Here is a 70,378-nt window from a genome sequence, read left to right as displayed (position 1 = left end):
GATGGGAGGAGAGAAAGGTGCTCAGGTGCTAAGTAAAACTCACTGATCAGCAGCCTAGATTCCACCACTGTTCCTTCTCTTTGGTCTGTCTAGAACAGTGACTATAAATTAGGGAAAACAGAACTATGCTGGCCCACGGAAAATAATGGGGGGAAAGAGGCAAGGAGGAAAAGGGCATGGGGAAGCCCTGCTTCAAACTGAAGACAGACAGACAACCAACCACCCAGACTGCTTAAGTATCACAGACAGCCCCCCACCCCAAGCTCCCTTCCAAATATCCCATAATCGTTTGGGCACACTACCTCTTGGAATTGCAATTTCTGCCTCCCCACTATCCCTAAGGAGCTGGCCCTTCGGAGAGGTGTGTCGGTTGTTTTGTTTTTGCCAGAGGCCCTCGCCCTAGGTGCTCCTGCATAGGTCCCTTGGCCCCTGATATGGGATGAACACAGCCCAGATGCTCGAGAGCCAGGGAAGTCAGGTCAGGAACAGCCTCCCCACTCCCACACCCTGGGAGATCCAAGCTTGCTTGGTTCTTGCCATCTTGCAGGATGACGTCACGTTGGAGGGAGATACAGTGCCTCTCCATCCCTGGGGTGGGGGAAGGAACTTGCTGGGACTCTCGAGTGGGGGAAGGGAGAAGGGAGTAGGATCTAAACCCTCAAGCTCCCATGCAGGTCTGTCTCTGTCCCAGACGAGCTGCTGTCAGAGTCCATTTCGGCGTTTTCATTATGGAGCCTCTCCAGCACTTTCTGACGAATCAGTCCCAGGCGTATCAAGAGGGACTGGTAGTCAAAGTGGCCCCGCTTCTCTCCAAAAGGGTCCTGCAGGGGAAAGGAGACAGGGGATGGAAGATGCAAGTCTGGGTGGCTCACCCTCGAGAGAGCAGCTTCAGGCCCATGTGAAACGCATACTCAACTTCTGAATCACAGGAAGAGAGGAGGGCACAGCACAGACAGTTCTGAACAGCAGACAACATAATCTTTGTTCAGGAATATTATGGCACATGCACTGCCCCAGACAGGTCTGGCTTTGGCCAACATTCAAATGTGTTTGCATTCCTCAGAAACAAGCCAATATACAGAGGCGACACTATAGGCAAGATAAATGGGGAGAAAAATACAGGACCAGGATTGTAACAAAGTGTATCTGTGTTTCCAATTAACCTCAAAAACTATACAAGGCAAAGATTATCCGTCACTGCCTATAGAATAGGTCCTCAAATCACTCTGGTTCAACACTGATGCCTAGGAATGTAACTCTTCTTTTTATCAATTATAATACTAGTGACCTGGTGCATGAAATTTGTGGATGGGACGGTGTGTGTGTGTTTACCCTCAGCCCAGCCTGTACCTCTCCAATTGGGGACCTCACGGGGGATGTTCAACTGCTGGCTTAAGCCTGATCCCTAAACCAGCAGTTGGACAGCTGGCTCCTAACTGCTCACCTGCCTGTCTTATCACCCCTAACTGCCCTCTTCCCCTGCTGGCCTGATCTCGCCCCTAACTATTTCCCCCTGCCAGTCTGATCTTGCCCCCAACTGTCCTCCCCTGCCGGCCTGATCGCCCCTAACTGCCTCTGCCTCAGCCCCCACCACCACTGCTTTGTCTGGAAAGAAGTCAGACATCTAGAGGAAGATGGCTGATTGACCCAGTCTAATTAGCATATTACTCTTTTATTAGTATAAATGGTAAACTTGGTTGTTTTGCTGCTATTCCAAGAACTTACCAACATTAAATGAGGATTTACTGTACTCAAAAAGGGTAATTTGTTTTCTAAGGTCACAGTGAGGTATAGAATTCTGACTTCTAAATAAGCACCTGTACTCTTTCCCAGGGACCAATCACCATATTCCTGTCCAGGTTTCTGGGCACCACTCCAGGGCCAACTAGCCTTGATCCTAGTCCTTGTCATTCTAGATCAAAGATCTCCAAACATCATACAGAAAGGGCTTAACTGTCCTGCAAGTCCAAAAATAAATAGTTGGGATGAAGGATATAAAAAAAGGAATGAAAACAAAACAAAGAATTAAAGGTGCTACATAAGGAATATGGCAGCCTCAAGTAGCATGGCTGAGGCTCAAATAAATGGAGACTCCTTTCCTTAGCAGTCACAAAAGGCATAGGATTTTTACTTCTCACAATCTGTCTCCTTTACCCACATAAACTTCTTCCACACTCTGCCCATATAGTAACCTCATGATCAGGGACAGGGACGGCAGTCACAGTCTCTGTGACTATAGCGTACATTTTACACTTACAAAAGTTATTTTCCCCCAAAGACTGAAATCCACACTTACTCTGGAGCTATCAATTTTCTAAATCTTCCTTTTTTAAAAAAAATATACTTTTATTGATTTCAGAGGGGAAGAGAGAGGGAGAGATAGAAGCATCAACGATGAGAATCATTGATCTGCTGCCTCCAGCATATCCTCTACCAGGGGATCAAGCCTGCAACCTGAGCCCTTGTCTGGAATCGAACCCGGGACCCTTCAGTCCGCAGGCTCTATCCACTGAGCCACGCCAGCCAGGCCAGATCTTCCTTTTTTCGTCAATGAGTCCATTTCTACCCACTGTCCTTCCCAGATATTGCGCTCCCTTTCTTTTCCTCATCATGAGTTATTTTTCCTTAATAGACTGAATATTGGAAATGCTGCTGGGTACCAGCAATGAGAATTCCTGATGGGGAACAAACCACAGCACCCATCATCTTCAATATACTTTTTAAAATAAATGTTTTTTATTGATTTTAGAGAGACAGGAAGGGAGAGGGAGAGAGAGAACATCAATGAGAAAGAAACATTGATCAGCTGCCTCCTGCACGCCCATTGGGGATCAATCTGGAAACCTGGGCATGAGCTCTGACTAGGAATCAAGGCTCCATATACTCTTGAGCTGGCCTTACCCTTTGAGTTAAAATGTGTCAGGTGGGTGTGCAGTCCTTGAAGGAAGGATAGGGAAACTAACATTTTTAAGTAGCACCTGAGGGAACAAGACATTTACTGCTGCTGCTGCTGCTAGTGCTGGGTGGGAAGGGGATGGGGCAGGAGAAGAACCCAAGAAGAGCTGGAGAGAACCTTAAGAGGTCTTAAAGTCATTTACCCAACTCGCCATATTCCTAAGTGACATCACCAGTAAGTGATCCAAAAGACTCAGAACTAGTCCTTCAATACTATGGGTTCTCGCACTCTACCAACCAGGCTGTTTATTTTGAAGCCTATTTGCAATTTGGTTTAATAAGAACCTCTTTAAAAAAAAAAAAAAAAAGTTATTGATTTCAGAGAGTAAGGGAGAGGAAGAAAGAGATAGAAACATCAATGATGAGGAGGATCATTGATCGACTGCCTCTTGCATAGTCCACATTGGAGATAGAACCTGCATCTAGGGCATGTGCCCTGACTGGGATTGAACTGTCATCTCCTGGTTCATAGGTTGAACCTCAACCATGAGCCCCACTGGCCAGACTAAAAATCTCTTCTTTAAACAAGCCTTAAGTTCTATATTCTTTTAATATATATATATATATATATATATATATATATATATATATATATATATATATATATATATTTTTTTTTTTTTTAATTGACTTTAGAAAGGCAGGGAGAGGAAAAGAGAGGGAGAGAAACATCAACGATGAGAATCATGAATTGGCTGCCTTCTGCACGCCGCCCCCTCCCCCCCCTTACTGGGGGTTGAGCCCGAAACCCAAGCTTGTGCCCTTAACCAGAATCAAACCCAGGACCCTTCAGTCCACAGGCCGACACTCTATCCACTGAGCCAAACCAGCTGGGGCAAGTTCTATATTCTTATTGGAAGCAGAAGCACATTTCCCCAGTATATGCACAGAATGAATAATTGGTTACCATCTTGTAATAGGAATCTCAACATATAACACTATATACACAATACTTCTCTAAGCCTTCTTTCTCTTAGCATCCCTCTGGACTAGGGATGGAATCCAATAAATGACTCTACCCTTACAATCCTTAAGATTCCGAGAGCTGAGTGTTCTTGATTTGAAAAGACTACTGACCAAGAAGAGTTCTAGGCTAGCATCATTCATATTCTGCTCATGAGTGCCTAGTTTATGCTAGGAAATTAGAACCAACTCCATGTGGCTTTAGGCAAGTCAATCTCCTCTCTGAACCTCAGCTACTCAACTAAACTAGGTTCCTTTTGGCTCTGAGTTCTATGAGAGGGGTGGATGTCCCTCTAGAGGGGGGATTTTACACAGTCTGCTGGAAGGCCTCTGGAGTCAACAGCAGGCGCCTCATTACCTGCATAGTCTGGCCTTGAAGATGCAGGCGATCTTTGCAGGCCACCTCATAGAAGTCATAATACTCCAGGAAGGACTTCTCCATCACTCCTCTGGAAAACAAGCAGAGAAGCTAAGTTAGGAACAAGGGGGCAAGGGGTCACCCCTTCATTATCTAAGCTTAAGGCCAAATTAAACAGCTAGAGTTCCTAAGCTCATGGTTACTTTCTCTAAATCTTAAGGATTATAAAATGAGTAACTGTTAATACCAATCATTCCAATCCCAACTTCAACTCATGTCTTGCTCAGTCTCATTTGTTTTCCATAGGCCATCCTTGATTCCAATCCTTACTCAACATTCTCCAAGGAAGTTTGTTTCATTGCTCTTGACTTTATTCTTGTTTTAACATTTAGAAATAAAGTTGAACATTAAGATATATAGGTTTATTATGACGTGCTCTATAACGCTTTTGGCTGTAGAAGTTATGTCTTTAATATGGCCAGATTCTCGAAATGGGGGCTCCCTGAGGACATAAACTATATCTTTCCATCATGTAGAGGGCCGCCTGGGAAGGCACATGGGCACTTTTCCTTAATTATCGTCAGCTGAACTCAAGGCGTAGGCAGAGCCACACCCTGGGAACATGTTTTCCCAAGATGGTAGACATGTTCTCAGCTTGGCCTTCATATCAGCCCAGGTGTCAGCAGGGGCAGGACCAGGCATGCTAGGGCCTACTTAAGAATGCAAATAAGTTAGTGATAACTTCCTGGTATTGGGGTATAAAACAAATGCACTGGGAGGGGCCATCATTGTCTTCTTCCTGTCTCTCCAGCTGACAGGATGATGGCCCTCCCAGCTCCCAGCTTAAAATCTGTGTCTTCTCTATTTCTATTATTTCTCAATCCCTGGCCACCTCCACTTAGAACTGGTTCGTTCATCTCTCTTTCTGTGCGGGACGTGGAAAAGGGAGATCCCCGCCATGTCTGGCCCCCGCTGCATCAGGCCCCCGCATCCAAGAGCACAGAATCTCTCTCTCTGAGCTCCTCTTGGGGAACCCTCTTGAACCACATGTTTTTAAACCACTTGCTTCTTCTCTGTCTCCCTCTGGTGCCCAACACTGGATTTTGCCTCAAAAGTTATCAAAGGTTCCCCTTTGGAAGCCAATAAACAAAACAAAAGAAAAAAACAAACAAACAAGGGAATTAAAAAACCTGATGAACAATAGTAACTGTTGAATATAATAGAATCAGAGGTATGGAAGGGGAGTGGACTGATGATTCTCAGGGAAAAGAGGAGTGGGGGGTGTGGGAAGAGACTGAACATAAACTGTGCACCTATGGATGAGGAAAATGGGGGTGGGGAAAGGGCAGAGGGTGGGGTGGGAACCTGGTGGAGGGGGGGAAAAATGAGGAACTTTTGTAATAATATGAACAATAAAGGTTTATTAAAAATAAATAAATAAATAAATAAATAAATAATATTTACTGGAGAAAAAAAAAGTTATCAAAGGTATGAACCAGCTAAATCTCCAAAAGAAATACAAGTTCCAAGTTCCTGAGACACATACCGTAAGGGTTCAGGGCAGGGACACTTTCCTTCCATCATGTCACAGACTGCCACTCTGATGGTCTCATGCCGAATACACTCATTATAGTTTTTGCTGTCTCCTGGATGTCTCTCCTGTAATGTGACAGACACCATAGAATCCAAGTACAAAGAGAAAAGCCAATGGGAAGAGACTTCATAATTAGTATGGGGCATGTGACCCAAGCAACTGAACAAAGGAATATCTTTTCACTGTATGGCAAACCCATTAAAGAGCAACCAGGCCTTCATTTTTGAGACTGTTTACCTCCTCCCAATGCATACCAATACCCATCTTCTGTTACGAGTCATGTGATCTATAAGCATCAAATTAATTCCATCACATTTTCCAAAGCCTGAAGTGAAAGGCCTCCAGGGAAGGATTAGTGAGAAATAACCAGTTATGCATAAATGGCGTCAGGAGTCTCAGCCCAGAAAGTCTGTAAGATATCAGGATGCTTCCTGGTTAACTCCTTTACATATCTGTATGATTCTACTATTACTGATTATATGTGAATTTCTCCCCAGTAAATACATCTATGTATTCAACCAACAGCTGATTAAAAACAGTATCTTCACATTCCCAACCATGAATAAAAAATACTGTTTTCAATCCACAGTTGGTTGAATAGATTGATGCAAAGGGCCCATCATAGTCAAAGTTATATGCAAATTTCTTTTTTTGGGGGGGGGGGGGGAAATATATATATATATATATATATATATATATATATATATATATACATATTGATTTCAGAGAGGAAGGGAGAGGGAGAGATAGAAATATCAATTATGAGAGAATATCATTAATCGGCTGTCTCCTGCATAAACCTTGACCGAAATTGAACCCAGGATCCTTCAGTCTGAAGGCCAACACTCCATCCACTGAGCCAAACCAGCAAGGGCTGTACATAATTTTCAACTGTGGATTGTTCAAGGGTCAACTCTAATTTCCTAACTCCCACAGAATGCCTGGCTTGGCAGCAGTAATGACAGAACCCCTCACGGGGACATGGGGAATGGAGGCGTGCAGAAGAACACAGTGGGTAAGACAGCCCCCAAAGCAGGCCCAGAATTAATTTCCAAATGATTCCACTGACTTCCACATGGTGAATTAATCCAAGTCAAATGGAAATACCTTGAGTGTTGTTGTAACTTACAAGGAAAAAAAATTCACTAATGAGGAGCACGCATGTCAGCTCCTTTTTTTCTCCTAAAGTGACAAGTTGAATACATAGGCTAAGCCAAGTTAAAAACAACAATCCCAAAACCCTTGAATAGACCTCTCAGATCTCTTAAAACCCAACATTCCCCACCCCAGAGCTGGACCCACCTGGCCTTACCTGCTCAAAGCCAGGCTCATTGTGATAGGGGTTCTCAGTCATCAGGGACTGGATGGAGATAAGTACAGAAGAGATGCTCTGGGCTGGGCTCCAGGCAGGGCCAGTCCATGTACTGCAAAATACAGCAGAGGAAATGGAAGCGGGATGAGGCACAGAGAGAGGGAGGAAGACCAGTACACAAGTACCCTGGGGCCTAGCAGCACAACCTTTCTTTCACTATTAATACTCTGGATTTTCCCAACCTCTGTCTCACCCTCATTCACAGGAAATCAGTCAACTGCCTAATCCTCTTATCAAGTGGGACAAAAGAGGGTAAAGCTAGCAAGATAACTTTGAAGGGATTTTCTTTGGGTTAGGAAAGAAACAGTAGCTGGGAAAGGTCCTGTTAATCAGAATGAAAGAAATAAGGTGAGAAAAAGCTCCAAAGGGAGTAAAAACGTTAGCTTCTGTGGACCTCAAAGAGCTTAACTTACTTCCTTATGGGTGTGGTGGAGTTAGGAGAGAAAAGTTGAGCACAGAGGGACAGAGGGGACAAAGCCATGTGGTTAGAGGCCACATGGTGAGATTGATGATCAGGGGTCTAGTTCTCTATCAAGCCCCCAAGGAATGTCAGATTCTCTGATTACAGAATTCTGCCAAGGACATGAAGGCAGAATAGGGGCACTTCTATATTGTGGAGGGCCTGAGAATATATGGAAAACCACCTGAATGGGAGAGAAACACCAAAACCACTCCTCCCTTTCATAAATCTGACCAAATAGTCAGAGGAAGAGGGCGGGCTGGACATTAATGGTATTTTTTTAGTAATTGATAAGAGGGCACCTGAGCCACAAAACTGCTTCTTCAAGTTAGCTGGTCAATTCTCCTTCCCCACTGGACTCGAGGAAAGCCCAAGTAAGCGATTCGAAACAGTAACTACGTCAGAGCTCAGAGCTCGCCCTCCAAGTAAGCGATTCGAAACAGTAACGTCAGAGCTCGCCCTCCAGTACCTCTCAGTCTGTTCTCAGCTGCTCCCCCAAAACTGTAAACTGTGCTGAGTGTCATATATTCAGGGATTCAAGTCAACACGGTACTTTCATTAAATTTCTTTTGTAAGTCAGCCCAGCATTTTTTTCTAGGTAGGGAGGAAAGAAACGAGGCTGATAAAAGTGAATATAATCCCGGGAAAGTTCTACTTCAATTCTTTGTGGCAAATTTTCAATTTCTGGGTAGCTTCTTCTTTCCCACCCAACATGCTTCTGCCACTTTTACCCACCACCATCTTGCTTCCCCTATTTCTACTGTGAGCCGGTGTTTGCTCAAAATAGTTTTATGTTGTTCTATTGAAAGAGAATTTAATACAAAACACTTTCATGAACAAACTTTATACAGAAGCAATAACTGAATTTCTTTACCACTGTGGGTTACACAGACCACTATCCTACCTGCAGACAGTTCTATACCCTAGTGAGATAAAGGGCTTTCTTTAAGGACAACCTCCTTTACAGGACTTCCTTACTGTCACAATCATAAAATATCCCCCTAGGTCTGAGAGATTAAAAAATATATACGTCATGTCTCCAGTTTGTGTCAGCTACCTTGTCCACACACAACCCTGGAAGTTATTGGACAGAAAGAAAGGAAACTGGATCACCAACACGGGTAACTTTCTCAACCTGCACTTGCTCCCTGCCCCGGGGAAATTCAGACCACACTAAAAAGACCGATTCAGAATATATTAGAAGACATTTCCATTCTGAATTTTCAAACCCTTAATGCAATTAAAAGAAATGGATGAGAACTACATGAAGCAAAATCTCAGTTGCACCCAGAAATGAAATGTACTTAAAACTTGTGTTTTGTATGTGATGTGATTTCCAACCTCAGGCATTTTTCATTCAGTTGTTAAAATATTATAATTACCACCACCACCAGCACCGCCTCCAAAGCCACTCAACGAAAGACTCAGAAATAAGACACCCACAAGCTTGAATGGCACAGATCTGCAGCCTTTCTCAACCTGTTTGGGAGAGAATTAAGCCCTGATGCCCTATGAAGTGGTTCTCCCGCCGGAGTGGGCAGCAGAATCGCCTGGAGGACAGAGAAGACACAGACGCTGGGCCCAGCCCTAGAGTTTCTGATACAGCAAGTCTAGGGCGGCCCCAGAATCTGCAAGGCGACAGTTCCCAGATGCTGGTGCTGCTCAGGGAGAACCACTTCCCTACGGCATCCGCTGTACGGAATGAGTTAACTTCTCTCTTTTGCATCTGGAACGAGGAGAACTGAGGAAACAGTCACTCCAATTGTTTTCTGTGTTCTGTAGTTCAGGCGAGAAACTCTGGTTGATAAAGGCTGGCCTAGAGTAATTATTTGCTAACAACCAACTTGGCCACTTAGAAGTCTCCTCTTACCCTAGAATACTCAAGCAGACTTTCCCATTGCGGTAGAAGTTGGGGTTAAACCTCACTGTGTTATTGCCCGTTGTCATCAGTTTGACCCGAGGAGGGTGGATGGGATAGTCGGGCGGACACCGAAACACGAACAGGAAGAAACCCCCTTCATAAGGAGTGTCAAATGGGCCTGTGATCAATGCATGAATCTGCAAAATAAAACCCCATCTCAAAATCGTGAGGTGATGTCCCATCCCAACCCCTCCTGGCTTCCACCTGCTACCCGTGCTGGAAGCAGGACCTCCATCGGGAGCCACAGTCCGTATCCTCTCCATGCAGAATGAACAGCCCGTACGCACTCATATTAATGACCATGTTTGGCCCAGTGGAGTGGCATCTTACTCAGGGGTTACATTCTAAAGGTAGGGCCTAAGGTGAAAAGCCAATCTAGTCAAAATCATCCTGGAGTATCCTTAAAACTCCCTTGGAGCCTGTTTTTTTGCTTGAACTTCTCTGACCAGTGTTAGGTATAGCAAATGGATAGAACACCGATGTGCAAACTATAATGTGCATCTGTAAAGTCTTGTCCTAACGTATTTTAAGAAATATGTATTTTTTTCTGAATGTGTGTTTGGATTTGTCCAAGTTTAACATGCGTATGATGCAGCTCCCCCCTCCATCTGTGTGGCACAAAGGGGAGGTAGGATGCATGGAAAAGAGTAAAGGGACTGGAAGCCACCACACCGGTGCTGGTGCAGAGCTGAGGGCTGTGCTGGAGGCCTAGGTGTCTGCTTCCTCTCCAGAGGACCAAACCCACCGGAGAGGGTGTGGCTCAGGGAGTGTCCAGCTGTGTCAAAGGTTCTAAGAAAAATATGAAAACCTCATGGTCTACTGAAGAGCCATTAGACCATCCCCAGAGCTTTCCCCAACACTGTAGGTTACTTTTTTTTTTTTAATTAAAAAGGAAAAATGCAGTAGCACTTAAAACAGAATTCACTAAATTCTCTTCCTCCAGCCATGATTATTGAACTTATATTTCTTCTACAAAGGTTCCTAGGCATGTGAGTCTACTCAGAATTTGAACAGCAAGAAGGGCCTACAATCCAGTGCTTTAGTGTAAGTCCTCACCTCGCTCTGGTGGCACCCTAGATTATTAGCCCTCAGTCATTGGAATAGCAAGCTCAACTGGTATAACATGGCATCCATTCTGGGAACCTAGGGACTAGCATATTAATACTGATACTTGACTGAGGACAAGATGTTCCAGGAAAAACATTTTTAACCACAAAAAAATTTGTTAATTGAAAAAATTTTGTTAACTGTATTGTTGGTATCATAACAGATACCAATAATACAAAATCTGAATTTCTGCTGTTAAGAAATTTGAAACTCTGACTTTTCATTAAACATGAGGCTTAGGAAATCTGATTTCTTCCCAACATCAGTTTAAGTGCAAATTCACTTCTGAGGGTAGAACACTCAATGACAGAGAAGCCCGTGTATCTCTGCCAGAGAAATCGGACATTACATATGAGGCTTTCTGTGTTTCGTGTGTGAAGGACAAGAGAAGAAAGGTATTTGGGTGGAAGGGATACTCAAAAGCAACCAGTAGGGACAGGAGCCTAACAATGCCTTTTAGCTACAAACACTGTTCACTTGAGCTTGCCCTAGCCCCAACCTTCCCTGCACCTGACTTATAGCAGCTTACTTAAAGGGCAAGAGCGGTGGGGTGGGAGAAGAGTTGGGTAGTACAATGGTAGGGTGACCACATAATTTTTATCCAAACGGGAGCACTTCTGAGAATGAGAGAGTGCTCTATGAGTAGTTAAGCTGGAACAAGAGGTGTAAAAGGATTTTCCAAGCCAAGCAGGACCTACTGGCACCCTAATAAGACACCTGTTCAAGGCTTTGTTCCACCTCCCTGTGTACTCTCGCGGGGGCTTGATTCCTTCTGTATGCAATCAGAGACGTGAGCTGGGTAATCTTTTAGACTCTTCCAACCTCAGGGGCCCAATTTCCCAACAAATCCCGACTCCCAGCAAGCTACATACCTTAGTCATGTCAACGGTATCAGGTACAACGAACATCCCCGGAGGCGGCTCCTTATAAATGGACATGATGTCCCTGTATAACACCAAGAGGGGGTGGGGAGGGAGTGAGGGAGAGGAGAGAAAAAGGGGAATCCCTTCAACAGGACAGCTGTTATCACCTCAGTGAGGCCAGGGTTCGAGAACGTGGTGCTTGGTACCATAACTGTTTGCACTGTCTTGTTGGCTGAGAAATCTCAGCTGAGTACTTGTCAGGCAGACAGAGAGCAAATTATTATCAAAGGGGCCTTGTTTCCTCAGGGGGAGGATGAGGAGGGGGGGAAATCAGAGATCCCAATGGCATCAGATGTCACCCCGGAAAAGCCACATCCCATTTACTCTCACTTCCTCCCACATGGCAATTCACTCACTCCCACCCCGGGTTCTCAGGTACTCCGGCTGAATCTTAAAGGAAAACTTTTTTTAGTTAACTGGGAAGGCACCATCAACCTCCCTAAAAAATGATTTCCATAAACCACTGTGGACCTTTGTTGTGGACCTTATGTTTCCATAAACCAAGTGAACTGCCAGGGAGCGCTGATCTTCCTGCCCAGGGGACTGTACCAGGGCTGAAATCGCTTCAGGCTGGGAGGGGACCCTCCGAAACTGCCGAGAACCTCTCATCTGCAGGGTGACAAGGAGTGGCTCCTACATCCTCTCTCACACACCGGAACGGGTCAGGTGTAAGCAAGGGCCTACCGGGGAACATTCTAGGTGGGAAAAGGCTAGGGACTTACCAGGGTACATAGGGGCATGAAAAGGTGCAAGCAGAGCAGAGAAAGTAAGCACCGGCCGAATTCAAGGCATGTCAGGATTGGAAAACTGTGTCCCGTGTCAAGCATTGGGCCAGGTTCTTTATTATACACAATGTGGTCTCTAATTCCCATTAAAGTCTGGAAGAGAAGGGACTTGGAAAGTGGGGGGCGGAGAACACCTAGGTGGACTGTACTGGGTGCGCGGGGAGAGACAGTGTGGTCATCGGGAACCAAGTGTCAGGATTAATGGCAGCCGAAAAGCATGCCCTTTTCTATGCCATCGGTTCCACGCTAAGCATGTTTGCAAAATATTACCTACCACATGATATGATCGAGATCAGTCACCCAAGAAGCAAGCACAGAAGCGACCTAGGACCTCGTTCCTATATTTGAGTTGGTACAGCTACTTCAGAAAAGTAAACCAGATAACCCATAGGAAAAAATACAGGGAAGGACCATCCTGACCGGGATATTACATGCCAGAGTGAGACTGGGGGGGGGGGGGGGGGGAGGCCCGAGTTCCTGGAACAGGTGTGAGGGTGGGAGCGGTTCGGGGAAGACGGTGGAGATGTGAGGGAAGTGATCTGGACGCGGGAAGGGACTCTACGGAGGGGGTTTCAGAAAACGGAATAAAAACAAAGGCTGGTCTCGGGTCTGAGGCCAAGAAAGCAATCGATAGTGTGTGTGTGTTTTACAAACGGGGCTCGGGAAGAAGGGACGATCAGGGGACCCCGAAGGGGGGGGACTCCAAGGAGCACCTAGCCAGGATGGGGTGGGGAAGGGGGCGAAGGAGAGGGGCGGGGCGCGGGCGGGAGGGGGTGTCACTGAAGCGCGAAGGGGTCGGGTTTCGGGCAGGAGGGATGGGGGAGGGCTCGGGCGAGGAGACGGAGGGCTCGCCGGAGGTGGCCGAGGGGCGGGGTCGGACCTGGGCGCTGGAAGGAAGGAAAGAGGGGTTCGGTGCGCGTGGGGCCGGGAAGAGGGGGCTCGGGTCCCGACGCCCCGGGCCGGCCAGACGGGGGCCTCCCAGCCGGGCTGCCGGGGGAGGCGCGCGGGCGGTGGGGAGCTGCGGCGGGAGGGATGGGGGCAGGGAAGGTCGAGCCCGGAGCTCGGCGCTGGGGGCGGAAAACCCCGGCTCACCGCTTGATCCGGAGCAGACACTGCGGCGCGGTCCGCTCGCTGTCCCAATCGGAGCTGAGCGTGGGGTCCCAGTGGCTGAGCAGCGCGGCCCCGTGGGCAGCGGCCGAGGGCGGGAGCCCGGGCAGCGGAGCCAGGCCGCTCCCGGGTCCCCCGGCCCCGCCCGCCGCCGCCGCCGCCGCCCACACATCCGGCAGGAAAGGCGGCCCGAACCCGCCGCCGCCGCCGCCGCCGCTAACGCCGACGACACCGGCGACGCCGCTCGCCCCGGGGCCTGCCGCCCCGGCGCCCGCCGTCGCCGTCGCCGCCTCCTCAGTCGGACTCTCCGCCATCGCTGCTTCGCTTCCGGGACTGCTCGGCAGCACGTCCGCCGACCAGAGCGGCCGCTGCTCCCTCCCGCGCCCGCACCACCGAGAGCCGGGCCAGAGTGTCCCCACCCTCGGCGGCCACAGCCCCGCGGCGCTGGCCCCGCCCACCGCCGCTACCAGCGAGAGGCGCCGGGCCAGAGCGTCCACCGCGGTCCTCCAGGCGTCCACCCCTCGGTCCTCCACGGCGGGCGGGGGAGGGGCCGGAGGGAAGGCCGGGGCTCTGGGCTGCAGGGGCGCCGTGCTGTGAGGAGCGAGGTTTCTAGGCGTCTCCCCGGGCGCCTCGGGGCGGCTGACAGCCCAATTCTAACGTTTCTCTCCAATGCTGAGAGGGGAGGGAGGGAGGGACGGAGGGCCACGTCCCTGCTTAGGGACAGCGGCCCTCAGACGTGTCCGAGGGGCAGGTCGGGGTCCAGGGAGACGCTGGACAGACTGGGATACCTCGTGCAGGTCCCTCGCTGTCCGAAAGGCCCTGGGACTTCTCCTTCCTCTCTGCACCCTCACTGCTGCCACTGCCCCTGCCTGCACCAGGACAGAGAGTGAGGAAGAAATCAGAACCTGCGAGTAAAAAAAAAACTACCTCGTTTTAGTGTGTATTCGATATATATTTATGAAGAGACTGTGAAATGCCAGCACTGTTGCTAGGCGTTGCCATGGGATCAGAAAACAGACCTAGAGAAGCTTGGTGAAGGGAAAATTCAGGCCTCCTGACTCCAAGCTCGGTGTTTTTGTTTTGTTTTTTGTTTTTCTTCACACAAGCCCTTGAAGATACAGGAATCAAGCAAGGGGCAGTGAGTTTATCCTGGAAGGATTCCTCAGGACTTTCCTGAGATATGTAAGGTGAAAAATAATACTGTGGACTAAGAAAAACAGCTTTCTAAAAAAAGCTTTCCCTTTTCTCCCTTGCAAGATCACAAGCTCATAATCGTGTCCCGAAAGCCTTGAGGCCAGATGTGTTTCAGAATTTAGAGCAATACTTAGCAGCAGGGCCTGGGGCAGTACCAAATACCCAAACATTGATACTTCTACTGTAAAGTGTATGAATAATCATACTAATGTGGGTGCCCTCAGGCATATTCATACTTAAGCCCACGGAATAGCCTCACTTTGGATGATATTTTGCCTCCAAATTTGTATTTTTATTTTTTAAATATATTTTTATTGATCTCAGAGAGGGCGAGGGAGCGATAGAAACATCAATGGTGGAGAATAATTGATCGTTGGCTGCCTCCTGCATGCCCCCTACTGGGAATCCAGACCAAAATCCAGGCATGTGCCCTTGACTGGACTGAAACCTGGGATCACGTAGTCTGCAGGCCAACGCTCCATCCACTGAGCCAAAACGGCTATGGCCAAAATTTTTTTTTTTTAAGTGCAATTTTGGTCCTTGCTGGGTAGCTCAGCTGGTTAGAATATCGTTTGGATGTGCCAAGGTCGCAGGTTCAATCCCTGATAAGGGCACATACAAGAATCAACTAATGGGCCTAGCTGGTGCGGCTCAGTTGGTTGCTGGTTTAATTCCTGGTTAGGGCACATGCCTGGGTTTCGGGCTCCATCCCCTGAAGGGAGCGTGCATGAGGCAGCCTATCAGTGTTGCTTTATCTCCCCCCCACACTTCAAAAAAATCAATAAAAGTGTTTTTTTTAAAGAATCAACCAATGAATATTGATGATTCTCTTTCTCTCTCAAATCAATAGATAAAAATTACACACACACAAACGCCCACTTTTCACAGCTTTGTGATTTCCAGTAAGGGATTGTGTTCTTGAATGAAAATGTCCAACATTTATTGATAGTTGAAAATTTGTGGGGATTTTTTTTTAGCTGTTATTTATTGAGACTTAATATGTGTCAAGCTCCTCGTATACTTTGTCTTATTCCCTTGAAAGATCCTATGAAGTAAGTACTATTCTTAGTCTGTTTTGACAGATGGAAAAACAGGCTTACAAAGCTTCAGTCACTTACAGGGTTCACTGGGAGCAAGCTGCAGAATTAGGGCTGGGCGCCAAATCTGCCTGACTCCAGAGAAAAAGTTCTAACCACTAGGTCATACTGTCACAACTATCAACGCTGCCTGCATTTCACTTACTGCATTTTACCTTATCCCAGTTGTCCTTTGGTAACTGTTGCTCCCACTCCCAACACACACACACGCTTGGGTCTCCAGACCATATACTAGTATTTGTGAATCCAGCACAGGACCTGGCCCAGCTTAGGTACGTAACATGAAGCAAAATGAATCAATACAATATTATATACAAAATTTCATGATTCGTTGACACGGTGTTTTACCATTCTGTAATAAAGATGCTAGCATATCTCAGAAAGAGTACACAAGAAACGCAGCCGTGGTTGCCTCTGGATGATTTAGTTGCTGACAAGGTGTGCCGAAGGGATAGAGAAATCTATCTCTTTATGCCTTTTGAATGTTATACTGTGCATCTGACTATTCAAACTGTGTGTTTTATTGATTCTTAATGGATTTCTGAATGTTGCCTGGGTATTGATTTAGTAAGATGGTCCAAAAGCTTCACACACTGAAAAACACTCCTCCAGAGACTCCTCCATGCTCCGCACTGCAGAGGCCCCGCTCTGGACTCCGGGGGAGAGGAGGACTCCGTGTCCCCTCCTCACTGCTGGACCATTGTTTCTAAGCACAAAGTCCGTTAGCGAGGGGGCAATGAACAGAGAACACTTACCTTAGATCTGAAGGAAGGATCAAGCTTTTGATTTGTACCATTTGGCAAATATCTAATGTTAGCCAACTTCTGCATCCATAGAATGATGATATTTCCAACCTCTCAGGGTTTTTTTTTGTTTTTTGTTTTTTTGAGGATTAACTGTGACATCTCCAGAAATGTTCTGTCAAGTTGCAAGCACTATCAGGCTCATTGGCATCTCTCCTGCCCATGTACCTTCTTTCCTCCTTTGCTCAGATTTTCTCTCCCTGGACTAGCCTTTCCCTCTACCGGGGGGAATTGTAGTTATTAAACTTGTCCAGCCTCTTTTCCTCATCAGTAATATCGGGAAAATAATAGGAGCTATAAACAAGTAATAATGTGATAATGAATGTGCACAATGCCTGGCCAGAGTGAATGCTCAATAATTAGCTCTCGTTACGTTTACAGGACTCACCTTCAAAGCTGGCTGGAATATGACTGTCTCGGCCAAGCCTAAGACCTCCAGGCACATTATTATTAGTCATTTCTAATTACCCCGTCCTCTGGAGCAATTCGTACCTTTTTTATGGCACATACTTTTTATTTTAGCGGTTTGGTTACTCATCGGTCTGGCTCCTGCAGATGATGACCTCTAGGCAGGATGCACGGAGCACCGATCTTGTACCGCTAGGTCCGGACCAACAGACTGGAAATGAGGCCGTGGTAGTTTGCTCCCCATGGATCTTTAGGGGAAGGCCGTGGATTTTAGGTTCTCACCTCTTCCTGCTCAGATATGCCTATTTTCTTTCCAAAGGGTTGACCTGAGCTTGGCACAAAAAATCTGCAAACCAAGGCCGTAAGGGCTGCAGAAGATGGCAGCTGCTTAAGGGAGGCCTGTAAGCTGAGGAAGAGGGGCCAGGGAGAGGCTCACAGGATTTTTTAAACTGGCATTGGCTACTTTACCCGGTGCTCACTGACTTTTTCCAAGGCAGCACCTGGCTGCTTCTCACTGGCAGCCTGGCCAGAGGGCAAGAGTATGGCTTCTGGAGCCTCTGATGCCTCTGGGGGTGCATGACACACCGCAGTGGTCTTCCTGCAGTAAGAGGAGCCAAGCCTCTTGCTTCCCTCCCCAGGAGTGGACTGCTCTGCATTGAACTTTTTATTCATTTTATTTTATTGAATTATTTTGTTAATCTTCACCAGAGGATATTTTTCCATTGAATTTTAGGGAAAGTGGGAGAAAGACAGAGAGGAACATCAGTGTGAGAGAAACACATCAATTGGTTGCCTCCTGCATGAGCCCTGACCAGGGCCAGGCCCGGGGAGGAGCCTGCAACAGAGGCACCTACCCTTGACCAGAATCAATCGTGGGACCCTTTGGTCCGCAGGTGACGCTCTATCCACTGAGCCAAACCGGCTAGGGCTACATTGAGCTTTTTATGCAATAAAGTTGGTAGTGCCTTGCCCATGGCACCTTGGCACCTTCCCCAAGGACAGAGGCCAGCAAGCATCCTAGAGTCCAGGTCACTGCTGTGTCTCAACCCTCTCTGAAGATACACTGTTCAGATCCTTCTTCTCCCCTTCCCCCAAATCCTGTCTCCCAGTGCTCTCTGGAGAATCCTTCCCCTCCAGGGCCCAGCCTTTGTCCTGGGCTCAATGCCAGGGAAAGATGAAGAATTCCCACCCAGGCCATAAATTCTGTACTAAAAGGAAAAGTTAGAACGTGGACTGGGTGATTTGAGACTTCTGACTATAAGTAGTAATAGTTATATTTAAAATTTTAGTAATACCTATATTATCACATATCTCAATACATCTTGATATAGATCTCATTGATATTATACACATATATATTACATGCATCATTTGCAAATATTTACCTATATTATCTCATTTAGTTGTCACAACCACCATGAATTGTTCTCATTCCCATTATATAGATGAGGCAATCAAGGCTCAAGGGGGATAGTTAACTTCCCAGTTAGGAAGTGGCTGGGCTGGGATTGGCGCACTCCTTTGACTTTTTTTTTTTTTTTTTTTTAATGTATTTTATTGATTTTTTACAGAGAGGGAGAGAGTAGAGAGCTAGAAACGTCAATGAGAGAGAAACATCAACCAGCTGCCTCCTGCACACCCCCTACCGGGATGTGCCTGCAACCAATGTACATGCCCTTGACCGGAATCGAACCTGGGACCTTTAAGTCCGCAGACCGACGCTCTATCCACTGAGCCAAACCGGCTTCGGCACTCCTTTGACTTCTAAGTCCATACTCTTTGCTAGCATGCAGAACTAATGCAGAGATGACTGTTTTTTGGTCATCACCCCTGAGAACATAATGAAAACAATGGACTCCTCTTTCAAGAACAACGCACATCCGCACATCCGTATCCACTCACAAATAATTCCCACTAAGCAAAATGGTTCCCTCCACAGACCACAGGCCCGAGATAAAAGCCTCAATGGTAACTGACGGACTAGCCTGGGTGAGGGAGGGGGAGCGTTCTCTCTGACCCTGTAGGGCTCCATGGGCTGCTAACCACATTTCCAATCTGCTGACTTGGATTTCCAAGCAATCCCAAGGCTGTTTGGGGCCCACTGGGAGGGAAAGTACTGCCCTCGTGGTAAGAATGTTTCCTGGAGCTTCGCAGGATGAAAAGGCAGCCACCTCCCTGGGGGCTGCTCCTTGATTACCAGCAGAGGGTAGTGACCTGGCAGGGATGCCAGCCTGACATCCCAAAGGGTTACTGAGTTCCGTTTGCGTAACGGTATTAACCGTTAATCCACGGCTCCCTTGGTGATACCTCGGCTGCCAGTTTAGCCCCAGTCCCATTCCTTCTCTTTGGCCCTGGGACTCCTGGGCTCTGCCTTGAGTTACTTAAGGTGAAGAGGCTGGGGACAGGCAGCAGGTTATGGCAGACCAGTAGTTCACAGCTGGAAGTGATTTGTCCAAGAGACATTTGTCAATATCTATTGGCAACTGGTTGTCATGACGGGGAAGAGGAGGTTGTTGCTGTCATCCAGTGGATAAGAGGCCAAGGGTGCTGCTAGCAGTCATGCAATGCACAGGACAACCCACAGCAACGAATTACCCGGCCCCAATGGGCCAAGGTTGAGCAGTCCTGTGCCAGATCATGATTGTTGAATGACTGTTCGACGGATTGGATTAGAATCCTTGGTCTGCTGCATGATCCTGAGCATGTCACTCAACTTGTACACACCTTAGATGAAGTCAGCAGGGCTAAGAACACAGGTTCTGGAGTTTGGGTCCCCGCTTTATCAGCAGCTGTTAGCCTCAGCTTGCTGGGCCTCCCATTTTCCTTACCTATGAAATGGCTTCGGAGGGAAGCTGGAAGTTATTCATGGAAAATGCTCAGCAATGAGCCAACATACAAGTGCTCAAATGTCAGCTGACAGCACTGCAACTGTCACTGGTCTCTGCTTTTCCTCGTCTACAGCACAGAGCTCTGTACCCACACACTCCGTAACGGGGGCATCGTTCACCACTACATCCACGCTGCTGATAGCGTATTCCTTCCGGGCCAGGACCTTAGATTTCTTTGCCTTCCCCAAGACTCCAGGGGGATGCTTAGCACCTAAATACGGGTACTTGCATGGCTGTTTTCAAACTGCATATGAATTACGAATCAACTTTATTGATTCACGTGTTCGGTGTTAACACTAATGAGGAATATTCTTGTTTTCACTATTTCACAGGTATTTTGCAAAAGGTTGAGGTATAAGGTTTTCACAAAATGGGTCCCACTTGTACGTTATTACTCCTTTTGAAACCACCCAATTGGAGATAACCATGGTTACCAGCTCCTGTGTTCATGCTGCCTTTGCTCCTGCGAGAGCTGACAGGAGCAGCAGGTGTGGGTGTATCTGCTCCTCTTCCTCTTACCTCGGTTACCAGTCCCACCTTGGCCAAGTGGAGAGCCTGCTGAGCAGACTTTTGCGAAGCTCTCAGGCAATTTGTTAGTTTGCTCCTCCTCCCCTCCCCCCAAAACACCGTTTATCCCTAGCAAAGCTAAGACTGTAAATCCTCCAAGAACAGAGACTGTGTGCCTCATCTGCTCTATTCAAGAACATCTAGGCTGCCGAAACCAGTTTGGCTCAGTGGATAGAGCGTCGGCCTGCGGACTGAAAGGTCCCAGGTTCAATTCTGGTCAAGGGCATGTACCTTGGTTGTGGGCACATCCCCAGTAGGAGGTGTGCAGGAGGCAGCTGATTGGTGTTTCTCTCTCATCGATGTTTCTAACTCTCTATTCCTCTCCCTTCTGCTCTGTAAAAAATCAATTAAAAAAAAAAAAGAATACCTAGGCGCTTAAAAAGGTGAACTGACGATGCAGTTTACAAGTGGGGCTGAATGTAGGTGGGTGGAGGCCTACCCCCATCTCTAACTTCTTTGGGACCAAGTTTCCCTCCGTTGGGTGGCCAAGAGTAAAACAGATGGGACAGCACAGCGGAAGGTTTAGGCTTTTCCCGAGAAAAGGGGAATCCCCAATCCTGCCCCTTAGCAGCTGTGTGAGGGCAGACCAGTTATTTTGCTTCCCTGAGCCTCAGTTCCCCCACTTGTGAAACTAATCACTGTACTTATAATTCATAAGGTTTTTGAGATAAAAACATAAAACACTCGGTACAGAGCTTGGTGCAAATGAACCCCTAAGAATCTTACATATTATTACACTAAATGTGAAGGGAAAAAGCACCAGTTATTACCTAGACAGGCTCCTGCTCTCCCCGGGAGACAGTGAGGCCCTCTGTGTTCTTACAGTCGCGGCAATAACATCCCTCAGCCTGAGGAGTTCCTACGCACCAACAGCGGACCCAATCTTGTCCCGCCTCTCCGCCAAGACCCTCCCCACGGGCAAAGGACAGAGGCGCAGGCGAACGGGTTTAGAGAAATCCTGTGTTTAATGGGCACATTCCAGCACCGGGCCTGGAATCGAAGCAGCAGGGACGGGTAGGCGACCCCGCGGAGGCTCACATGGCGAAGAGGATGAGGAAGGCGACCATCAAACAGAAGAGCCCCATGGCCTCGGACAGGGCGAAGCCCAGGATGGCATAGGAGAAGAGCTGCTGCTTGAGAGACGGGTTCCTGCCGGGGACAAAGACCGGAGGAAAGGAAGGGGTGAGGGCATGGGTGGTGGTGGAGGACTCGGGTCGGTCGGGTGAACGGGGATTGCTGAAACTGGGAGAGGGCCTCGCCGGCATACAGCCTCGGGATTTGGCCAGAGAAGCAGAGCGCTGCCAGGGCAAGTTTAAGTGAGCCAGGTTGGAAGCATGTCTAAATTCTGATTCAGAGAGCTCAGAGAGGTTTCTCCTCTCCTCCTGGGGAGAACAGGAGGTGCACAGAATAAACCGGAAGCCTCAGGGACCTCCTCTTGCCGAGGCTTTCCCCAAATAGGGTGGAATTTACGACGAGAGATAGTCTAGACCACATGTGTCAAACACAAGGCCCGCGGGCCAAATCCAGCCCGCCAGGCCTTGTAATGTGGCCCGCACCGCGCTGTCATCACTGCACTCTGCTGTCAGTTTATGACATTGTCAGTTTATGACTGTTCAGTAAACCATTCGGCCCGCGATTTAGGCTGGATTTTAGATTTTGGCCCCTTCTCTGATTGAGTTCGACACCCCTAGTCTAGACCCTCCCCAAAACTCACCTGGCATAGCCAATGATCAAACTGCCAAACACTGTTCCAATTCCGGCCCCTGAGCCGGCCACACCCACTGTGGCAGCCCCAGCACCAATAAACTTGGCCGCTGTGTCAATGTCCCGGGACACAACACTGGTTTGGAACTCCCGTCGGGCCACCTGGAGTGGGGAGCTGCTGTAGGAAGGCTAGAAGGAGAGAGAGAGAGAGAGAGGAGAAAAAGGAGATAGTGAGGCGCAAGGACAGGTGGCTGACTCCACCCCCTTCACCCCACCCACCCGAGCTCTGAAACTGTTGGCAAACTGCCTGGCAAGTACAAAATGCTCAGACTGCAGAGCATGCTGGGAATTACTCTCAGGGTCCCTTCTCAGAGAGGGCTTGGGAAATGGCATGGGTTAGGGGAGCCTCACTTTTGCAAGTTTCTCACCTACAATGCTCACCTTGGGGTACTTAGCACTATTTAAAGCACCACAGATTCTCTAACTCTCCTCCCACTTCGGCCTAAAGGCAACTCAACTAACTTGAAGGGCGTCTGTCCGGAGAAATTCATAAGAGGGCCCACAGTCCCTTACCTGTTGAGATGGGATCTCTGGCCTGCTCAGGAAGGAGGCAGACACAGGCCTGATTAGACCCCTGGTACAGCAGCGGATCTGTAAAATGAGAAAGACATGTCCCCCCAAGTCAGGCAAGGAACCCCCCCACCCCAAACCCAAGTGCTGAGCTTCTATCTGTCCCTCTGACCTCTACTGTTTTCTCCAAACAGAAAAGGCCCAATGTATTTCAAGGTCAATTAAAGATTCCTGTTTCTACCCTAGGCCTGCGCCAGGCAGCTATCCTGAGACCCTGGTGTTGTCAGCGGTGGCAACCTTCCCGTTTAAAACTGGGAACCAAAGTTCACTTCTGCGGGCACAGCCCTAACCAGTATCTCAGAATGAACAAAACCCACACCGGTGTCACACCAGGAGGGGCCTGTGCCCAGATCACCTAAGGAATCAGAAGGGGGAAGTCTTATTTTGCTAAAACGGTACTCACTGTTACACACCCTGAAAGGAGTTGGACCCGTAAGCCGTCAGAGGCCCTGGAACAGCCACCTCAGCAGAGCCCTGCATTACATGGTTTCCCTGACATACGCTTTAGCGCAGCGGCTCTCAAACCTGGCTGCACATTGGAACCACCTGGGAGTTCCAAAAAACACAGATGCGTGGGATACATCCTTCTTCCCAGAGCCAGTGAAGCCTGGGGATCGGGACTTTCGAAGGCTCCCCAGTTGATTTTAATGAGCAGCCAAGGTAGAAAACCACTCTATCCGTGGGCCAGGCTGGGGGTAAAGGTCGGATCCAGACTCTGACCACATTCCCAAGCCAAGACAGTTTGGTTTACAGATCCCCCCCCCGCAAATAAAATAAAATAAAATAAAAAACAGGCGTTAACTGCATCACCTCCTACAACCTCCCCAAAGAGCAAACGTCATCTCGGTTCATTCATTACACACGGATGGCTCCCGCTACAGAGCGCCCGGGAGCCGCAGCTTACCAGAGCCGGAGGAATGAGGAGTGCCCCGGTGGTCTGCATCTTCCCAGTCTGCAGAGGAAAAGAGAAAATTCCACGGGCAGTCTGGTTATTTCCTTATAGCGGCGACCTTCGGCCGTCCCCTCCGCCCCCGCCCGCCATCCCTGGACCACGCTCTCCCCAGCACCGTGCCCGGCAGTAGAGGTCAGAGGGACAGCGCGAGCTCCCGGCCCACCGCGCCCAGCGCGGCGGTCTGCACAGGAAGGTCATGCAGATCGGAAGCCGCGGGAGGAAGCCCGAGCCCCGGGAGGGAAAGGTTGCGAAAGAGGACGGTCTCCCGGGAAGCCTGGAGGCCGACACTGGGCAGGTGCCGTGCAGGGTCCTCGTTCGTGTCACACAGCCATGCTGCTCCGCCCGCCGAGGTCGGGACAGTTAATCGCTCATTTCCGTTGGTAATTGGCATTCATGGTTGAGGCTACAGATGCCCCTCGTCTCTCCCGGCCCCGGGGGGCAAATGCCCCTCCACCCAGCCCAGCCCACACCGCTGCCAGTCGCTGGCTCCAGGCCCCAAGTCACCTGCACTCCGCTGCCCTGCTGCCCTTGCTCAGACCACGGCGCTCGCCCGGCTCAAGGTGACTGACTCACCTCCCAGCTTTAGCTCTAGGTTTCAGAGCTCAGCTCCCCCACCCACGTGTCTCGGGGTCCCCCCACTCTCATTGGCCGCAGTCCCCCCGCGTCCCCATTGGTTAACGTCCTCAACTCCTCTCTCCTGATTGGTTCCCCGCAGCTCCTTCCTCTCTCCTCATAGGAGCTTCGCGGCATTTCCCGCCTCCCTGCGGGTAAAGGCGGGGTTTTCTCCCGAGAGGTGGCTCCCGATTGGTTGATCTCTGAAATGCTCGACCATAGAGTCGGCGGTGAGTACCGCCGAGGGGGACTCCATAACCTCCCGCACAAAATGGCGACTAAGATGGAAGGCGGCAGAGAGAGATGACCGGACGCCTTCTTACGCAGACAGACACATGACCTTGGAACCGAGACTTCATTCGAAGAGCTTGGGCCTTGAGGCGCGTTGCATGTTGGGATTTGTAGTCGGGTCGTAGGCCCAAGGACAGCTGAGATCCCGCGAGACGCTCTTCCCCGGGGTTGGCGGAGCCAACGCCTTTGCAGCAATCCCCGCGTGGGTGATTCGTGGAAACCTTGCTTCCGCCGTGGGGAATAAAGGCTGCCCGCTGGCCTCGAAAGTTCACAGGTGGGCTTCTGCTGGTGTTCAGCAGTCGTGCACTAGCAACCAGATGTTTTTTATTTTAAAGAGTTATTGTGAAAACATTCTAAGGATAAACCAGTACTGTACCCTGATAGAAAAACAAGCAAAGGATAGGAGTAAGCAATTCACTAAAGGATTATAAAGGAAAAATCGTTCAACTTCACTAATCAAATTGCAACATTTCGCAATTATCAAAAGAGCAGAGTTCCTTTTATTCATGTGAGCCAGGCAATCTCCTGTACTGCTGCTGCGAGTATGAAATAGAAAAACCTTTCTTGAAAGAAATTTGGCAATCTTCATTGGAAGGCTTTGAATGGTGCATTCTCCTTGATCCAGAAATTCTTGAGGAATTGAGAGCCTTTTAAAACTCTTACTACCCTTTTTGACCCAAGAATATAACTTCCGGGAATTTATCCTGAAGAAATAATCAGAAGTGCAAGGATTCTATTTAAAGGATGTGCACTGCAGAGTTTATCGAAATTGTAAACAAGTAAATGGTTCAATAAATTACGCTATCTTTCACTTAATATAAGCAGATATTTAAAATCATGTTTCCGAAGAGTACTTTATATTGAGAAAATTTTCATGATGAAAGACATGAAAAATGCAAGACTGTATGTATAGCATTGTGAAAAAGTTATGGAAAAAAAGATTGGAAGAAAATAAGACTATATTAATAGATATTTCTGGGATATGTAATAAGCGTGATTTATGAGTATGTATTAAATCTGTAATAGAAAAATATAAAAAATTATACTAATCTGGAGAGTCTGGACTATTAGAAAAACATTTTAAGATTAAGGAGACTTAAGATAACCTGCCAGCATAATATAATGGAAATAGTTGGGTTTTGAAATCCCACAGACTTGAATTCCTATCGTGGCTTTTCCAGGCATAAGTGGATATGTACCTCTGAACAGATTACCAAGTTTCTCTTATTTTCAGTGTTACAAACTACTATTTATTTAGATCTCACCATATGGCAAACATTATGTTAAGTGCTTTCACCTCTTATAAAATTTAAATTTCAAAGGCAAACAAAAGATAAAATAAACAAATGGGATTATATCAAACTAAAAACTTTTGCACAGCAAAAGAAACCATAAAAACAAACAAACACTAAGAGAAAACCTACTAAATGGGAGAATATATTTGCCAATGATACATTTTATATCGGGTTAATATCCAAAATTTATAAAGAACTCATACTACTACTCAACACCAAAAAAATATAAACAATCCAAAATTAAAAAATAGAGAATGTGAATAGACCCTTCTCCAAAAGGGGTATACAGAAGGACAATAGACACATGAAAAGATATCATTCTTTTGAAAATTTTTTTTAAATTTTTTAAAATTAAATTATTATCTGTGTACATATTTTACCATTGCCCCCCCCCTCCCATACAGACCTACCCTCCCCTCTTTTGAAAAATTTTGCTGAAAAGGGGAACAAAGAAATGAAGCCAGAGCTGGAGGAAGAAGTGGGGTCAAGTTAATTTTTCTTTATGATAAAAAAAAATAGCAGCATGGTTTTATCAGATTGGAATAAACCAACAGAAATGGAAAAAACTGATGAGAAAGGAGGAAATAAAGGAGGATTTCTGAAGCAATGCCCTTAAGTAGGCCAGAGTAATGGGCCTTATAACTATATTAACATCAGGCAAAATATTTTTTTTCTAAAATATATATTTTTTTATTGATTTTGTACAGAGAGGAAGGGAGAGAGATAGAGAGTTAGAAACATTGATGAGAGATAGACATCGATCAGCTGCCTCTTGCACACCCCCTACTGGGGATATGCCCGCAACCAAGGTACATGCCCTTGACCAGAATTGAACCCGGGACCTTTCAGTCCCCAAGTCAACGCTCTATCCATTGAGCAAAACCGGTCTTGGCTAGGCAAAATATTTTTTAAGCAAAAAGCACTATACAGAAAAGAGGCTCATATATACATTAATAAAGGGTTCAATTCACGAAGAGAATATAATTCTAAACTGTATGTATCTCATAACATGCATATAAAGTGAAAGTTGACAAAATTAAAAGGAGAAATTCACCCTCATGGTGGGAGATTTAATACAACTCTGTTGGTAATTGACAGATCTAAAAGACCAATATTTAAGTAGGATATAAAAGATTTGACCAATACAATTAAGTATCTTTATTTATTGAACTTATATAGAACTTTGCCCTCAGCATTTAGAGTGGACACACTTTTCAAGCACAGATGGACACTTAAAAAATTGACCACTTACTAAACCACAAGACAAGGTTCAATAAATACCAAAGAATCAATATCACACAGACCACATTCTCATGATACAATTAGATAAGAAATCAAAACATTAAAACCTGCTTAGCCCCAGTGGTTCAGTGGTTGAGCATCGACCTATGAATCAGGACGTCATGGTTAGATTCCTGGTCAGGGCACATGCCTGGGTTTCAGGCTCAGTCCCCAGTGTGGGGGTGTGCAGGAAGCAGCTGATCAATGATTTTCTCTCAGCATTGATACTTCTATCTCTCTCTCCCTCTCCCTGCCTCTCTGAAATCAATAAAGATATAGTAAAAAAAAAAAAAAAAAAGAACAACAACCATACATTCAGACAAAACAAAACCCAAACCCAACCACCTTTCAGATGGAGTCCAAGAACTGAGGGGCAATATCTAGAAAAGGGGCCAAAACCGGTTTGGCTCAGTGGATAGAGCGTCGGTCTGCAGACTGGAAGGTCCCAGGTTCGATTCTGGTCAAGGGCATATACATTGGTTGTGGGCACGTCCTCGTTAGGGGGTGTGCAGGAGGCAGCTGGTTGATGTTTCTAGCTCTCTATCCCTCTCTCTTCCTCTCTGTGAAAAAATCAATGAAATATATATTTTTTTAAAATATCTAGAAAAGGGAAAGTGAAGACTCATAGCCAGGCAGATATCCCAAGAGATCTCCACTACATGCAAGGCCACTTTGTTCACCACTTGTGTATGTCACGTATGTGTGCACATAGATACTGTTAGACACACATACCTTTCTCCTAACATGGCCTAAGATTTTGTCTGGTACCCCCACCAAGCATGACCCAACCACCTCAAGGACAAGCATAACCCATCTTCCCAAAGTTAAATCATCCATGTTCAATTAGTATCCAGAGGCCACAATGTGAGGCAGCTATTACCCAAGGATTATAACCTAAAGATGTCTAGTCTTCTAGTTCAAGCTCAGTCTTACCTTAGGGTGGCCCCACATCATCCTGTCATTTATGGGGCCACCCATAAATAGATGTAACTGCCCTCTGCCCCACCACGTGCTCACTTGGAGCTTCCTTCCATGCAGCAAGGTCTCATGTGGTGCAAGGTCAGAACAGATTCATGGACACTTGGTTCACCAAGCCCTTTTTGAGTACCTAGGTTCACCGAATTTCAGTTTGTCCATAACTTAGACATTTAGTCTATGGATCTCAGCCATTATCTTTGCACAAACTTCTAAGTTCCAGCTCAATTCCCCCCTCTCTCTCTTATGATTGAAAAAGTATCAAATGGTATAATATATATATATATATATATTTAAATCCATTTTGTATCTCCCAGTGTTTTACTTACTAATAAGCATGTTCACTTAATTTTCTTGAATTTCTCCTACCCCAAAATATTTCTAAACATCTATGCTCAATTATAAGGTACATTTCCTTATATATTACTGGTCATAACAAAATCCCAGTTTTAGTTCTTAATAAAATGTCAGTTTTAGTTTTGATTAGCAGTACCTACTAGTAATCAATACTCATATATGATACTGGGAAAGGAAAAAAAAAGATAATCACAGTAGCTACTCTGAGCACTCTTGGACAAGCCCATACTAGAATCAGCAGATCTCACAGGCACATTATGCAACCCAATTCCTGGGCAGTGGAATGATCTCATTGGTCCTTATGATCTACCTGCCTGGAGGGCTTCCCTTGTACAACCAGCATCCTTCATACTATAGGAGCCATCTGCTTCCTATTACTGCTGGTATTCTTTTTTTAGTGTGGTTTGGGGCTGAGACTTCCTGCAACATTGGATTAAGAAAGTTCCAGGCCTCTGCCCACATTGTATATTTTTGTCTGGTACTACAATTCCCATAAAACCTGGGCAGCTTGAGCATTTCATTTGAGAGGTCTCTGCTAAAGGGCCCAAACTGGGAATCTTGTGTTCGATCAATTTCCAGGCCTGGGAAAGACTCCGAGCTGGGCAGGACTAGGGGGTATACCAACTTCTTTCTAACGAAGAGCCTTCGCCTCAGGGTATGGATGGTGACTAATGGGAGAGGGGTCTGATGGGAGCCTTTCTCCTCTAATCTGCCTTGGAAGGTTAATTCCGCAGCCTTTCGTTCCACACTACCAGGAAGTTCCTTTTAAATGGGAGGCAAATTCACATTTGTCCGACAGAGGGCGCTCAATGGAAGATTGGGAGAGACCTGGGTCAATGTCTGTCTAAATCTCTCTCTCTCTCTCTCTCTCTCTCTCTCTCTCTCTCTCTCTCTCTCTCTCTCTCTCTCTCTCTCTCTCCCCCTTACTCCTCCCCACCCCCCCGCCCCTCCCCACACAACAAACCATTCTGGAGATCTGACTTCAGATTCTGTCTAGGATCTGACCACTCCTCCACACCTCCTGTGCTACAGCTCCAGCTCTTTATTTTCTCAGCTGGATTACTGCGCAGACCTAACACGTGCTTGCCTTGCTTTTACTTGTTTCCTTACCATCTAATCTCATCTACCCAGAAGCCAGAGAGATCCTTTCAAGATACAGCAAGTTCCCGAATAATGTCCTTTCCTTATCATCTAGATGAGTTGCTTAGGAACTTAACTCTTGCTTATATAATTAGCCTATAGTAAAATCGATTTGGTTATATGTCCTTTAGTCACAAACCCTGCTCAGGACGTTAAGTGAGGAGCTGCTGTGTAAGTACACCAAGTCACTCCTCTGCTCCAAATTCTGCCCCGGCTTCCCTTGGCTCTCAGAGAAACGCCAAGTCCCTAAACTCCACCCCCCTCAGTCCTCTGTTGCTCGTCTGACCTGTCCTACAACTCTGCTCACCTTTCCATATTCTTGCTCTTCCCCTTTAAATTCACTCCCTCGTTTCTTTCATATATTTGCTCAAATCTTGCCTTTCCAGTGAGGTCCGCTCTGACCTCCCTATTTAAAATTGCAACCAACCCTTCCCTATTCTCCCCAAACTTCTTATTGGGCTCTGTGATTTCCTCCATAGTGCTTAGCGTCTTTAACGACTTTTCTGATTATAACAAACAAATGCAAGTTTGTTTGTTTACTATTTACATCCTTCTCCCTCCTACATTTAAGCTCCTGAAGGCAGGGAGCAGAGATCTTTGCCTATTTTTATTTATTTTGTGTGTGTGTGTGTGTGTGTGTGTTTAGAGCAGTGTCTGGCCCGGAGGAGTTCAATCAATACCTGCTGAATGGATGAATCAATATCCTCCCTCCAACAGCTAAGAGCTTTCAACTTTCAATCACTGCTCTAAACTTCATTCTCGGGTGTGGCGGCGGCATTGAGAACCAGAGAATGTGACGGCACAATTCCTCGGGGCTCAAGGCTAATTCTTGATCTGGACTGTGGAAATCTCAGAGCGGTCGCCCTTGGTTTCACCACTTTGGTTACCTGGGCCATTGATGGACAGCAGCTGCTCTCTCTGGCTGCAGCTTACTTACTGTCCAGTGATCTTGGACACGTTGATTAACTTCTCTGTGTTTCCATTTCCTTAAACAAGACTAGTTAGCAGATTAAACGAATTAATATTTATCAAATATGTAGAACACTGCTTGGCACATAGAAGCATTTTTTTTTTCTTTTATAAATAGAGCTATTTTTAAAAATATTTTTAATTGATTTTTTACAGAGAGGAAGGTAGAGGGATAGAGAGTTAGAAACATCGATGAGAGAGAGACATTGATCAGCTGCCCCCTGTTCAACCCACACTGGGGATGTGCCCGCAACCAAGGTACATGCCCTTAACCGGAATCGAACCCGGGACCCTTCAGTTCGCAGGCTGACACTCTATCCACTGAGCCAAACCGGTTTCAGCAGCATTTGTCTTTCTTTAACTAAATATGTTAAGTTGTGGCTTGACTTTCATAAAGATCCCGAACTTTGCACTTTATACAATGGGTAGCCTAAATGGAACAGGATTGCTTTCAGCTCTTCTTCTTTTTAAAATTCCAAACTGATTTTTTCCCCTCCCCCGAGAGCATTACGTGCTAGAGCCCCTCTGTGGATTCGATGGCCTTACCAGTAATCATGTTTTCCTCTTCTTCCTTCTTAGTCATCGTCTGTTTTGAGCCCTACGTTCTGTCTCCACAGTGTTCTGTGTGTCAGCAGCCGGGAACTCCCGCCCAGCCCCGAGGCAGAACCAGAACGAGTCACGTGATTTCGCTTTCCCTGCCGCTGGCCGGCTGGGCAGTGGTCAGGTGTCCTCAGCAGAGCGCAGCCCGAGGCAGGGATGCTCGTGCGAGTGATTGCTGGGCAGTGTCCCCAGGAAGTGAGGGGCAGCAGGGAAGAGAAGCAAGGATACGGTCTCACGTGGAGATCAGCTTCAATCTGAGCCTATGGAGGGCTCACACCCCCTGGTCCCAGGCAGACGGAGATGGCTGGGGCCCCTACACAGATCCCAAGCTTGGGCAGGGATACATGAAGGGAATCCTGCCAGGGGCTTTCCAAGAAAGAGACACAACAGGGATAACTAGTTTGCTCTCTCTGGACGTTGTGTGGGTTTATGCTCGGAACCGCTGCACTTGCTGGGTGGCCATGACAGGAGAGTCTTCAGGCAGAGCTGACGCGGGGTGCGGGGGGTAGGAGGGGGGTGGCGGGTAGTGACTAGCAGCTACTCCACCTGGAAATCTAGGCGGAGGGTGAACTGGCTGTCCCAGCAGAAAACCCCGGTGAAATATGGGCCTGTCTTCCCTTCACGAAACACACGCTAGGCAACGATGAATGAAGGAGCTCAAAGAGCTGTGGAGTGTGAAAAAAGGGACAGCAGCCGAGACCGGTGTGGCTCAGTGGATAGAGTCAGCCTGTGGACTGAAGGGTCCCAGGTTTGATTCTGGTTAAGGGCACATAGCCAGTAGGGGGCATGCTGGAGGCCGCTGAAGGATGTTTCTCTCTCATCCATGTTTCTAGCTCTCCCTCCCTCTCCCTTCCTCTCTGTGAGAAATCAATAAAATATATTTTAAAAAAAGAGGCAGTAATTTGATTTCACATGTTCCACCGCGTCATACAAGGGAGGGGATGCCCGCCCTGGGCCTTAGAAAGGAGGTGTTTAATGTGGACTCTCCCTCTCACCAGCTTCGTCTGTCCCCTCAGTCCTCCCCCCTGGCCCCTCTTAGAGGCTCTCAGCACAGAGCACCCAGCTCCCTGCCGAAAGGAAGGAGACTCCGTTCTTGTTAGTCCTGTGGCAGACAACGTCCGTGCCCCGTGCCTCGTGCCCACCCGTGCCCCGTGAGGCCCCGTGCCCCGTGCCCCGTGCCTTGTGCCCCGTGAGGCCCCGTGCCTCGTGCCCCGTGCCCCGTGCCTTGTGCCCCGTGAGGCCCCGTGCCTTGTGCCCTGTGAGGCCCCGTGCCCCGTGCCCCGTGCCCCATGCCCCATGCCCCGTGCGCCGTGAAGCCTCGTGCCCCGTGCCCCGTTCCTCCTGCCTCGTGAGACCTCGTGCCCCGTTCCTCGTGCCCCATGCCTCGTGCTTCATGCCCAGTGAGGCCTCCTGCCTCATGAGGCCTCGTGCCCCGTGAGGCCCCATGCCCCGTTCCTCGTGCCCCGTGAGGCCTCCTGCCTCATGAGGCCTCGTGCCCTGTGAGGCCCCGTGCCCTGTGCCTCATGAGGCCCTGTGAGGCCTCGTGAGGCCTCGTGCCCCGTGCCCTGTGCCTAGTGCCCGTGCCTCGTGCCTCACGCCTCCTCCACCCCCCCATCCCTTCCACGTGCTCTGTTCCCTTAGCAGTGTTTCCCAAACTTCTCTCATGGTGAGAATCACCTGGTGGAGCTGTTAAACTACAGATTCCTGAATCCCAACTAAGAAGTGCTGAACTAGAATTTTTGGGAACATATAGGTAAAATTGTATATACAATTTACCTATATGTTTTCAAAAATTCTAGTTGGGATTCAGGAATCTGTAGTTTAACAACAAAAATTCTAGTTGGGATTCAGGAATCTGTAGTTTAACAGCTCCACCAGGTGATTCTCACCGTGAGAGAAGTTTGGGAAACACTGCATAGGCCCGCCTTACACACAGGGGGTCCGTATGCCAGCACCTGCCGCCTGAGGCGTACTGTGCCGCTGAAGCATGCCTGGCCTCCTTGGGGCCAGGACTGGGGAGCTGGGAGGTAGCAGCTCTGGGGATAGCCTCAGCGATGATGGGGAGGACTTGGTGGTGAATACCCCAGCTTCCTCACTCCTGGTTAGGGCGACTCTGGGGCGGGTGCTCTACAGGATGGAACCCCAGCTGCCTACCGCAGCCATCTGCTCGTCAACACTTCCTGTGCTGGCTTCCTTCCCTTGCTTCCTGCCTAGTAGTTTTTAATACTTTGCTATTAAGGTCATTTCTTGCTCATGAAACAGTAGGAGGGGAGCAGCCCAGGGCTTTTAGGGTGTCTCTGCCATCCTCAAAGTGTGGCTTCCATCTCTGTGTCTGGGCTACGTCTCAATCAGCAGGAAAGGTGTGTGTGTGTGTGTGGTGGGGGGGGATGTGAAGAGAACAAGCTACTTTTTCTTTTCCGAAGATGCAATCCAGAAGTTGTGAGCCTCACTGTTGCCCGCCTCCCATTGGCCAGAACTTAGTCACGTGGCCACACCTCGCTGCAAGGAAGGTTATAAAATCTGGTCTCTGGCTGGAGTACCGTATCACTCATCCTAAAGCTTACGGGCGGGGTTTCATGACTTACAGGAAGAAAGGGAGAGTGGGCAGTATCAGGCGCTTCAGGGGGTAATTAGAACGCTCTGTCCCGGAGGAGTCTGCATGAATCATAACAAAGGACACTTACTGAGTGGTTATTATGTGGACACCCTGTTCCACGCACTGGGCATGTGTAAGGCATTTAATCTGCAGTTATGTCTGAGACAGGTTCTAGGCCATTGTTTTAGAAAGGAACCTGGGCGGAGAGCAGTCAAGTGATTTTGTCCAGAACCTCCTAGGCAGTAAGTGATGGAGCCAGGACCATCTGATCCTAGAACCAGTACTCTTAAAAAAATAAAAATAATAATAATAATAAAAATATATATATATATATATATACTGTATATATATATACTGTGTATATATATATATATATATATATATATATATATATAATTGACTTTTTACAGAGAGGAAGGGAGAGGGAAAAAGAATTAGAAAAATCAATGAGGAGAAACATTGATCAGCTGCCTCCTGCACACCCTGGATGTGCCCACAACCAAGGTACATGCCCTTGACTGGAATCAAACCTGGGACTTTTCAGTCTGCAGGCCGACGCTCCATCCACTGAGCCAAACCGGTTAGGGCTAGAATCTGTACTCGTAGTCACTATTTTATTCTGCTTCTGAGCCATATGTAGGTATTGGGAGATTTATTTATTTATTTATTATTTTTGTGTGTGTGTGTGTGTGTGTGTGTGTGCTCTCGGACCAGAACTTTATTTCCCTTAACACACACATCAGCTGTTCAGCTCTCAGACATATCACACGCATGCCCTTTCCCAGGAGTGTGCAATGCTTGCCCGTAAAGCACTGCCTCCCCCAGCTGCGCTGTGGCCTGGTGGACCAGGCACCTTCCCGGCACCACACGGCCTTCCCCGCTGGCCTCTTCAAAATCCCCTATTACATCAGCACTTCCTTGTGGCTCAGGTCCTTGCTACTTGAAAGAACCCCAGACTCACCCCCTTGTATGTGAGGCGGGAGTTTACTTTTGTGCACGTTGATGAAGAGGTTTAAGCAGGAGGAAGTAAGAACAGATTCTCTCACGGTTTAGAAGCATCCTTAGGTAGCACCGGGGCAGGGCAAGTGGGAGGTGGGAGGGAGGAGAAATCAGGAGGTCGTCGAAACCGGTTTGGCTCAGTGGATAGAGCGTCAGCCTGTGGACTGAAGGGTCCCGGGTTCGATTCCCGTCAAGGGCACATACCTTGGTTGTGGGCACATTCCCAGTAGGGGGTGTATAAAAGGCAGTTGATCGATGACTCTCTCATTGATGTTTCTAGATCTCTATCCCTCTCCCTTCCTCTCTGTACAAAATCAATAATATATACATAAGAAACCAGGAGGTCAATGCCAGATCTTAGCCTAGCCCGGCTGGGGGATGGAGGGAGGGTCCCCCCTCTTGTTCGGCACAGGAGCCCGGCCAGAGCGACACGTTCTTGTTTTTCCGATGCTAGCTTCCTCTGCATCCGGCCCCGCCCGCCTCTCTAGGGGGGCCTCGTACTGTTCCAGACTGTGCAGCTCCAGCTGCACCCCACCTCTCACTGGCCCCCAACAAGCCTGCATTTCTACAGTCATCGCCTTTGCTTGCGGTTCCCCGTGCCTGGAACGTCTCTCCTCTCCGGCGCTGCCTGGCAAACCCCTCCTCATCCTTCAAGGCCCAAGTCAAAGATCCCTTCCCCTGTGCTGCCTGCTCCCCCGGTCCCAGACTTACTCCCATCCCCGCTGCTCCCACGGAACTCAGCACACGCGTCTGTTACCGCAGTCATCGCACGGGATTGTGATCACGTGTGGATGTGTTTGCAGCGGCCATGACAGAATGGCGAATTCCCAGAGGCAGGAATGAGCTTTATTCTCTTCCGTTACCCGCTGTTCCCAGAGCACGGACACGGTGCCTGGGACAAGCAGGCGCTCAGTAAATGTCAATGGGTGGTGGGGTTGATCTCAGCCTGGTAAGAAGAGGGGGCTCCCCACCTGCACCTTCTTGGAGCAACCTCTAGAGGGCAGTCTCGCTTCACGCCCGCTTCTCTAGCCTTTGCCTAGTTGCTTTTTCCCCCTAGGCAGCCTGATAGATAGATAGATAGATAGATAGATAGATAGATAGATAGATAGATAGATAGATAGATAGACAGATGATAGATAGATAGATAGATGATAGATAGGTGATAGATAGATAGATAGATAGATAGATGCTAGATAGATGATAGATTGATAGATAGATGATAGATAGATAATATATATGACATATAAATTGATAGAGATAGAGGTAGGCAGGTAGGGAGAGGTATAGACAGGCCATGTTCCAGATGGGCTCTCGGACCTGGGAATCTGACCTACCAGAGGCACTGCCCGCCCGCCCCTTAGACATAGGCTCAGGGTCTAGGAAGCATGGTTGAAACCACCGTACTAGCTTCAAAATGAAAACAGGGAATTGCAAAATGAAATTTACAAACATGTAAATAAATGGCTATAAAACAGCAGGTCAGCCAATCCACTGCAACTCCACTTGCACACAGTTTATGCGTAACTTCATTTCACGTGGGATAGGAATGCATCTTACTATTTTTGATACGATGTGGGCAGTCCTAAAGGGCCCTTCTGTCCTGGGAAAGGCCTGGGAGGGAGTAAGGAGTGGAGTGTGCCGTGAACCCCAGACTGTCCGCCAGAGGGCTCAGAGGCTGCCTGCTGAGCCATTTCCCCGCTTCCTGCGGAGGGCTCCAGAGCCGAGCCCATGAAGCTAATGGTCAGTAACAAGGATTGCCCTCAACCAGCGGTCGGCAAACTCATTAGTCAACAGAGGGGCAAGCCGTGGCTCACGAGTCGCAGATGGCTCGAGAGCCACAGTTTGCCGACCTCTGAGCTAGGGCAGGGCCTCTTATTCTAAAAGGAGATATTGAAGAGCAGATAGGGAACAAAACCAAAAGCAGCCCTTTGTTCCGCCTGTGTTTGGGCTTCCAGAGACTGGAGTAGGCTACAGGAAGGATTTCTAACAATGGCGGGTGTGAAGCCGGGTAAACAGTGAAAGCGCCTCCTCGGTTTCCTCCCGGGAGCATTTCCATCAAAGGGGTGGTCAGTCCGAAGGCCCCGCCTGGGGGAGATGTCCTGGGGGAGGGTGGTGGGCAGGTGGGTCTGTTTGGCTTCCTGAACCCATGACCGTGGACAAACAGATGCTATTTGGCATTCCCTGCGGTTTACCAGCAGGAGATGGAGCACCTGCCTCGCCAAGGTGCCCACTTACTGTATAACTAGCTATTTCCTGGACCGGAGTCAATCTCTCTACCTAAACCTCTCTACTGCCTAACGTTGACAGTGCTTCTCTTTGGCTGAGTGGGAGTTGAGCTGCAAAAACTCTTGGAAGGAAAAAAAGGAAGAAAGGAAGGGAGAGGTGAGGCGGCAGGGCCCCGCGCCCCTTCACCCCCACGGAGGATTGGCCAGGATCTGGGCCTGGATGTCACTAGGCCTCTTTAGGAGGATGTATCCTGACTTGATGGTAAGCTGGAAAGCCTGGCTACTAGCAAATGGTTACTGAGCCTGACCAGGGTTGCTCAGTGGTTGAGCACCGACCTATGAACCAGGAGGTCACAGTTCAATTCCCTGTCAGGGCACATGCCCAGGTGGTGGGCTCTGTCCTCAGTGAGGGGCGTGCAGGAGGCAGCTAATCGATGATTCTCTCTCATCAATGATATTTCTCTCTACCCTCTCCCTTCCTCTCTGAAATCAATATATATATAAAGAGTTACTGAGCATCAGCTGAAGGGATGCAAATAGTGAGGGAGCTTCCCTCCCCCCAAAAAAACAAAACAAAACAAAACAAAACAAAACAAAACAAAACAAAACAGTTCTTATCTTCAGGGGAAATTTCAGAGTCTTTGTCATTTTCAGAGAATTTCCTGGACTAGGAACTTTATGCAGAGAGGACAGAATGGCTCCGCCCCCCATTGCTCACCTCCCATTCCCCCCAGGGGATTGCTGGTTCCCCAGCAGCAGTGTTAGAAACCTAAATCCGGGTGCGCGGCCTGGCCCCCTGTGGCTGCAGACCTTCCTCCAGTCCTCATCCTCACTGAGCCCTGGCTCCCTCCTCTGTAAAAGGGGATGGTGATAGTGTTTATAGTAAGCGCTCAGTGCATGTTGGGTTTAAATAACAGAATGCATGATGGCTCCTGGAGCCAGAGATTTGCAATGAGGTCAAAGGAATCTGTCCCTGTTCCTGGGAGCTGATCAGAGGGACAGGACAGGCACACATCAAAAGAAAAAGAAATGCAATTGGAAAACAATTGGTCCAATGGCGGGGAGCAAAGGCACAAAGATTGAAAACAACTTCTAGCCAAAACCGTTATGGCTCAGTGGATAGAGCATCAGCCTGCAGATTGAAAGGTCCCAGATCGATTCCCGTCAAGGGCATGTACCTTGGTTTCAGGCACATCCCCAGTGGGGGTGTGCAGGAGGCAGTTGGTCGATGTTTCTCTCTCATCGACGTTTCTAGCTCTCTATCCCTCTCCCTTCCTCTCTGTGGAAAATCAATAAAATATATTAAAAAAAGAAAAAAGAAAAAAAAGAAAACAACTTCTAGCTCCTCTTTGCAGTACATCTGGTCACATGTTTGCACTGGCTTTCCCTTCCCCGGCTATTTTGAGCTGCTGTTCAAACGAAGGTGTGTCCCCTGGGCTCCCACAGGCTGACAACAGGAAGCAACTGCCAGGAAGCACAGCGTGGCCAGCCGGATATTTGGTCAGGCGTGTGCAGGGCCTGCTGGCAGATGCCAGGGAATTGACCATTTAATTACAGAAGCACAGAGGACTTTGCAATTAGGGACTAGATTGTGCTGCTCAAAGATTAGACAGGAATAATCGAATTCAGCACAAGGCACCCAATTCACTCTTCAAAGTGCTTCTACCACCTGGAACCACAGGGACCATTCTGGAATACAAATCTGATTCCTCCACTCCCCTGTTACGAAATCTCAAAAGTGGCCTGTCCAGTTTGGCTCAGTGGATAGAGCATTGGCCTGAGGACTAAAAGGTCCCGGGTTCGATTCCAGTCAAGGGCATGTACCTTGGTTGCTGGCACATATCCAGTAGGGAGTGTGCAGGAGGCAGCTGGTCGATGTTTCTCTCTCATCGATGTTTCTAACTCTCTATCCCTCTCCTTTCCTCTCTGTATAAAAATAAATAAATAAATAAAAGATATTATTAAAAAAAAAAAAAAAAAAAGAAATCTCAAAAGCTCGTTATGCCGAAACCGGTTTGGCTCAGTGGGTAGTGCGTCAGCCTGCGGACCGAGGGGTCCTGGGTTTGATTCCGGTCAAGGGCATGTACATGGTTTCGGGTACATCCCCAGTGGGGAGTGTGCAAGAGGCAACTGATGGATGATTCTCTCTCATCGATGTTTCTAACTCTCTATCCCTCTCTCTTCCTCACTGTAAAAAATCAATAAAATATATTTAAAAAAAAAAAAAAAAAGCTCATTATTACCCACAGTAAGGCCAAGTCCAGATCATTCCTCCCAACAGTATACAAGGCTCTTCCTGGCCTGGCTTTCCCGCCTCCTCTCTCATTGTGCCCCAGGGGAACACGGTGCTCTCATCACGTGGGTGGGGTAATTTTCTCATCTCGACATGCTCTTTCGAAGCTCCTGTTCTTTCTTAATTAAATTTTAAATTTTGAGATAATTGTAGATGCAGTTGAAGTGGTACAGAGATTCCCTGTGCCCTTTATCGCGTTTCCCTCAAACTCTTGTAAAACTTTATTACAATATCACAACTAGGATATTGACATTGGTGCCATCCACCAGATTTCCCATTCACTGGTTCTCCCCAGTGTGTCCTATGGAGTTTACTGGGTGCAGGTTTGTGTATTTATCAGCTTACGGAGATACAGTTCTATCAGAAGGAACCCCTGGGTAGCCTTCCATACCACACCCACCTCTCTTCTCTCTCTCCTTGCCTTGTCTTAACCTCTAGCAACACTAGCCTATTCTCCATTTCTATATTTCTATAATTACGGAATTCTAAGAGAGTTAAACACAATATTTAGTATGTAATTTAAAGTGCTTTTTTTTTTTTTTTTTAAATAGATTTTTGTGATTTCAGAAAGGAAGGGAGGGAGAGAGAGATAGAAACATCAATGATGAGAGAGAGTCATTGATCAGATGCCTCCTGCATGTTCCACACTGGGGATCAAGCCTACAACCCAGGCATGTGTCCTGATTGGGAATTAAACTGTGACCTCCTGGTTCATAGGTTGATGTTCAACCACTGAGCCACACCGGCCGGGCTTACTTGTCATTTCTATTTCTCAACCTCTTCCAAAGCACACTCTTCTAAGACATCATTACCTTGGGCTTTGATTAGACCTTAATTAACCATTCGGTCTCATCGCTCTATGCCCTCACTTTGCAAGTAGACTTCCCTTATCCTTGTGCCCTTAAATTGCTTTGTGGGTGGCTCTCTCTTTTTTCCATATTAGGAGACCCCCTGAAAACCGAGACTCTCTACCCCAGCAGTTTGAGCTCCCCTTAGGGGAGAGAGAATGTCTTCATTCATCTTGCAGATCCTTCAAAGGAAAAACTTGCCTTCTATTTTTGTAATCCTGACCCTCTTCCAGTTCTGCACACTATGGGTGCCCAATAAATGTGGACTGACTGAATCAACAATAGACTTGGTTCCCTGGGGTGTCATATTCTTTCCTTCCACGGTGAGGAAGTAAGAACATTAGTCAGAGCAGGCGGATCCCTTAATATGATTACCTGGGATTTGTGGGCCGCTGGCTCTTTCCCCCAGCTTTATTGGACACATTCATCTTCACAGAATGGATGTTCCTAGAGACCACTGACTGCTGGCCACTGATCGCCTGCCCCTGTGAATCCCAGCCCGAGACCGGGGAGACCCCAAAGCTGTGTGGCCGTGAGTAGAAATGGGGTGAGTGTATTCCAACCAAGTTCAACTGTTGAATTTGCTGTGCTGTGTTATTTAAGATCTCCCACCATGAGCCAATGTGTGACCTTAGCAGGTTTTTAAAAATATATATTTTGATTTTTTACAGAGAGGAAGGGGGAGGGATAGAGAGTTTGAAACATCGATGAGAAACATCCACCAGCTGCCTCCTGCACATCCTCTTACTGGGGATGTGCCCGCAACCAATGTACATGCCCTTGACCGGAATTGAACCCGGGACCTTCAGTCCACAGACCAATGCTCTATCCACTGAGCCAAACAGGTTTTGGCTTACCAGGTTTTTTTTTTGTGTGTGTGTGTGTGTTTTTTTTAACTTTTAGCCGAAACCGGTTTGGCTCAGTGGTAGAGCGTTGGTCTGCAGACCGACATCTGAAGTGTAAATTCAGTGGCTTTTAGTACATTCAGAGTTTATGAATTAAAACTCTTAGTCACTATTTTATTCTCCAAAATACATTTAGAACATTTTCTTTATCTCGCAGAGAAACTCCATACGTACCCATTAGCAGTCATTCTCTATTTCCCCCAACCCCCAGCCCTAGGAAAACACTTATCTATTTTGTTTCTATAGAATATTTGCCTCTTCTGGGCATTTCATAAATATGGAATCATATAGAATGTATGTTTTCATGGATGACTTCTTTCACTTAGCATGTTTTCAAGGTTCATCTATATTATGACATATATCCATACTTCATTCTTTTTTATTGCCAAATAATATCCATTGTATGGATAACCCATTTTTATTTACCCATTCATCAACTGATGAACATTTAGGTTGCTTCCACTTTTACCAGGTCATTTGTTTAAACTTATTCATCTATATATTATGGACTACATTCTAAGCTATAAAGCACTATATGCTTGTAAAGACATTATTTTCATATTTATACAAGTGACCCAGTGCACGGATTCATGCACATTGAAAGGAAATTAATTAGAAGGTGGCCTGCGGAGCGGGACTGGGCAAGACGGGGGGCCAGCCACGCCCTGGAGCCAACCTCCCGAGGTCCCTCCCCAGCCGGACGCACGGAGGGTGAATGGTGTCTGTGGAGTGCGAGGAGGTCCCTCCGGCAGGTGGGGTCCCTCAGCCTGGCCTGTGGGAATCAGGCCGAAACTGCTCTCTGACATCTTCCGAGGCATCCCAGAGTGCAAGAGGGCACTCTGCCAAGTTGCCGTCATACAGGGTGTGGAATGCAAACCAGATTCCGGGCCAACAGTGCCCCAGCAATATAACCCACGGCTCCCTCCTCTCTGGTTTCAGGGTGCGTCACCTGAGAACCAACGCTAACAAGTCACTGCAGCTTGGCAGCTCCTGTGCTGAGCGCCTGCCCCCAGATGGTCAGTGTGCATCATAGTGACTGGTCAATCAGACACTTATTAGCCATATGTAACTAAGGGGAGCATGGGGGCCACTGTATCTTCTCTGAGCGTGTGGTCTATTATCGGGTAACTCAGGGGAATTAGGTATCTCTTTGGGTTTGATCTCCATGTTAAGTCCATTTCGCTTTTTTCCTAGGCAATGGATTGTATCACTTAGCCCTAACCTATCATCTCATTAATATTTGTTGCTAGGAGACCAGGTTAGAGTATGCTTATCTCAGTGTAATCCTTGCCAATGTAGAAAATCACTCGACTCAGAATAAACATTAAGGCAATTTCATTTCATCCCAATTTTTATTGAATAGCAAGAACAGGGACAAGGGCTGAAGCTACAGTCCTTAGGGCCTACGTTTACCAAATATCTTGCCAGCTCTCCCTTTTCTGACTTTAGGTTAGCTTTCCTTCACCACTCACACGCTGGCATATGTGCCAGGATGACTTTTTCCCACTGCCTGTCAAGTCAGTGTGTTAAAGTAATATAAAAATATTTTGATATTAGACCAAGAGAAAATAAATTAGAAAAAACAAACTTGTGGCTATAGAAGAAATTATCTTCTATGTCTATTGTAAAATCTAATTTAGACATAAATACTATTTTGCTCCCATGTCATATATATGTGTGTGTGTGTGTGTGTGTTCTGCAGGTACTTTACAGATATAAAATGTGGGTGCCAGAGAGCGGAGAGGGGAAAGGCTGGGTGAGGAGTGGATATGGAGATGTTTCCTTTACCGCTAGGAGCTGCTTGAGGATCATTCCCCTCCGAAGCATTGGTAAGAGCAGCGGGGGACAATGAACAGGGGTTAAGATGCTTTGTTTTACATCCAGCAAAAAGGAGCCTTGACACCTCAACTGGCTCTTTAAGGAAGCCTTTGGAAGGGCTCCTGCTGCGGTTGACAGTCACAGTGACCCTCAGGATGGTGGCGGCGGTGGGGGCAAAGTGGGGGTAATTCACCAGAAGACGCACTCAGTGATTTGGATTCTGTGCACGACTGCTCCTCTCCATTCACCGGTTTAATTAAGAGCTGACGAGTACAAAACAAATGAAGCTGCAGGTCTTCACTGAACTATCAGGAAGGAAGGGTATCTGCTAGAAAAACAACTGTGTTTCCCCATTAGTCTTTTAAAAATATATTTCTAATTGTTTTAGAGAGAGGAAGAGGGAGAAACATTGATGCCAGAGCGTAACTTCCATTGCATACCCCCTACTGGGGTTCGAGCCCAAACCTAGACCCGTGCCCTGACCAGGAACTGAACTGGCAACATTTCAGTGACTGGACAAAGCTCAACCAATTGAGCCCCACCAGCCAGAGCTCTAGGATTCATCTTAATGTCACATCTGATTCTAGGAAGGGAGGGGGAGATAGAGACATCTATGATTGGTGAGGTTCATAATTCCCACAATTCTTTTCTCATAAGCTTAAAAACAAAAGACCATAAACGCAAGGTTTACTTTAAATTACCAAAGTTCCTGAAAAAGAGGACTAGTTTATTTTTAGTATTAAAGAGGTTAACATTACTTCTCATTATTCGGACTCGTCCATAATGAAAGTCACCAGCTTACAAAGTTGCAAACCCAAACAGTGTCTAACAACTCCCACTAACTGTTAAGGACTTACACCAAAAAAAGGTTATGTGCATAGGAAAGATCGAAGAGTAGAAAGTGCCAATCAGAGGTATCCAGAGAGAAAGAAGGTTTTCTGTGACTGAAATAACATCTCGTGTCCATGGTTCGGGAACAAGGCGCTTCTATTAGGAACTGAGAAACCGTTGGCATCCCAACTGGATGCCTGAGCGCCCTGCCATGCCGGTTTTGGCCAGCCTAATGCTATCAGCTGGAGAAAGGCCTGGAGAAGAGCAGGAAGAAATGCTCAACTTCTGATCAATCCCCAGCCCCAAGGGTAGGGCTGAAGACTGAGTACAAATATACTCAAGGCCTGACCCTGAGTGGCTGCGGGACAACCTTGTATTTGAGTCAAACCTGACCTAACAGCCAGGGTGATTCTATTCCAGGGCCCTTGTCCTGGAAATCCTTGGAAAAATGGGCACCAGAGGTGAGAGGCTGACATTGCTAGTGTTCTGTGATTTAAAAGGTCATAACCCACACAGATGGAAGCAACAGCCCTTAACACTATCCTTTAGATTATCGACACCATTCTACCGTTAGGGCAGCAGGGCTGAGCAAATCCTTAATGATTTCAGGGTAGGCAGGCTCTTGCGTCATAACCATAGCAGAAGCTATCGGTTCTACTCTATAAAATCTACGTGCAGGGGAGATCCAGGAGGCTGGGTCGCTTAAAGACTGTGGCAGAACACATGGTCTTCAAAGATTTGCTCTTCGTCTGGTGAGAAGCTCTTGTCACAAATCGGACAATTCAAAGACAGGGTCTCAACGGGCTGCTGCTGCGAGATGCGCTCAAAAACGTCGCCAGCGATGTTTGAGTTGCAGGTGGGACACTTGCTGACGGAGGGCTGGGAGGAGAACAGAGGTCGGTGAGAATGCAGGCTGCACAGTGGAGACGATGCCCATCTTCTTTCCCACGCTCTCCTCAGCATCTAGCACAGGGTAGGTGCTCCAGTTCCATTTAAAGAGGCTCCCTGGGGCTTTCTCTAACCCAGGACTGAGAGGCCCTCAGGCTGCTGAAGCAGTCCCACAGCTTCCGGCCTGGAAGGGGCCCGACTTACCTTGTCTGGCTGGCTGCCTAGTTCACGCCTCCCCCCTAATCTGGTACCAAACCCAACTCACAGTGAGAACCGGGAGCAGGGTGCTGATGGATAGACTGTGCCTCCTCCCACCTCAGCAGGCTGCAGCTGGCCTCAGGAGTTACCTACGTGACCGGGTCTCCCGGTGGTTCTCCCAGGAACCGGAGCAGAGAGGGCAATTTCATGATTCAAAATACTTACCAGGATGGGGGCACCGCTTTCTTGGATGCCTGAGGGTCATAAAAGAGATTTCATTCAATGAGGAAGTTTCGCCCCCAGATCGCTACCCCAGGACATGTGTTCTAGCAGCTGTGTTTGTAACTCCCATAGTTCCTTTCTCCTCGCCGCCTCCGACTGTCTCCCTCTTTTATAAACCATTTACTGCTGACAGAGCTCAATAAAGGGAGGAAAATGAAAAAAAGAATGAAGCGGCCTTTTCAATAGCCATGTATGTTACATAATCAGAAGGAAAAAACATCTCTTTTCAGTGGGTGGCAAATGAGATTTTAATAAAAACAGTAACAATTTAACAAGGAAACAGTCTGAGAATAGATTTTAAGACTGAATCCATGGAGCTGTTTTTCAAATAAAGTACTTACAAATATTTAAAAGGAAAAATAAACATGTGACCTTGTCTGTTGCAAAGATCTGATTGTGACTCTTGAGAGAATATGACTGCTTTAAACTTCCAGAAAATGAGGTCTCAGGTCCCTTTTGAAGACAAAAGAGGGACGGTCCCTGTTTGGTAAGGACACCTGACCCCTGGTCCATGAGAGACAAGAGTGGTTGTCACCCCCATTTCCTGTCATCCACACCCCAGGGGTCACTGTGGAGCCGCCCTGGGTCAGGCCATCGGGTGGCGGATGTGATGTTGGTTTCTGGATGGCACTGCCCGCCTCTTGTGCTTTCATTTCCAAATCTTAATTAGCCTCCTCGGCTCTGCATGTGTATATCTTCCTCACGGAGACAGCTCTCTGATTTATATATTTGGAATATAGCCACGGGACTCAATTTGTGTCTGCTGCTTCTAGGCGAATGATCTGATTTGCGTCTTCTAGATTCAGATTTATTTCTCAATTAACACTTCTCGCCTGGCAATCTTTCTACCGGGTCCTCAGCTTCTGCCCAGCAAGACTGAACAATGAGACTGGTCTCCATTAGCATCTCAGACACACAAACACTGAGTGGGGGAGAGGGATGGCGGCAGGGGTCTGTCAGCTCCAATGGCAGAGCTGTCTTACCAGAATAGGGGTTTCCAAAGACAAGTCCTGGGTGTTGTTCTGCACCTTCTGGATCCGAAGGCACTTGATACGGCATACTGTCAAAATCCAGACCCATGTAACTCATCAGCCTGATGTTATCCCTCTTCAAAAACTAAGGACAGAAGATTTAGAGCAACATGTTGAAAGACAACAACAAAGAGTGGCCTGAACGAACTGTTAAAGGGCATCGATTAGAGGCAGCTCTTGATGAACAATGTGGTACTGAAGAGCCGTGGAAATGATAAACCATTTTGAAAAGAGGAAGCAGCCGCCTCCGGGGCTCTGAAGATCTGAGTCCTGAAGATCTGAATTTAAATGCATATCAGATTTTGTTTAGATTAACGTAAAAGGGAATTTAAAATCTCTAAACACATACAAACTGAAGGAGGCACAAAAGTTGTATGCATATATATATGAGGCTGGCGGGAGCCATGTTAAGATTGAAATTGTTGTACGTTATTGAGAGTGAAATGCTTTTTAGTCTCCTTCCTAGAACAATCTTCTTACACAATGTAAATATTAATCTGATATAATCTTCCCTTCTTTATGTTTTATCCCATCCAATGGGTATCCCAACAGAGAGAGTGAGAGGGAGGAAGGTAAGAGGGAGGGAGGGGATGAGAGAGAAAGAAGGAGAATAAGCTACGAGGGGGACAGAGAGCATTCAAAGTTCTTTAAAAAAGAAATTAGTGTCGAAACCAGTTTGGCTCAGTGGTAGAGCATTGGCCTGCGGACTGAAAGGTCCCGGGTTCGATTCCGGTCAAGGGCACGTACCTTGGTTGCGGGCACCTCCCCAGTGGGGGGTATGCAAGAGGCAGCTGATCGATGTTTCTCTCTCATCGACGTTTCTAACTCTCTATCCCTCTCGATTCCTCTCTATGTAAAATCAATAAAATATACTAAAAAATAAAAAATAAATTAGTGTACTGCTCCGCAACATCTTAAGAGGACTTTACTATGGCTCTTAGCGAAGCTTCCAAGTATCAGGTCTTTTCCTTCTTGTGCCAAATTGTGTGCACACTCCCTCTTACCCCTGCCTGGCCCCACTGGATTATTCCAGGCAAACAGGGATTTCAAAGTCAAAGTGTATTTGTCTAAATGAAGAGGTTGAGAATGACAGGGCCAGAAACAGACTGCAAATGCCTTTTACAATACTGAAGCGTGCTGGAATAAACGGTAAAATCAAAAGTAGAAGTGACTGCTGAGAGGCACAGCCCGGAGGGTTACAGAGAAGTCAGAGAAGGGGAAAGGCTGGAGGTGTTCGGTGGGCCTAGACTAGAGGGAGGAGCCAGAAGGCGTGGCGTGAGAATGGCTTCAAGTGCAACCGCTTCATTTGCCGGCAGCATCCTCAATTAATCAATTAATAATAATCTGTGTTTAACACAGCAGAAAATATCGGTTGGATGAATGGATGAACAGATGAATAAGTGAAGAATGAATGAATGCACAGTTATTAGGAGCCTACCATGGGTACAGGACTGGTACAGACCGCCACGTCTGCTCCTGGCCTGGCAGCAGAGGAAAAAGAGAAAGCTGTGCTGAAGGAAAGGGGTTCCTCACTAGCGTAACATTGACCCAGGAAACTCCCCTCCGAAGACCACGCTCACAATCGCGCTGAAGACAGAACCGAAACAGCGTGTTAGATCGCTGTCAAAGCTGCTCCTCTCAGGGTGACTGTCGCCATGCCAGACAAGTGTGTTATAGACGGAGAGAGGACTCTGTGGTGGATGGGGAACCAGATCACATCTACTTTGTTTAGTGGCATGTGCCTCCCCCACTGTCCCAGAATGGGCTCTTTTATTTAACTTATTTATGTTTATTTTTTAAATCTTCACCTAAGGATATATATATATATTTTTTAGAGAGAGTGTAGAAGAAACACACAGAGAGAAATATCAGCATGAGAAAGACATATCTATTGGTTGCCTCCTGCCCAGGGCCTGAGATTGACTGGGAATCAAACCGCAAACCCTCAGGTCCCCAGGTCGACGCTCTAACCACTGAGCCACCAACAGGGCTATTTAACTTTATCACCGCGCCCCTGGCTCACCCTGCTCCACCCCCTTAAAATCTTAAGAGTTTCTAACCTCATTTACATACTCACATCATTTTCTCCTTCCAATCTCTCTTTCTCTTTCTGTAGAACACTGTATATCATCTTGTCATCACTCAGCCTTTTTGACAGGAACAAGTTCTCGTCCTGTCAATAATTAAAAAAAAAAAAAAATTGGGATTAGGATCAGATATGATAATTTGGATCCACGGTGGGGTAAAACAAGATCGCAGAGGTTTTAGCTTTTCAAAGTGTTGGGACCGAGGTGGGGAGGGAACTGGATTAGGGAGGAGTACTATAGAGCACATTAACTAATAGAAAAGTGACTGAAAATGCCCGAAGGCCTGGGTGAGCATCCAGTGCCTGTTTCTTCTGGTTTGCAAGTGACCAAGAGAGAGAAACAGTTTGGGGAAAACCTCAAGACTGACCTGTCAGAGTTGGGGATAAATGGAGCCTTGTTTGACCCCACCCAGCGATGGAAACAACCATCTCTGTCTTGAACAAACATCTCAATGCAGCCTGACACTTCTAGGGTTAGATTGGCCCGACTCCCTCCCAGTGTGAAAACAGGCATCTGCTCTCAGTTACAGCGAGGAAGAATCTGAGCAGGATTTACTCAAGGCTACCAGGAACCCACACGGGGATGCTGGGCTTGATGTTGCCCTGACTAGTTTCATGAATCCCAAACTCCTAGGCATGTTTCAGAGCTTTCAATCTCCTACCTATACACATCCACGTTCCCATACCTCTCAGAAACACTTAGCCAATCCTACTAATTGTGGAGTTTTTCCCTAAGACTTAAAAAAAAAAAAGTATATATATATATATATATATATATATATATATATATATATATATATATATATATATTTTATTGATTTTTCACAGAGAGGAAGAGAGAGGGATAGAGTTAGAAACATCGATGAGAGAGAATCATGGATCAGCTGCCTCCCTGCACACCCCCTATAGGGAATGTGCCCGCAACCAAGGTACATGCCCTTGACCAGAATCAAACCTGGGACCTTTCAGTCCGCAGGCCGACGCTCTATCCACTGAGCCAAACTGTTTTTGGCTCCCTAAGACTTTTTATTTGAATGCTGGTGCTCAAACTGCTGGGCGCGTCTAGACAACCCTGAGGTGGTAACGCTGGAGAGGCTGCCCGATGACACTGCGGGCTGCAGCCCCTGCTTCCCATCCCCATCGGCTCCTGCGGGCTCTTCCAGCCCTGCTTCACTTCAAGGAGCAGACATAGGAAGGCTCTCCGGATCTGCTCAGAAATCTGCTCACTGGTTACAAAAACCCTCCCGGAGGCCCATGGCTGAGCTGGGCCTGTATTTCCAGGGATTCCCAGGCTGGTTTCTGGCCGCACACTCCATCCCTCCTCTTTTTAGCAGAAAGATAAATTTCTCTCCTTAACAAGGGTGGACAGCCCTCTGGGTTTGTCTAAGAACCGCCAACATTCACACCCCTTGCTTTCTGGGCCCCTTCTCTCACCTACCAGTACAGCAGCCCTGAGCTGCCTGACCTGCTGGTGAGTCACTGACTCTCTTGGTACTTCTCTAAGAAACAGGCTTTCCCGGCCTCTACCTTAGCCCTTAGCAAGTCCACCTCTGTACTAACTGCTCTCCGACTGCGTTTTCTTGTTCCTAGGCCCCAGGAGTGTAAGAGACAGAGTCCTCATGGGTAGGGGCCTTTTGGATGCATTAGGAATAAAGAATTGGTATTAGCTGGGAACCCTTAGAACTTGCAAAATATCCCATGAAAACAGAAAACCCTACCAAAAGAAGGTTCAAATCTTTGGATGGCTCTAGATTATTTAAAACAGTGATCTCTTTGCTACATTAGAGGTCACAAACTCAAATATGTAACATAATTGAAGGAAGGAGTTGAATGCAATGAAACAGTGAAGACAGCAAATGGAGAACACGTGACCCATCTAAAGGGTGCAGCAGCTACTCAGCTCCAGATGTGGGCTCATGTGTACAGATCCTCTAATTTTCCAATGGAATACAACTTTTAATGGGAAAGATTCCCATTTTTAAGTATTAGTAACAAACTCATTTTTTTTAAAAACATCATCTGGGCCAAATAAAAACATTTCTGGTTAACTAAACCTATGAATTGATGACTTACAAACTTTGTTCTACTCTTCATTAGGCTAAAATACAGTATCTTACATAGTAGTAAGTACTCGATAACTGGTTGGATAATGACTGAATGAATAAATGGTGTATATATAATGAGTTACAATTCCAATAGTTGGATAGGCTCCACACGTCAGGATTTCTCATTCTTACATCAATTCAGAAAATGGGGCTCCTAGGCATCTGTCATCATCACGAAGCCTCTTTTCCAATAATACATTATAGAAAATTATTAGTAAAGTAGGCTAGCATCACCCTTATACTATAGCTCAGAATAATTTATGATGACAACTGACAATATTATATCAATTGTAATAAAATTTTTGACTGCTGTAATATTTTCCAATCATAGAGCTCAACTTTATAATCCTCTGTCTGCCTGCACAATAGCCCTTTAAGAAGGGATTTCCCGTCCGGCTGGCATGGCTCGGGTGGCGGAGCGTTGGCCTATGAACCAGGAGGTCACTTATCAATTTCCAGCCAGGACACAGCCCAGGTTGGCGGACTTGATCCCCAGTGTGGGTGTGCAGGAGGCAGCCATTCAAAGAATCTCTCTCATCATTGATGTTTCTATCGCTCTCTACCTCTCCCTTCCTCTCTGAAATCAATAAAAAAATATTTTTTAAAAAAGCAATTCCTAGCCCAACGCTCTATTTACTACAACTTGTCATAAAGTTTACCTTCCAATATTCTTTTATCATTCTGACACATTAAAATACTCACCTCTCCTAAACATTTTGTACGTAACAAATTCTCTATCCTCTGGGTAGAATGCAAAGTGCCCAGAGGTAGGCGCCATTCTCATCTTTGCTTATTTATCCTGCCCATCACCCGGTGCAGGCCCTCCCCCTCCTTTGCGCAGGCTCCCTCCCATGGAGCCCTAAAGATAGACATGCCGTTAACTCCTGCTGCTTCGTCGTTGCAATAGCTTCTTGCTGCTTCAGCTCCTCCACTGTCTTCTCTAGCTTCTGCTGGTGCTTCCTCTGCACAAAAACAGATTTTAGTATCACTGCTAGAAACACACACACACACACACACACACAGTCACGGGGAAGGGCCTGCCCAGCTAATGAGCAAGCAGGATACAGAGAAAGAAGCAAGCCTCTCTTATCAGTTTCTGAGAACAGCCATGAGATACCTCTTTCAGAGGCGTCCTCTGAGACCTTCCCCAGAGCCAGTGATATCCAGGTAAGTGATAAAGAAAGAACAATGTGTATGTTTTCTCCTAAATGACAAAAAATTGTATGTTTTTTCATGACTCTACCTGTTCCATTAAACTGAGAAAGAGCTGGCCATTTTCCTTTTTCAGACATTCCAACTGCTCGGTCTTATCTTGAGCTTCCTGAACAAGCTTCTCCATTTCTTTCTCTTGATTTGACAGCTGTGCCTAAAGCAAAAATAGTAAATACATCAAAGATATAAAGGAGGAAAGCTAACCAGGAACAACGCTTTGTAATGTGCAAACCATAAAGAAATGTGTGTTCCTCCCGGCCGGTGTGGCTCAGTGGCTGAGCGCTGGGCAAAGGTTTGCCGTCACTTACCTGAAGCTGATCCACTCTGACTCCCATCTTCTCGTTCTCTGAGGACATCTTCTGGTTTTGTTCTTTCAGTCTGTGGAGGTGGAGATGACCATGTGAAATATATGCTGATGCCTGCTGGCTCCCCCAGGCCTTAACTGATTTAAGACTGCCTGGGCCCTAAGCCTCCAGATTTATTTTAAAACCCATTAGTCTCTTCTTCAGCCCTGTTTTGGCTTCCGGACCTCCAAGCCACTTCACGTTAACACGTGAATTTAGGTCATTTCTCCTTACCATTCTGACACAAAATTCTCTCACCTAGAATCAAAGCGATCATGACTCGAAGGGGAGAACCACGCCCCTCAATGCCATAATAGGAAGACTGTAGTCTAACAAATTCTAGAAATCTAATCTGACCTCCTAAGGGTGCCTATCAGATGGCAGTTCCTCCGACCCAAGGATCGCACTCACTGCAGCAGCTCTGTCTCCCAGCTGTCCTTCTGCTCCTTCACTTTCTGTTCCAACTTCTTGTTGATGCTCTTTAAGGTTTCCAGCTCCTCCTGTAGATTGGAACGTCAAAGGCACAAACCATTTTTAAGACAGTTTTAACATCTCAGGCAGCCAACAAATATTGATTGAGCATGTATTGCATGTTAGGCATAGCATGGCATAACAGTGAATAAAATATCCAAGTAAAGGGGTTTCTCCTATTCAAATATTCTTAATACGTTTCTTTCATATTAAAAATGTATCTACCTTAATTTCTCTTCCACTGGAGCGTGTATTTGCTCATTAATTCATTAAACAAATATTTAATAAGCGCCTACTGCACACCAGACACTGTCTGGCATTGCAGACACAGCAGTGGATAAAATAATGCTGCTTTTCTCCTAGGAATGCGCTGTTCAATAAATTCAGAAAGCCACATATGTAATTAAAAAATGTTAGTAGCCATATTAAAAAAAGTAAAAAGCAACATGAAATTAATTTTACCACTAGTAAATTTAACTCAATATATCTAAAATATTGTTTCAAAATGTAAACAATAAAAAGAATTTTACACTTTTTTTTCAGACAAAGTCTTCAAAACCCAGAAAGCATTTTAGGCTTACAGCATATCCCAATAAGCCACAATTCACAGGGAGCAAGTGGCCACCATATTTGTTCCAAACATTTGTTTTTCTTTCCCAATGCCTTCTGAACTGAATCAATTCTTGTGTGTAAATAACAACTATTTGTTTTTAGCTCTAAGATGGGAAAAGTTTGTTTATAGACTTCTAAAAAGTTTTTTTTTCTTTTCTGTTTAACAAATTGTAGTTAAGCCCTAGCCAGTTTGGCTCAGTGGATAGAGCACTGGCCTGAGGCCTGAAGAGTCCCAGGTCTGATTCTGGGCAAGGGCACATGCCAGGTTGTGGGCTTGATCCCCAGGAGGCAGTCGATCAACGATTCTCTCATCATTGATGTTTCTAACTCTCTCTACTTATCCCTTCTTCTCTGAATCAATAAAAATATATTTTTAAAAATTGTAGTAGCTCTGGCTGGTTTGGCTCAGTGGATAGAGCATTAACTTATGGACTGAAAAGTCCCAGGTTTGATTCCAGTCAAGGGCATGTACCTGGGTTGCAGGCTCTATCCCTAATAGGGGGTGTGCAGGAGGCAGCCAATCAGTGGTTCTCTCATCATTGATGTTTCTCTCTCTCTCCCTCTTTCTCCTCTCTGAAATCAATAAAAATATATATTAAAAAATTGTAGTAAAATATACCTGGCATAAAACTTACTCCCTTAACCATTCCGAGCACAGAGTTCAGTGACATTAAGAGCATTCACATTGTTGTACAATCATCACTCCACCCACCCAAAGGACTCTTTTCATCTTGCGGAACTGAAGCTCTGAACTCATTAAACACTAACTCCCCATTTCCTCCTCCCCCACCTCCTGTCTCTATGACACCAACTACTCGAGGGACCTCGTATAACTAGAATCTTATGGTATCCAGCTCTCTGTGTCTGACCCACTTTCCCAGCATAATGTCCTCAAGGTTCATCCACGTTGCAGTATGTATCAGAACTTCCCTTCCTTGTAAAGCTGAGCAATATTCCATTGTATGTACATGCCATGACACGTCTCGTCTAGTCATCTATCTGTCACTGGATACCTGGGAAATTTGTGCAAGAGCAGGCCCTGTGGGGTGGCTGTGAGGACCAGCGGCCTCGGCCCTCACAGCCCTCAGCTGCTGCCTTGGCCCTGCCTCAGCCCTCGCAGCCTGGCTTCACCCCGAAGGTTGTGTGGATAGTCATTCTGCTGTTTGGCTGTTCGATTGATTTGCATATTACACTTTTATTATTATAGATTATAAACAGGCAATGGAAAGAAGTAGTCAGACTGCATGGGTCTGAATCCTGGCTCCATCACTGATTAGCTGTATAAGAGATTACTTAATTCCCCTAAGCCTTAGGTAACTCATCTGGAAAATAGGGGTAATAATCTTACATATTCCAAAAGTTTGCCGTGAAGTTTAAATAAAATGATCCACATGAAACTTCTAACACTATGCCCATTCAAAGTTATTAGTATAAGGGAGTGAGATCACAAGCAAAACAGAAAACGGTGCTGGACTGGCTAAGAGGCACCATCCAATTCCATACTCTAAACTCACCGTCAGCCAACAGCCATACCTGTGTTTTCTGGAGCTCAGCCTGCATGTCTGAGTTCTGCTTCTGGAGGCTGGCACAGCTGTCCTTCAGCTCCTGGTTTTCCTTGCGAAGCTCATTGTTGTGTTGCTCAATCTCTTCCACCTCACCCTACGAAAGAGCATGCTATAAACTCCATTCGACCCTTTGTAGCTCAATGGATATTTCAATCCCTGTAGCAGAACATTCCCCTAGCCTGGGATAGAGGAAGTATGGGTGGCCCCCACTCACTATAGTGGTATCTCTGTGCCCCAAATGGAGCAGCCCCTCAATGTAAGGAAGACAGTAATAGAAGTGTGTCTGTATAAACGGCAGTACTGAGCCTGCTACTACTAAGAAGAAAGAGAAACAAATCAAGGCATGTAAAGTGAAACGGGGAAATGACAGAAGAATGTAGATCTTCTCACAAACACTTAGTACTGCTTGTCTCTCACGGACTTAGCTCTTTGAGGCCACCGACAGTTTGAACAGATTGTACATGCATCTCTAGTGCCTCCCATTGTACCAAGTGGACAGCAGGTGTCCTGTTAAGTAAGTGAATCTAATACTCGTGCATGACAGGTTCTGTGTAGAACTGAGAGATCCAAGAAAAATAGTTAGTGCATCTCTCCTCAAAGGAGCGTATCAGTTTATTGTGCTGATAAGGTGTGGAGGTGGGAAAAATTAAGAAAAGAACTGAATGCTAACTGAGCTACACTAGTTGTAGAGAAAGGAAAAATCACTTATGATTCTTGCTAACGCTCCTAAGTCATTCTGAAGTGGGTCTGAGAGAGTATTGTATAAATTATTCTCAATAGTATCCGTTAGACAGTCATTAAGGTTTTTTGACTCACATCCCTCCCTAACCTAGAATTATTACTCTTACTGGCAGGAAGGGCTAGAGGTGAGATATTTACAGACCTGAGTGGTAACAACCAGGATGTCCTCCTCGCTTTCTGGACGGAACTGGAAAGGGATACTTGCTCCCCGGACCACACCATCCTGGTCCACATAGCAGAACTGGTAATACTCGTCATCCTTGGGCAGGTAATAAGCTGAAAACACAGTATGATTCGAAATCCAAAATAAGGTCTATTCAGAAAACTAAAAATCGGGAAGTCTTTTATCTGCTCTAGAAAGCCCAAGATCAAAGAAATAAATTAGTCTTGGCTACTGTTTTCAACACCTTTTACCCATTATTTTTCTCACCTTTGAATTGGACTTCCTGCTGTTTGGTTGATATGTTGTTTGGGTCAACGGGCAAAGTAATCCACATGAAGGTGTAATATTCACGAGTTGTCTTCCATCCCACCTGCAATGACAAGAGGCTCCCGTTCAGCACCTGAAAGTGCTCAGGGGAAATCCTTATTTGGGCTATGTCCTCTCAAAGTGTGCTTACCTTTTATTTATGTTGAAAAGACAATAGAACGAGTGGACAAAATCCACTCACCATGGATCAAATCTTGTTTTTGACCTATGACAAGCATGTATGATAAAATGTCTGATGCAACTAAAAATTAGCAAACACACACAGGGTCCAAAATGCCTGTCTTAGCAGGAAACAAAAACTGATCACTCAGCCTCCATGACAAGAATTCCAAAAATTGTATCTCCAAGTCAGACACAGAACAGGGAGTGATGGGAAGAAGTTCCAGGGTTGTGAACCTGGATCCTGCTCTCTTCTTACAAAGGTTCTTGGAACTCCATCAGAAAGCACTTTGGACCTGCCCTCTCCCTTGTGTGTCCTTTCCTGTGTCCAGTTCAGTTTTACAACTTACACCAACATTATACTACTGCATTTTAAAAAAATGGATTTTTTGAATAATGTGCAATCTAAGGAGGAGGCTTCTTAGATTACAAGGCACCACACAGCTGTGTCCAGTCTATCTAGTTTTCATTTCTTTGGTGTCTTTCTTAAATCATGCTTAATGAAGGCTTTTGGTGCTAAAAAGAACAACAATCTAATATCATAAAGGCCTCTTCAAGGTACTGAATGCAGTAAGCCATAACATAGAAGATACTGTGAAATATGCCGCAGAGCAGACAGCTGGCTACGTGGGAAATATTCTCACTAAATGTGAAGAGGAGTACAAGATGACTCAAATTGTATCTCGGAGATAAGAGGACACCAGGGAATAGAAGAGGAGCCATTGTGTCTCCAAGGGGAGAACACTCAGCAAATGAGAGGCAAAATTACATTTATTGCCATATTTTGACCCTGCCTGAGCCCAGGGGAGAAAAAGAACTGAAAATAAATCCCATTTTTCCATATTAAGGCATCGGAGCAGGGTTGAAAAGGCCACACTGAAAGCTCATCAGAACATACGAGGCATGTTTTAGTGTCTCATTAATACACACCCCCTCGCTGCACGCAGCTCACAGCCACTGAGTATGTGGCGCAGGAAGCAGGAATTTTATGGAGTCTTCATTCACTTCCTGTAGTTTCTTAATGTACTGTGACCAAAATATCATCAGGAAAAGCCTAAGAATTACTGCCGCCTTGCAACAAGCAAACAACTTCTGTCCCGGGCTCCTCCACCTGAGCGGTGCTGGTCCCAGCCTGCCTCTCGCGGTATTTCCCCTCTGAAACCTTGGAGGCATTTTCACGCTCAGGTAAAGGAGAGGAGGGAGCTGAGGACTAGACACTGAAGGAAGGAAAGCTGACTCACATTCACTTTAAGCTCGATCATTGGTAGCTTTGGCTATGTTGAGAAGATGTAGCATACTGCACATTCGAAAACACTTCATGAATGCCTACTTGGTGCCAGGAAGCACTTGGTGATGTGGACTTGAGGGATATGATTAAGAACACATTGAAAAACCTGGCTGGTGTGGCTCAGTGGTTGAGAGTCAACCTTGAACCAGGAGGTCACGGTTCGATTCCCAGTAAGGACACATGCCCGGGTTGCAGGCTCGATCCCCAGTGTGGGGTGTGCAGGAGACAGCTGATCAATGATTCTTTCGCATGATTGATGTTTCTATCTCTCTCTTCCTCTCCCTTCCTCTCTGAAATCCATAAAAGTATATTTTAAAAAACACACTGAAAGAACACTGAGAGAGCTTTAGAAATGAGATACAAAGGACAAAAGTTTAGAGTTGACTTTTAATTCTCTAATTTACCGTTTGCTGTTCAAAGGAAGAAGGGAGAATCAGAGGTTTGGATGTCAAACTAATTTTCTTTACCCCTTCTCACTGGGAGATCTTGGGAAAGTATAACTTATCTCAGGGGCTGCTGTGCTGTGAGGATTAAATTAGAAAGCACACACACACACCCTCACCAAAGGCCTAGCACATTGTGTATTCTCAAAAGTTTGCATTCTTTATTAATTTTAAAACTTTCAGGCTTCAGGGTAGGTGTACAAACCAATAGCTCTATGGACATGAACATTAGAGGCCTTTCTTTGGATTGACTATTTCCTTATGAGACATGGCAATACTTCTGAAATGCATGAAGCATTCCAAATACAGATGTATTTTTTTTTTAAAAAATCTTTAAACAGGTCTTTTGAAAAAGCCTGACTTTCATTTGGTTTTTGGGCAAGTCTTCACTGGAAGTTGCTAAGAGCTTGGGGAACACAACCAGTCTAAGTTGAACAGAAACATAACAAAAAAGTTACAGATTACACTACGAACTCTAATAAGTACTTTTTGAAACCTCCTCTTTTTTATTATCTACTAGAGGCCCGGTGCCCAACATTTGTACAATTGGGGGCAGTCCCCAGCCCAGCCTGAGCCCTTTAACAGTCCAGGAGCCCTCTGGGGATGTCCGACTGACCACTTAGGCCCGCTCCCTAAGCCACAGTCAGACATCCTTAGCACTGCCATGGAGGGTCCTGCCACCACCGCTGCACTCGCCAGCCCTCAGCCAGGCTTGTAGCTGAGTGGTGCTCCCCCTGTGGGAGCGCACTGACCACCAGGGGCAGTTCCTGCATTGAGCATCTGCCCCTAGTGGGCATCATAGTGACCTGTCTTTCTGCCATTTGGTTGATTTGCATATTACTTTTTTATTATATAGGATATCTGCAATATCCAATATAATAGCCACTAGCCACACAAGGCTATTTAATTTTAGTTAAATAACATTTAATATTCAGTTACTCAGCCACACTAGCCACATTTTATTTATTTTTTTGCTGTTTCTTTTGTCTTTTTAAAATTTATTGATTTCAGAGAGGAAGGGAGAGAGAGAGAGATATACCCTGTTTCCCTGAAAATAAGACAGTGTCTTATATTAATTTTTGCTCCCAAAGATGCGCTAGGTCTTATTTTCAGGGGATGTCTTATTTTTCCATGAAGAAGAATATGGTACACATTTATTGTTAAATGAAAATAAAGGAAATTTATTACCTGTATACGGTACGGTAGTACGGTAGTTGTCAACACAAATCAGACAAACTGTGAATCCTACAGTATCAAGAATTTACTCATTTATTCAATGACAATCATGTCATCATCTTCTGGAACATCATCATAACAATCCAATTCCTGAATTTCCTGGTGAATTTCTTGTGACTCCATTTCTTTCAGAATCAGTGGACCAAATCTCTGTTTAGAAACAGCATTCTGAGATAGAGCCTGGGGGGGCCTTATTTTCGGGGGGATGCCTTATATTTCACTCAGAAGGAAACCTGTAAGTAGGTCTTATTTTCGGAGGATGTCTTATTTTCAGGGAAACACGGGAGAAACATCAATGATGAGAGAGAATCATTGCTTGGCTGCCTCCTGCATGCCCCCTACTGCGGATCAAGCCTGCATGCAACTCAGGCATGTGCCCTTGACTTTAATTTAACCTGGGGCCCTTCAGTCCGCAGTCCAACACTCTATTCACTGAGCCAAACCGGCCAGGGCCACACTAGCCACATTTTAAATGCTCAATAGCCACATGTAGCTAGAGATTACTGGACTGGACAACGAAGGTAGAGCTCCATTGTACTAAGTTCTACCTTACCTGTGGGGAGGATAAAACAACTATTACCTTCTTTACAAAACAGGAAACACTCTGGTGTGTCAGTTTTCTGTGTTAGGACACTTTGAGTCTAAGGTTTCAGCCTCCTGCAGGCTCCGGAGCTATCAAGCTACCTGCGTGTCCCTCTGGTTGTCTGTCCCTGCCTCCGAACACCAGCTGCCCTGGCTCCGGCAATTAGCTTGGAATTTCGGGGAAAAGTGAGTGAGTGGGGTATAAACAAGCACCGGTTCCTGCACAGTGTGGTCAGGAATGATGTCTGAGCTCAGGATGAACAGCACAGCAAACACGCACATGACGTACTGCGGTGTCAAAACAAAGGTCACAGCCAGCGGAACTCAGCAGCGTCAATTACTTAAATGTGACCTTTGCTTCTGGTCTCTGGAAATAGGAAGATTTGTCATTATGATGTGTGTGTGAGACAGATACAGACACAGAGGAGGGAGAAGCCGAGACAGAGAGCAAGTGGACTCTAATAAAGAAGTAGCATTTCTGTACTTGCCCTGACAGGGTGATTAGACATGAGAAGAGGCCACTGAGGGAGATCACGGACCGTCTGCCCTGGGAAATCTTTACAAAGAAAGACACACATATTCAGGAACAAACTTCGATGGAGGGTGCCAAACCAGGCAACTTCTCAACACCCTTTCCAGATGTGTAATACTCATATCAAAACAAATTAAACACTCTACTAAGTAAGACAGAAAGCTTAAAGACACAGCAATGATGGAAGGGGACAATCACCCATCAAGTCACAGATGAACATTTCAAAATAGGATAATTTGTAAAAATGTATTCGGTCTTTGAAAGCACACTACAACTCGGGGATTGTATGATTTGCCACCTTATTTTCGCTTGGGTCCCAAGGCCCATGTTGGCGTGCGGAGGGGGGAGTGCTGGAGAGCTTCGTTCAGGACTTTAACACTGACCGGATATAACATGCAACATGCTTGTAACACACAGTCATGAAGATGCACCTCTAGTTGTGTATTCTCAACTAGAACTAAAATCGTTTGGTATTAAAGTGACTACTTACTCTAAAGATTCCAATCCAATCCTTTCGACGGGGAGTGAACTGCTGGGTGAGGGTGTAATAGCACGTGACATCCCCTCCGGGAACATAGAACTTCTCCACGCTGTTAAAGATGACCTGAGAGAAGTGGCACTGGTCCCGCAAGACAGCTGACGTGGGCGGGTTTCCTCCCGACTTCTCCATGGCGGGTCCTGTTAGGAGACATGGGAGAGAATACAGCTCAGAGGCGGTTTTCTGCAATGGTGGCCATTTCTGGGCTCTCATCCAGGGAACATTCTGTTAGAGACAAGTCAGGAAAATAAAAAAGCAGCCTGACTAGTACTGAGATCATACAACCTGCTTTTGGTTTCACTTAGTGCCATTTTGCATTCATAACTTCTTTTGCTGTAAGAATTTCCTGAGAGTATCTTTGCCCTCTTCACCACAGGTACCACCATGCTCGCATACCCTTGTTCTCTGCTCATAGCTAGTTTGTTCACCTTCTTCTAAATGCCTTGAATAGGGAGGCGGCCCAGAGGAAAGTAGCTGGAGCTGGGAACTGTAAGATAGAGATTCTAGATTTTTCATCCCAATAATCCCAATAAGCTCTGTGACTTTTGGAATACCAATTTCTCTAGACTTCAACTTCTCCATTCAATTCCACTCACTATCCTATTATCATCAGGCCCTTCCATATATTAACCCTTTGCACTCCAAACCATTCTGGACATTGGCTACCAGCTACTCGACGCTACTTTGCGGTGGACACGTGCGTTGAATTAACTCAATTCCCCGTAATCACTAATAAACTGCAATGTCCCCCCTGAGAGGGGACATCCGAGTGATATGCTAGAATTCCAATGTCCCCTGAGAGGGGACAGCGGAGTGCAAAGGGTTAAGGCACTCTTCTAGGAACTGGGAATGGGTGCTGGGAGGAAGATAGGGATGAGAGAAGGAGACTATTTGGCATGTGATGGTGACAAGCATGGTTTCTGCGATCAGAATGGTAGAATTCAAATGCCAGCTTCACCACCAATTACATGTGTGACCTTGGGCAGTTTACTTAATCATTGGGCTCTACGCCTGTTTCCTTAATCTGTAAAATAGGGCTCATCACATCTACCTCATTCGGTTTTTTGTAGCATGAACTGAAATAATGTAGTGTCCAGTCCCTAAATCAATACTTGCCATAGAGAAGACACTTCAAAGTAGACATGGTGAATGACAGAATAAAGTTCTTAGCATAGAGTTTGTATAAAAAAGGGGTTTAACAGATGTTAGTGAATTACTACTGTTGTGGGTTTTTCCCCCTTCTGACACAGTGTTTGCCCTCACAATGGGCCCCAACCCAATGTGGAAGTTAGATGGATAAACAAGTGACAGCCAAAAGGATGGTGTAAGTGCAAAATCTCTTAAGTGCAAAAGAAGACATGTGACTGGTTAGGAAAAGGAAGGAAAGTTTCGGGGAGTGAGTAGAGTCCTAGGTAAGGCCCTCAAGGAAGAGTAGGATTTTGACTAATGGCTTTGAGGTGAGGACATACCAGGAATGAAACAGCATGCACAAGAGCAAAGAAACAGAAAAATGCAGCCCACGTTTGGAGGACAGCAAGCTATTTATAAAATGGAGATAATAAACTTTCTAGGTCACAGCACAGATAAAATGTGATCAAGGATGGGAAACAATTTGGGAGGTAAAAGCAGTACATCAAAGAAACACACGCAGTCTTTTGAACTGGATGTTTCCTATCCCTTAAAAGTTACATGTCCTGACTTCTTTTTTTTTTTTTTTAAATATATTTTATTGATTTTTACAGAGAGGAAGGGAGAGAGATAGAGAGCTAGAAATGTCGATGAGAGAGAATCATCGATCATCTGCCTTCTGCACACCCCCTACCGGGGATGTGCCCGCAACCAATGCACATGCCCTTGACCGGAATCGAACCTGGGACCTTTCAGTCTGCAGACAGACGCTCTACCACTGAGCCAAACCGGTTTCGGCCTACATGTCCTGACTTCTAAATGCCTCCCAGGTCTAACATGTAGTGAATCCATGATTCGCAACCCAGAATTTTATCAGGAAATAAAAACAACATTGCATTTCTACATAGCAGATGAAGAAAGAGCTGTACATGTGCAAACATTATATGATACCTTACAAGCTCAGCTGTTGGAACATGTTGGAAGACTGTATATTAGTACACGCATATACACAATTTAAAATAAACAAGTACAATAATAATAATAATAATAATAATAATAATAAAAACAGGCAGTAGTTCCTCTAGCCCTGCCCCACTTTATTTTTCTTGGTTTCATTTTGAACTCTAAGCAACTAGGCCAGTTGTTGTTTTTTTTCCACAGAAAAGCCAAGGTGACTTCGAGGCACTGAACTATCAATTCTTGGGATTGAGTTTAATTTAAAAAAAAACAAAAAAAACCGTACTGGCTTTCTGGTTTGTGACACAGTTTAACCACATCCTCAATCTCAAACCTCAGATCAGTTTTTCTCAGGAAGCGAGAGATCATGTTGCAGTCTAGGTCAGGACTTGTCCCTCCTGATAAGCTGCTGCCTGAGTGGACTCTGAGATGAGGGAGGGCAGGCCGTTTTCTCAGCCTTCGGGCCCTTCTCCTCCCTAGTGGTCTCCCGTCATCCTGGGGCCAGCAGATCCCCTGTCATGGAAAATTACAGTCTGTCTTTGACCATGGATCTGAACAGTCAGGTAAGAGGGACTTCAGGGTCTCAATGAACCCAAGTCCCATAGTCCCTTTTCTTTTCCTTCATAACACCATCACCACTGCATACACAACATCATGCCTAGCCTGTAGTGATTGCTAATTGAGTATTCACTGTATAAATGAATGAATGAGATATATGCATGTAATTCATCAAAAAATGAAAGGTGGTTCAACCGAAAGACTTATATACATGCATATAAGTACAACCAATGGACACAAAACTCTGGGGAGGGAGGCATGTATGGGAGGGGGTGGGCAATGGTATATGTACAAAGATAATAATTTAATTAAAAAAAATAAAAATGAAAGGTGGTAAAGGGTGGTGGGACTAATTTTTTTTTTTAGTCCTGCTCTTACTTTGTTGGGCATTTTTGAAGGAGCTGCTGTTTCCCAGCTGTCTCTTTTCTAAAACAGGGTAAGGAGATGGTAATCTCCAAGGACTTCATCATTCTTGGTATGGCTGGTTCGGCTGGTAGAGCTGGTTCAAGTGGCATGGTGCCAAAAAAGCAGAAGGCACAGATTTGATTTCCTGAAGGACCCATAAAATTTACACTCCATTACCCACCTTCCACACATTCAAACTCTCGCAAGCTGCTCTGCAAATGGATGCTGCCGTGAAAGACAAGGCCAGCTAATGGCATGGGGGCGGGGTACAGCCTCTCTTTCCTTGCTAGAAAAACATTAGCTCATGAACAGAAGGTCACTGATGAAAGGTCAAGATATATGTTCAAAATGACACGAAGAGCTCATGTCAAAGCTTGAGTGCAGCCCAGTTGCTGTGGCTCAGTGGTTGAGGGTTGACCAATGAACCAGGAGGTCATAGTTCAATTCCGGGTCAGGGCACATGCCCGTGTTTTGGGCTGGATCCACAGTAGGGGGCATGCAGGAGAGAGCCGATCAATAATTCTCTCTCATCATTGATATTTCTCTCTCCCTCTCCTTTCTGAAATCAATAAAATATTTAAAAAAAAAAAAAAAAAAAAAAAAAAAAAAGGCTTGAGTGCATAGCCAATGGGTACTTTATCTTTCATCTGAAAAAGTCAACATCTTGGTTCTTTGCTTATCAAAAATGCAAGATTCCATTTCAGTGATCCCATCTCCTTCCCAGAAGGACTCAACAGGCACCCAAGGGCATTCTGGGTTTTTGGAACTCAGTCATTCTTTTTTATTTTTTTATTTTTTACAGAGAGGAAGAGAGAGAGATAGAGAGCTAGAAAACATCGATGAGAGAGAAACATCGGCCAGCTGCCTCCTGCACACCCCCTACCGGGGATGTGCCCGCAACCAATGTGCATGCCCTTGACCGGAATCGAACCTGGGACCTTTCAGTCTGCAGACCGACGCTCTACCACTGAGCCAAACCGGCTTCGGCGGAACTCAGTCATTCTTAAAATAAAAACTATCCTCTGCTAAGCCTGTGCAAGGGGCTGAGGAAGCAGAGAGAGCAGAAAACAGCAGTAATTTCCCTTGTGCCTCTTAGCAAAGCTGAGGATGGAAAGGCCACGGGCAAGCCTAGAGCATGACCTTGCCAAGCTAAGCTGGGCCAGGGACTCTACCTCATTCGGCTTTTCCTGGAAGGAAGATATCAGCTGATTTTTAAGGTCAGAGATCCTAATAGCCTTTCCTCCCTTCCAGTGATAAAATTTCCTGGGGAAAGCAGACCCAGGTTAATTTAATTTCTTCATCCTTCTGCTTTCTTAACTTTCTAAATGATTAGCAACTAGCAACTGGATACACTAATTTGAGTCCCTCTCCTGGCCCAGGAAGAGCAGCTTTCACAGAAACACCCTTAGAGAACACTGACAATAGATATGTTGGATTTGCAGATGGCAAGCCACAGTCACTGGTCCTTAAATTATTAAGCCACTTGCTGTAACTCAAATTTCCCAAGTTCCTTTTAGTTCCTGAGTAGAGTCTTTCTGGTGCCTTAGAAAAATGTTATGCCCCCAGGAGGCTTTTACATGGTACTCATTAACAACCGACTGGATTGGCCGCCCAGCTCCTTCTCAGCAGGCCCTCATCCCACTCCCATACCACCAGAGCCAGCAGCACTCGGGAAGAACACAAAAATAGTTCTCGGACATAAGAGGGGCTCTGGGATTGGATAAAAAGTAAAATGATAGACACATTTTTTGCTTAGGTGGGTACCGGATAGCTAACAGTCAACAATTAACATGACAACAATAACAATGAAGGAATTTATGGTCTCCCTCCAGGCGCCTAATTGCATTTGGTTGTGTCCTGAAGGATCTGGAAAAAGGGAAGTTAAAAGTTACCCAGATATTCCTCAGGCATATTATTTTAAGATGAAAAAAACAAAAAAACAAAAAACCAAAAAACACAAAAACTATAGGCTCAGTAAAGATCAAAATTAAATTAAAGGTTTAAGTTTCAGACCATACTTTGGTTACTTTAGGTCTCTTGGGTTTGCAAGGCCACCAATGCAGACCTTCCCTGAGTTAGTCAGATTAGCATGCGGCCCTTTTTCATCCACAGAATGAATGATTCCGGTCTAAATAAATATTAACTGTAGACATGGAATCTTCAAGGCTGGAAGAGAAAATTAAAAAGCACAAAGAGCTTTAAAAGAGTGATTAATAACTTTATTGGATAAGACCTAATTACGGCAAAATGTTTATAAAATGCTGACTTTACTTTGAAATGTTATCCTATTAAATTAGGAAATGCAGCATTTAAAAAAAAAAAAAAAAGGGGGGGTGACCCTGCTAACTCCTGAAGTGACCACTGATAGTGGCTGGGGTGCAGTGGAAATGGGACGAGGCTAGGAGCCGGGGCACCTGGGTTCCTGTCTTAGATCTGCCACTCACAAGCTCTGAGATCCTGCCAAGTCACACTGCCTCCTTTGAGGCCCCCGTTTCCTCATCAATAAAATGCACAGATCAGGCTAGAAGATTTCCAAGAAACGTGGCAGCTATCGTGATGATCCAAAGAAAAAGGAATCCAAAGAGGATATTCTGTCTTTTCATCTAGGAAACTAAGGAAGCACGGCATTATATCAATCAGCACTGTCACATTTTCTTAAAGAGCCCTAGATGTCCTGAAAGAGAATACAACTTGTTAGCGCTACGGAACTCTCACTGCCCGCCTCTCTCAGGGTCCTTCCCCCTCCACAGCTGCCATACCTGCTCCAGGGTAGAGTTTCAGGCGGAGGCCTTCTGAAAAGTCACCCGGGGAATTCTGTAAGCATGGGCTCGACCCTATCTACGAAGGCCTGCTGCTTCAAACGGTTTTTGCTATAGTGGAGGTAAGTTATAATATACAGCCGTCCTCGAGTAACGTTGTCTGGTTCAACATCGTTTAGTCCTCATGTCGATAAGGAACCTAACTCTTGTTTCTATCCATGAGCCCCTGGTAAGGCTGGCTGGCCTAGACAACGTTTGGCTTCAAGTGGCAGAACTCGGGACAACGCTAAGTGAGGATTTGCTGGGTAGCATCAGTATTAGTCTATTCAGCTGCTCCGCCCACTTGTGGGCTTGCACCAGGAGCAAGGATCCAAGAGATAGAAAGAGAGAGAAAGAAGTGAACGCGCCGGGTTGAATTACAGCGTGAATGGAAACAATCGGCCCCCAAGCGAAAGTGGCCCGGCGGCGGCGGCGGCGGGCGGCGCTGGGGGGCCGGGCAGCCCAGAAGCAGGTCACCCACGCCTGCTCCCGTTCTCGGGTGCCTGGCCGCCGCCTCCAGTTACAGAGGCCGCACCTGGAGGAAAGGGGTTTCGGGGGGGGGTGGGGGGGGGTCAAGCCTAGTCCCAGGGCAAAGGAGGCCCCTAGAGAAAGTAGGGTGGCTGCGCAGGGCCGGCCTCCGCCTCCGGGACGCCGAGGGCTAGGGTTAAGGAGTCACTAGGACTTCCGCCCGCGGGAGGGGTGTGATGCCGTGACGTCAGGACCCGCAGCGCCGTCCGGGGACCCCCTTCCGCCCGCGGAGTGTCCCGCCCGGCCGCCGGCACGGACGCCCTGCCTGGCTGCGGAGAAAAGTGTCTCCTCAGCCCCTCGAGGCCGCGGGGAGCGCTCCGGGGGCCCCGGGACGCCACTCCCACCGCCCGGCTCCCTAGAAAGATGGGAGGAGGAGGGGGAAACCGAAACCGGTAGCGCCGTTCCCGCTCACCGCACTTCCTCAGGACGGCGCGTCCGACTTGGGGACCCCGAGGGCCCCGCTGCCACCACTTGCCCTCCTCCCCTCCGGGGACTCACCTGGGGAAGCGGCCGGCCACGACGCCACAGGTCTGGGGAGGGGAGAGGGGCGGAGCCAAAAGCCCGAGGGAGCGCTGATCCCGCCCGGCCACGCCCACGAGTCACATGGACCACAAGCCCCGCTCCCGCGCGGTGCTTGCTGGGACTTGTAGTCTTCGGATGCCTGGGCTCCAGGGGATCCTCAGGGATCTCCTCCTAAGGAGCTTACAACCCATTTACTTACCTTAAAAAAAAAACTTCAGCCGGGACCGGTTTGGCTCAGTGGATAGAGCGTCGGCCTGCGGACTGAAAGGTCCCGGGTTCGATTCTGGTCAAGGGCACGTACCTTGGTTGCGGACACATCCCCAGTAGGGGGTGTGCAAGAGGCAGCTGGTCGATGATTCTCTCTCATCGATGTTTCTAACTCTCTATCCCTCTCTCTTCCTCTCTGTAAAAAATCAATAAAGTATATTTAAAAAACAAACAAACAAACAAAAAATTCAAACTTTATTTTTCAGTTTTGAATGAGAAAGCTCCATATCTCTGAATAGCCATTGAGAGGTCGTCTTCATTTTATTTTTTATTTTCTTTTTTTTTTCTTTTTTTTTTTTTTTTAAATCCATCTTTATTGTTCATATTATTACAAAGGTTCCTCATTTCTTCCCCCCTCCACCAGGTTCCCACCCCACCCTCTGCCCCCTCCCCATCCCCCATTGTCCTCATCCATAGGTGCACAGTTTATGTTCAGTCTCTTCCTCCCTCCCTTTCCCCGATAGTAAATCCCTTTTCAGATAGTAAATCTGTTACTTAGCATTTTCTCATATCAATAATACCTCCACATGCCCAATGATACACTTCACACAAAAGACATTTTCAAATAGGTCAACCAGCCTCATCCAGGCCCCACCCAAGGCACTCACAGATCAACACCCCAGCGCTATACTAACTCAACACATCCAGATCTAAGCCTTCATCACTTGATTCAGCAGACCCTCAAGTTCCCGCAAAAGTTTCCAGCCATGTCTGAGAGGCAGCTGTGGGCAGGTACAGGCGAGGAGCGAGCTGTTTCGGGCCTGGCTGCTCCGGGCCTGGCCTCTGTTGCTCTGGTTCGTTCCACAACCAGCTGCTCCGGGTCTGGTCACTGCCGCTCCCGACCTAGTTGCTCTGGACTTGGCTGTTGCTGCTACAGGCCTGGCCGCACCCGACCCGGCTGCTCTGGGCCTGGTTGCTCCGGTCCCGGCCGCTCCGGGCCTGGCCGCTCCCAGCCTGTCAGCCGCTGCTTCGGGCCTGGCCGCACCAGACCCGGCTGCTCCGGGCCTGGAAGCTCCCAGCCTGGCAGCTGCTGCTCCGGGCCTGGCCGCTCCTAGCCTGGCAGTCGCTGCTCCGGGCCTGGCCGCACCCAACCCGGCTGCTCCGGGCCTGGCCGCTCCCAGCCCGGCAGCTGCTGCTCCGGGCCTGGCCGCTCCCAGCCTGGCAGCCGCTGCTCCTGGCCTGGCCGCTCCCAGCCTGGCAGCCGCTGCTCCGGGCCTGGCCACACCAGACCCGGCTGCTCCGGGCCTGGCCGCTCCCAGCCCGGCAGCTGCTGCTCCGGGCCTGGCCGCTCCCAGCCTGGCAGCCGCTGCTCCTGGCCTGGCCGCTCCCAGCCTGGCAGCCACTGCTCCGGGCCTGGCCACACCAGACCCGGCTGCTCCGGGCCTGGCCGCTCCCAGCCTGGCAGCCGCTTCTCCAGGCCTGGCCACTCCCAGCCTGGCAGCCACTGCTCCGGGCCTGGCCGTACCAGACCCGGCTGCTCCGGGCCTGGCCGCTCCCAGCCTGGCAGCTGCTGCTCCGGGCCTGGCCGCACCAGACCCGGCTGCTCCGGGCCTGGCTGCTCCCAGCCTGGCAGCTGCTGCTCCGGGCCTGGCCGCTCCCAGCCTGGCAGCTGCTGCTCCGGGCCTGGCCACTCCCAGCCTGGCAGCCGCTGCTCCTGGCCTGGCCGCACCAGACCCGGCTGCTCCGGGCCTGGCCGCTCCCAGCCTGGCAGTCGCTGCTCCGGGCCTGGCCGCACCAGACCCGGCTGCTCCGGGCCTGGCCTCTCCCAGCCTGGCAGCTGTTGCTCTGGGCCTGGCCGCTCCCAGCCTGGCAGCCGCTGCTCCGGGCCTGGTCACACCAGACCCGGCTGCTCCGGGCCTGGCTGCTCCCAGCCTGGCAGCTGCTGCTCCGGGCCTGGCCGCTCCCAGCCTGGCAGCTGCTGCTCCGGGCCTGGCCACTCCCAGCCTGGCAGCCGCTGCTCCTGGCCTGGCCGCACCAGACCCGGCTGCTCCGGGCCTGGCCACTCCCAGCCTGGCAGCCGCTGCTCCTGGCCTGGCCGCACCAGACCCGGCTGCTCCGGGCCTGGCCGCTCCCAGCCTGGCAGCCGCTGCTCCGGGCCTGGTCACACCAGACCCGGCTGCTCCGGGCCTGGCTGCTTCCAACCTGGCAGCTGCTGCTCCGGGCCTGGCCGCTCCTAGCCTGGCAGCCGCTGCTCCAGGCCTGGCCACACCAGACCCGGCTGCTCCGAGCCTGGCCGCTCCCAGCCTGGCAGCCGCTGCTCCGGGCCTGGCCGCACCCGACCCGGCTGCTCCGAGCCTGGCCGCTCCCAGCCTGGATGCTCCGTGCTTGGCTACTGCTGTTCTGGGCCTGGCTGCTCCCAACCCGGCTGCTCTGGGCCCGGCTTCTCCGGGCCCAGCCACTCCGTGTCTGGGTGTTCCTGGACTGGCCACCCTGGGCTTGGCCGCCTCTGCCTCAGGCCTGGCTGCCACTGCCCCAGGTCTGGCTGCTCCAGTGCTGGCCGTTGATGCTCTTGTTCTGGCTGCTGCTGCTCTGGGGCCTGGCCACTGCTGCTCCGGGCCCAGCTGCCACTGCCTTGTGCCTGGCCACTCT

General features: G+C 47.2%; 3 protein-coding genes across 6 annotated transcripts in view; all 3 read right to left on the bottom strand.

Moving 5' to 3' along the window:
* The window catches only part of UBE2Z (ubiquitin conjugating enzyme E2 Z), a 15,118-nt gene extending 1,172 nt beyond the window's left edge, over window positions 1–13,946 (bottom strand). Inside the window, exons 1-7 of the mRNA XM_084863596.1 lie at window positions 13,531–13,946; window positions 11,603–11,675; window positions 9,573–9,760; window positions 7,183–7,294; window positions 5,823–5,935; window positions 4,277–4,367; window positions 1–821 (exon numbers count right to left, since the gene is read on the bottom strand). The exon at window positions 1–821 is cut by the window's left edge and continues 1,172 nt beyond it. Coding sequence (XP_084719722.1) covers window positions 651–821; window positions 4,277–4,367; window positions 5,823–5,935; window positions 7,183–7,294; window positions 9,573–9,760; window positions 11,603–11,675; window positions 13,531–13,859 — 1,077 coding nt within the window. The 5' untranslated portion in view covers window positions 13,860–13,946 and the 3' untranslated portion in view covers window positions 1–650. The remainder of the gene's footprint in view (window positions 822–4,276; window positions 4,368–5,822; window positions 5,936–7,182; window positions 7,295–9,572; window positions 9,761–11,602; window positions 11,676–13,530) is intronic.
* Window positions 13,947–21,448: 7,502 nt separating this feature from the next.
* Window positions 21,449–24,491, bottom strand: ATP5MC1 (ATP synthase membrane subunit c locus 1). 2 transcript variants are annotated; one of them, XM_084864039.1, is made up of 5 exons: window positions 24,293–24,491; window positions 23,741–23,788; window positions 22,780–22,857; window positions 22,217–22,395; window positions 21,449–21,651 (listed from the first exon to the last, which is right to left on the bottom strand). In XM_084864039.1, exons 2-5 carry the CDS (start codon window positions 23,777–23,779, stop codon window positions 21,537–21,539), a joined length of 411 nt encoding a protein of 136 aa, XP_084720165.1. In that variant the 5' UTR covers window positions 23,780–23,788; window positions 24,293–24,491; the 3' UTR covers window positions 21,449–21,536. The 2 variants fall into 2 exon arrangements, with proteins under 2 accessions (XP_084720165.1, XP_084720166.1); XM_084864040.1 differs by having other exon boundaries at window positions 24,362–24,429.
* A 19,187-nt stretch (window positions 24,492–43,678) lies between these two features.
* On the bottom strand, window positions 43,679–67,597 carry CALCOCO2 (calcium binding and coiled-coil domain 2). Of its 3 annotated transcripts, none has more exons than XM_084863547.1 (13): window positions 67,499–67,597; window positions 60,579–60,766; window positions 55,789–55,891; window positions 55,501–55,634; window positions 54,586–54,711; window positions 52,381–52,469; window positions 51,934–52,003; window positions 51,657–51,779; window positions 51,289–51,375; window positions 48,300–48,395; window positions 46,175–46,307; window positions 45,135–45,163; window positions 43,679–44,702 (listed from the first exon to the last, which is right to left on the bottom strand). In XM_084863547.1, the coding sequence occupies exons 2-13, from the start codon at window positions 60,756–60,758 to the stop codon at window positions 44,526–44,528; spliced, it is 1,347 nt and encodes a 448-aa protein (XP_084719673.1). In that variant the 5' UTR covers window positions 60,759–60,766; window positions 67,499–67,597; the 3' UTR covers window positions 43,679–44,525. The 3 variants fall into 3 exon arrangements, with proteins under 3 accessions (XP_084719673.1, XP_084719672.1, XP_084719671.1); XM_084863546.1 differs by lacking the exon at window positions 67,499–67,597 and adding an exon at window positions 67,413–67,433; XM_084863545.1 differs by lacking the exon at window positions 67,499–67,597 and adding an exon at window positions 66,434–66,949.
* Window positions 67,598–70,378: the final 2,781 nt, after the last annotated feature.

Source organism: Pipistrellus hanaki, assembly GCF_964339955.1.
Source record: "Pipistrellus hanaki genome assembly, chromosome: 16".
NCBI classification, from domain to species: domain Eukaryota; kingdom Metazoa; phylum Chordata; class Mammalia; order Chiroptera; family Vespertilionidae; genus Pipistrellus; species Pipistrellus hanaki.
This window is presented reverse-complemented; position numbering and strand designations above follow the sequence as displayed.

Bases quoted from the DNA above. Each gene is read 5' to 3' on its own strand.
- CALCOCO2 (XM_084863547.1), bottom strand. From the start codon at position 60,758: ATGGAGAAGTCGGGAGGAAACCCGCCCACGTCAGCTGTCTTGCGGGAC. The intron at 51,780-51,933 runs GTAAGTGACGGC...TTTTTGCTTTAG, and splicing joins TCAGAGTGGATCAGCTTCAG to GCACAGCTGTCAAATCAAGA. The intron at 44,703-45,134 runs GTAAGTATTTTG...TTCTCCTCCCAG, and splicing joins AAAGCGGTGCCCCCATCCTG to CCCTCCGTCAGCAAGTGTCC.
- ATP5MC1 (XM_084864039.1), bottom strand. From the start codon at position 23,779: ATGCAGACCACCGGGGCACTCCTCATTCCTCCGGCTCTG. The intron at 22,858-23,740 runs GTAAGCTGCGGC...CTCATTTTACAG, and splicing joins TCCTCATTCCTCCGGCTCTG to ATCCGCTGCTGTACCAGGGG. The intron at 22,396-22,779 runs GTAAGGGACTGT...CTCTCCTTCTAG, and splicing joins CAGAGATCCCATCTCAACAG to CCTTCCTACAGCAGCTCCCC.